Source organism: Eurosta solidaginis, unplaced genomic scaffold (assembly GCF_040869045.1).
Source record: "Eurosta solidaginis isolate ZX-2024a unplaced genomic scaffold, ASM4086904v1 ctg00001362.1, whole genome shotgun sequence".
NCBI lineage: Eukaryota > Metazoa > Arthropoda > Insecta > Diptera > Tephritidae > Eurosta > Eurosta solidaginis.
The window spans coordinates 128,470-200,558 of NW_027137093.1; the positions used below are offsets into that span (position 1 = coordinate 128,470).

At 37.8% G+C, this 72,089-nt stretch overlaps 2 pseudogenes; one reads left to right on the forward strand and one right to left on the reverse strand.

The window, feature by feature from the left end:
• Positions 1 to 54,437: 54,437 nt before the first annotated feature.
• On the reverse strand, positions 54,438 to 57,428 carry LOC137236156 (uncharacterized; annotated as a pseudogene).
• LOC137236155 (vacuolar protein sorting-associated protein 28 homolog) lies at positions 55,720 to 56,369 on the forward strand (annotated as a pseudogene).
• Positions 57,429 to 72,089: the final 14,661 nt, after the last annotated feature.

A 72,089-nucleotide genomic window follows, 5' to 3' on the forward strand; every position in this document is an offset into this window, starting at 1 on the left:
CTTTTCATGTTGTTGTAGAAAATATTCGTCGTATAGGCTGGTTTATGTGCAATTTTGATGTTTTCCTTGTCATATATGTCGGAACTTTTTAATCTGTCGGAGAAGCCTGGTATATATAACATCGATTGGTACTTTGTAGTTGTTTTTTCTCCGTTTTTGGGTATTTTTATTTCCCTGTAAGCTTTTATCATCCTCCGTATAATTCCATGAGGGACGTCATAAATTTTTAGTATATTTGCTATTTTTCTTTTGTTTTCAGGGTGGAACACTGCATCACTCGTGTCCAACACCTTCCCAATAAAGTTTTTGGCTGTATTTATAACCATGCAATTTAGTATTAAGTTGTTGTTGTTGTGTTGTTGTTGTTGTAGCGAAAAGTATTAAGTTCTTAAATTTTTGTAACTTTTCTTTTAACAGGATTAAATTTCATGAAAATTTGTTCGTGATTTTTGTCCAAAAGTATTTTCAATTCACTTAGTTTTTACATGGCACCACGCCCGCCACAAAATCAGTAATGTTTTTTTTTATACCCAGCTGTACTTGTACACAGGGTATTATAACTTTGATTGAATAAGGGTTGGTTGTACCGGTATAAAGGAATTGAGATAGATATAGACTTCCATATCTCAAAATCATCAGTATCGAAAAATCTATGTTTGGATTTGTAGCCCATTATCCGTCCTGATGATGTGGGCTTTTGGTACCAATCTACTTTTATTTGGTTACCTCTCTTACTGTTGGTAACACATTAATAGTAATTAAAATTTTCGTTACCTCGTTTTCAGGTTAAGTAAAAACGCGTGCGTAAGTTTCAGTATACAGAATCCAATAGAGTTAATTTTATTACATGTATAAAAGTTTCGTATATGTTACAGGGTTGCAGAATAATAAAGTAAATTGGTAGTATAATGAACAGAGTTGCATCAGAAGGAAAAAATGTTAAAAAATAATTAAAATATTGTACATTCTCCCACACGAAAACGAAGGTTTTTTTTTTGTTTAAGATGTCAACCGAAAGCAAGCTGTTTATGTTAGCAAAACATTGCTAGTAGTTTCATTGTTGTCTTTGATAGGTAGCAAACAGACTTTGGAAATTGGCCTCTTCAGCATTTTTCCATTGCAGTACAGCGTCACGACCCTTACAAGACCATCTGCACCCGGATGCACCTCGTGCACTCTTGCCAAAGGCCAATGGCCTGGAGCACTTCGTTCATGGAATAGCAAAACGATATCGCTGACTCGAAGATTTCGATGAGGTTCCATTCACTTAGATCGAGTTTGCAGAGTATGCAAATATTCATTAGACCACCGATGCCAGAAATGTTGTTTTAGGCGCTCAACTAGTTTCCAGCGCGTAAGTCTCTCAATATTGGAGTCGAGTATACCTGCCTCAGAAATGCAGGTTGTGGGTTCCCCAACCAGAAAGTGTGCGGGCGTGAGCGCTCGTTGATCAGCGGGATGTGCTGGTAATGGACATAGCGGACGTGAGTTCAAGCAACTCTCAATTTGTGCAAGAAGAGTACTAAGCTCTCCGAATGTAAGTATTCTATCTCGCATTATTCGTCTTAAATGATGTTTAGTCGACTTGACTGCCGCTTCCCATAAGCCCCCAAAATTCAGCGAAGCTGGCGGAATGAAATGCCAGGTCGTACCTTCATTTGCCAAAGTAGCAGCCAAATGTTCAGGTACCGATGCCCTTTGACGCTCAAAATTAATGTTTAGTTCTTTGTTTGCTCCTACGAAGGTAGTACCGCAATCAGAGTACAAGTCGGAGCATCGACCTCTCCTTGATATAAATCGCCGGAATGCAGCTATAAAGGCGTCCGTGTTTAAACTAGAAACTAATTCAAGGTGTATGGCTTTCGTGCACATACAGATGAATAAAAATATATAGCCCTTCGTTGTTAGTGCTTTCCGCAGTGTTGACAACTTTATAGTTATTGGGCCAGCGTAGTCGAGCCCACTGTGCTGAAACGGTTTAGAAGGTCGAAGACGAACTGCTGGTAAATTACCCATTTGCTGTTGCTGCGCCTTCGCTTTGTATTTAAAACAGATTACACATTTGCGAAGCACTCTTTTCGCCAATATGCGGGCTGAAGAAATCCAATAATGTTGTGATACAAACGATAGCATCTGCTGAACGCCACCGTGTAGTGTTTGGTGATGAGCGTCTGTGAATATAAGAAACGATAAGGGTGATTCTTTTGACAATAAAAGTGGATGTTTCACATCAAATGTAGCTTTTGCCTTCGAAATTCTTCCTCCTACTCATAGCAACTGTTGGTTATCCAGAATAGGAGCTAACTGAAGAATTTTACTGCCTTTGTTAATAACTTCTTTTTTTTCAGCGAATTTATTTCTTGAGCAAAGTCAACACCTTGCACTTGCTTTACTGTTACAATTAGCGCATTCCTAATCTCATGTGACTTTAAAAAACCTGTTTCGAGTAAATTATTTTCCTTGTTTTGTTGCTGCAGTTTTGCTCTTAAGCTATAGTAAAATCGTAGAATATAAGCGATGACTCGCGTAAGCCGAGTGAGCGAAGAGAATTGATATAGAAAATCTGGGTATTTGTTTGCATATTCTGCCAATGTAGTTAAGTGAGTACCGACATATGACTTTCGTTCTTCCAAACACGTTTTGAGTGCAATGTTCTGAGTCGGCCAGTTAGATATGGACTCAGTAATAAATGTCGGACCGAACCACCACAATGAATGAGACTTAAGCTCTCTTGAAGTCAATCCACGCGTTAAGCAATCTGCCGGGTTATCACTAGTTGTCACATGCCTCCATTGACTTACATTAGATTGGCGTTGTATTTCCGCTACTCGATTGGCGACGAATACGGCCCAGCGTGCGGAATGGCATCGTATCCAGCTCAAAACAACAGTGCTGTCAGTCCAGTAGAAAATAAGGGAATTTTGTGGAAATAGGTTTTCACTCTCGCCATTAGTTTCACCAGTAAAGCCACCGCACATAACTCTAACCTAGGGATGGACACAGTCTTGAGAGGTGCTACCTTTGTTTTCGCTTGTATGAGCGATGTTACAATAGATGAGTTGTTGTAAACGACGGCATATATAACCGCACCATGTGCAGCCTGTGAAGCGTCACTGAAACCATGCAACTCAATTTTGTCAAACTTTTCGCATCCAAACCATCGTGAAATCTTTATACCTTCGAGTTCATGAAGAGAACCTCTGTACAGTAGCCATTCAGCATTTAACTTAGTTGGAAGGGGGTCGTTCCAGTCTAATCCTGCAATCCACAAATTCTGAAACATGATCTTGGCGATAATAGTTGTAGGCGCCAGCCAACCAAGGGGATTAAACAATTTAGATGCATCAGACAGCATACTGCTTTTTGTTATAGAAGTGGAAAAACTAAAGTTGATTTTAAATGAGAATTCATCTTCTTTAGGACTCCAAAATAGACCCAATGCCTTTACAAAATTATCGGATTTGAGTTCAATTCGATCTGTGTTCTCTTTATTCTCAGAGGGAATTGTTTGTAGCAGCACATCAGAATTTGAGTGCCACTTTCTGAGATTAAACCCACCACTATTTGAGAGCTTAATGAGTTGTTTTTGTAGCTCCATTGCTTCTATCTCCGTGTCTGCGCCTGGGATGATATCATCAACGTAAGTGTCGTTTAAGTACACTTTACTCGCGAGAGGATATTTTGTTTGCTCGTCTATGGCCAATTGGCGCAAAGTACGGATCGCCAAATATGGAGCCGATGTCGTTCCGTAAGTAACAGTGCAAAGTCTATATATCTTAATTCTCTGTTTAGAATTCTTTCTCCAGAGAATGCATTGATAATCTTGATGCTCTTTACAGACATTGATTTGCCTAAACATTTTCTCTAAATCAGCTGTAAAAGCTATTTTGTGTGATCTCCATCGAGAAATAATACTTGGAAATCGTTTTGTAATGCCGGACCTGCGGCCAATTCCTCGTTTAGAGAGGTTTGTGGAGAACAACGATTCCCCCCATCGAATACAACACGTAATTTGGTTGTAGTGCTGTGCTGGCTAATGACTCCATGATGACAAAAAAAGTATGAATTATCTGGCAAATTTTCAGGGTAGCAGCCAATTTCTTGCATGTGGCTTAATCTTCATATTCTGCCATAAAATTTTTATAAAGCTTTGCGAATTCAGGTTGCTTTTCGAACCGCACTTCTAGCTGTCTTAGTCGCTTAACAGCGTTGTAGTCAGTACCACTAAAGGTTGGCAACTTTCCGTGTGCGATTAGGCTTTTAAAAGGTAAACAAACAGTGTATCTTCCGGCTTCATCTCTTTTGTGAGATTGCAGAAAGTGATTTTCGCAACCTATTTCATCTGCGGAGAAAAGTCGTTCCTCGCGCAACTCCTCCTGCTCCCAGAATAAACGCAGCTGATCATCGTGTGTACATAAATTTGCTTGCAAATGGTGTTGGGAAGAACACGCAGCAGTTGGGCCGGAAATCATCCAACCAAAGTGTGTTTCTTGCAGGAAAATGCTACGTTCATATTTTTTCATACCAAAGAGTAATATATCGCCATAGACATCTCCGCCTAAAACTAAGTCGATCTTGACGAGTAATGCAAATGTAGGGTCGGCAAGAAAGATGTCAGATAAATTTGGCATACCCCGCCATGTACGAGGTGATGGCTTGTAAGAAGTTAATTTTGGTAAAATAAACTTAGTACACTCCATTTTAAAATCTTTCTCGTAATTAGAGCGCAAGCTTAAGGATATGGACTTTCTGACTATAAAATCTTTAGCCCCACCAATTACCGCTACCACAACGTCGGTGTGTCGTTTTGGCAAGTTGAGAAGTTGAGCGGCATCCTCAGTAATGAAGGAGGCTTGAGCGCCTTGATCAACTAGAGCTTTCAATTGATATCGTCGCTTAGGTAATTCCACAATCACCTGCACAGTAGCGAGAAGGATTTGTCCGTTGTTTGTTGCAGGGGGTATTTCAGCACAAGTATTTTGGGTATTAATTGCAAGATTTACAGAGAGTTTTTCTTCATAAGTTTTGTTGTTGTGAATGGCGTATGCATTGTGTAGAACCGTATGATGAGGTTGTTTGCACGCCTGGCAGCGTGAATTAATTTTGCACTCACCATAGGTATGACCCTTACCTAAACAATTTAGACATAGTTTATGTTGTAGAACAAAGTTTTGTTTTTCAGCAGCAGGTAGTGCAGAAAACTTAAAGCATTTATATAGAAGATGATGCTTTTAACAACAGGGACAGACAGAACTGGAGTGTGTGGAATTAGCGGCAGTAGCGGCGGCGTTAGCATGTGCAAGTTTGCGACACGCTTGTTGCTGTTTTTGTTTGTCGCTATAGCAGCGGTGTACAACCTTTTTTGAGGTGTCCTCTTCTTCGATAAATTCAAGGGAACGGTAGGTAGTTTCGAGAAACTTGAGCAAAGTTTGTACTGAAGGAATGGCACTGGAACCGCCTAGAGATTTTTCCCATTCCTTTCTGGTTTGCTTGTCAAGCTTTTGAGTAAGTAAAAATATTAGAATCGGATCCCAATTAAGAGTGCATATGTCTAAAATTTTCATAAGTGCGAGGCTATTTCGAGTGAGATCGAGCAATAATTTTACGCTTTGCAAGCCCCCGTCAGTAGTTTGGCTATTGATAAGCCTTTTAAGAATTTGATCCACTAATTTCCTTTTATTGTGAAACCTACTTACCAGGGCTGCCCAGGCAGGTTCATAGCTAGCATCTGTTGCTGGATATTCATTCAGCATTTCCCTAGGTGTACCGGTGCAAGATCCCTTTAGGTAAAAATACTTTTGTACCGGGGTTAATGCGTCGTTATTATGTACCGGATATATAAACAGATCGCGAAAAGATATCCACTCTAAGTAGTCTCCAGAAAAAGTTGGTAATTCTATTTTAGGCAAGCGTGCTGATGCTGTGGTAGTGTTATTTCTTGTAGTGGCAGTGGCGAATGTACTGGCATAGACCCCTGGTGATGTCCATGGTGCGAGTTCATTTTGTCGATCAAGCAAGCTGGACTTGAAAGTTATGTATAAATCGTAGCAGGTATAGAAAACATCATCCTTCAGATAGGGAATATCGTCCTCTTGTAGCGAGGCGTTGCGTATATGTGCGTAAATTTGTTCGTGACCGCGCTTAAAGTCCTGGAATACATCGTCAATCTCTGTGAGCAGGCTCTGAACGTAGCCTCTCGTTATTTCAGATGACTGATTTGTCTCGAACGTAGTCTTGATTCGCATTAGATGGGCTTGAGTTCTGCGCTAGTCGTCAATAGCGCCACTTAGAGAATCCACTATTTCTTTTATGTGTTCAAGTGAAATTTGCAGAAAGGAAATTCTTCAACAAGCTAAGCGTAGAAATAGTTTGTAATTGCTTGTGTTTGCTTTCCTTCCCGGGTTTCGGCACCAATTTAATGTTGGTAAAACATTAATAGTAATTAAAAATTTCGTTACCTCGTTTTCAGGTTAAGTAAAAACGCGTGCGTAAGTTTCAGTATCCAGAATCCAAGAGAGTTAATTTTATTACATGTATTAAAGTTTCGTATACGTTACAGGGTTGCAGAATAATAAAGTAAATTGGTAGTATAATGAACGGAGTTGCATCAGAAGGAAAAAATGTTAAAAAATAATTAAAATATTGTACATTTACATACGAGACAATCCAAGAAGGGTAATCTGTTTTCAGTCTCTAGCTCCATGGTAAATTGTATATCTTTATGATATGTGTTTAGGGTTTTCATTGTTTTCTCTAGTTCGTCCTCCCTTATTATTGCAAACACATCATCTACGTACTTACTAAGTAGTCTCGTGTTTGTCACTTTCTTCAATATTTCTTCCATGATGATGTCGGCTACTATCGGTGATGCCGGAGATCCCATTGGAAGCCCTCTTAACTGCGTATAAATAATTTCTTCATACTTAAAATATCTATTCTCTGTGATACAAAAGGTCAATATTTCCATAAAGAGCTTTTTTGGTATATCTGTGTATTGTTTTATGTCATCCCACTTTGTCATTATAGTCCCTATAGCTAAAACCGTTGGTACACTTGGAAACAATGACACTATATCAAACGACACATGACATTCATCATCACATATACAGGAGTTGTTTATCTTATTTTTGAACTCTATTGCACTTTTTACATTAAATTTTGACAAGAAGTCAGATTTTTTAAAACGTTGGTCAAGTATTTACACAAATTATAGGACGGAGATTAATCATTGAACAAATTGGTCTTAAAGGTATATTATCTTTGTGTACTTTTGGCGCACCATATATTCGTGGTGGTAGAGCGGTATGGGTTGTCATTTGTGATCTTTCTCTTTTTGTAATGATACCTAGCTTCTCTAATTTATCTACTAATTGATTGTTTTTTGTTTGTAAACGCAACGTTGGGTCTTGTCGTAATATTCTATATGTTGACAGATCGGATAATATGTTATTCATCTTTGCCATGTAGTCACTTTTTTCCATTGCAGCAGTCACGTTACCCTTATCTGCATTTAAAATAACTATATTTTTGTTTTGGTTTAGACATTTTCGGGTTCGCCCCACTGTATCGTTAATGGCAATATCAGCTGTGTTCGTTTTATGTTTTGTTACTGTTTCTTTTATCAACAACGATAGTTTTGTTCTTGCAGACTCTTGAGCCTCTTTATTTTTAACGCTCTGTATTAGTTCTTCTCCATCCGCTATACATTTGAATAGAGGGAAAGTGTTTTTTGCAACCGGTAGAACAAACTTTGGACCTTTTGCAAGAAGTGCCTCAACATCAGGTGGAAAATCTGTCTTTGTTTGGTTTACCAACCAATGTTTGTTGTTGTTGTTTTCGAGTGCTTCGTTGTTTCGTGCGCTTCTCAATTTTTCAAGCTTTGCTTGTTGCGTGTTTTTGCTAATGCTGGTACGTGTGAGTGCGAGTTGGTGTTCGCTCTCGAAAAAAGCTTTCAGATCATCCTCTTTCATATTTTGGCTTAAAGTGGCCTTAGTATAAGTAAGTTTTTAGGTATGTGACTACTTACTTACTTAATTGGCGCTTAACCGTCTAAACGGTTATGGCCGTCCAACAAGGCGCGCCAGTCGCTCCTTCGCTCCGTCAACCGGCGCCAATTGGTCACACCAAGGGACTTTAAATCGTTTTCCACCTGGTCCTTCCAACGGAGTGGGGGCCGCCCTCTACCTCTGCTTCCATAGGCGGGTTCCGATAGAAACACTTTCTTGGCCGGAGCATCATCTTTCATTCGCATAACATGGCCTAGCCAGCGCAGCCGCTGCGTTTTAATTCGCTGGACTACGTTGATGTCTGCGTATAGCTCGTACAGCTCATCATTAAATCTTCTTCGGTACTCGCCATCGCCAACGCGTAGAGGTCCATAAATCTTTCGAAGAAGTTTTCTCTCGAACACTCCCAAAGCCGCTTCATCTGCTGTTGTCATGGTCCATGCGTCTGCCCCATATAGCAGGACGGGTACGATAAGTGACTTGTAGAGTATGATTTTCGTTCGCCGAGAGAAGACTTTACTTTTCAATTGCCTACCTAGTCCAAAGTAGCATTTATTGGCAAGATTGATTCTTCGCTGGATTTCAGTGCTGATGTTGTTGCTAGTGTTGATGCTGGTTCCCAAATAAACGAAGTCTTTTACTATTTCGAAATTATGGCTGCCAACAGTAGCGTGGTTGCCAAGGCGCATATACGCTGACTCTTTGCTCGATGACAGCAGGTACTTCGTTTTGTCCTCATTCACCATCAAACCCATCTTTACCGCTTCTTTTTCCAGCTTGGAGTAAGCAGAACTAACAGCGCGGGTGTTTAGGCCGATGATATCAATGTCATCAGCATATGCCAGTAATTGCACGCTTTTATAGTATATTGTTCCTGTGCGGTTAAGTTCTGCAGCTAGTATGATTTTCTCCAGCATCAAATTAAAGAAATCGCACGATAGGGGGTCACCCTGCCTGAAACCTCGTTTAGTTTCGAACGGCTCGGAGAGGTCCTTCCCAATTCTGACTGAGCTGATGGTGTTGCTCAACGTCATTTTGCACAGCAGTATAAGTTTTGCGGGGAAACCAAATTCAGACATAGCGGCAGACAGCTCCTTTTCGTGCTGTCGAAGGCGGCTTTAAAGTCGACGAAAAGGTGATGTGTGTCGATTCTCTTTTCACGGGTTTTTTCCAAGATTTGGCGCATTGTGAAAATCTGGTCGATGGTAGATTTACCAGGTCTGAAGCCGCACTGATAAGGTCCAATCAGCCGGTTCACGGTGGGCTTCAATCTTTCGCACAATACAATTGAAAGGACCTTATATGCGATATTAAGAAGGCTGATTCCACGATAGTTGGTGCATTTTGCAGTATCCCCCTTCTTGTGGACTGGGCAAAGAACACTTAGATTCCAACCGTCGGGCATGCTTTCGTCCGCCCATATTTTTCTAAGAAGCTGCTGCATGCGCCTTACCAACTCCTCGCCGCCGAACTTGAATAGCTCCGCAGGCAATCCATCAGCGCCCACGGCCTTGTTGTTTTTCAATCTGGTTATTGCTATTCTAACTTCGTCATAATCGGGCGGGGGGACATATATTCCATCATCATCGATTGCGGGATCGGGTTCTTCATCTCTGCGCGGTGAATTGCTGCCTCCATTTAGGAGAGCAGAGAAGTGTTCCATCCATAATCTAAGCACTCTCTGGACATCAGTTACAAGGTCGCCGTTTTCATTCCTACAGGAGTTTGCCCCGGTCTTAAAACCTTCAGTCTGTCGCCGTATTTTTTGGTAGAATTTTCGGGCGTTATTCCTGGTGGCTAGCAGCTCAAGCTCCTCGCACTCACGCCTTTTTGCTTCTGCTTTTTTCTTCCTGAAAAGGCGTCTCGCTTCCCTTTTCAACTCACGATAGCGTTCACACACTCCTCTTGTCGCGCTCGCTTCTAACGTAGCCCTGTAGGCAGCGTCTTTTCTTTCGGTTGCAACGCGGCATTCTTCATCATACCAGTTGTTTTTCGTGGCCGCCGGTAACCAATTTTTTCCTCGGAGGCAGTATGAAGTGCTTTGGAGATATGCTCCCACTGCTCCTGTATTCCTTCAGGATGAGTTGTGCCCTCAGAGAGCAGGTGTGAGAGTCGAGTTGCGAAATCATTGGCAGTCTGTTGTGATTGAAGCTTTTCGACGTCTAGCTTTCCTTGTGTTTTTTGTTCCTTGTTTTTAGCCGCGTTGAGGCGGGTGCGTATTTTGGCTGCAACGAGATAATGGTCCGAATCGATGTTAGGTCCTTGGATCGTTCGCACATCTAAAACACTGGAGGCATGACGTCCGTCTATCACAACGTGATCGATCTGATTGCGAGTATTTCGATCAGGAGACAGCCATGTAGCTTGATTTATCTTTTTATGCATGAGCCTCGTGCTTGATATGACCATGTTTCGAGCACCGGCAAAGTCAATCAGCCTCAGTCCGTTAGGAGAAGTTTCATTGTGTAGGCTGAACTTTCCGACTGTAGGGCCAAAAACACCTTCTTTGCCAACCCTGGCGTTAAAGTCGCCAAGCACGACTTTTATATCATGACGGGGGCAGCGCTCGTATGTGCGTTCTAATTGTTCATAAAAAGTGTCTTTCACCTCATCGTCTTTCTCCTCTGTCGGCGCATGGGCGCAGATGAATGATATATTAAAAAATTTTGCTTTTATTCGAATAGCGGCGAGACGCTCGTCCACAGGCGTGAAAGCCAGCACTTGGCGACAAAGTCTCTCTCCCACCACGAATCCGACGCCGAAACTGCGCTTATTCGCATGGCCACTCCAATATATGTCACAATTTTTGATCTTCTTTCTTCCTTGCTTCGTCCAACGCATTTCTTGGATGGCGGTGATGTCAGATTTTGCTTTGACGAGGACATAAACCAGCCGGGCATCTGCACCAATCCCATTCATGGAGCGGACGTTCCAGGTGCATGCCCTCAATTCATTGTCCTTCAAATGTTTGCCATGGTCGTCATCAATAGAGAGTGTATTTATCCGAGGCTTGTTGTTCTATTTCATTGGAGTATGGTTTTATGTGGCGAATCCCAAGCCCAGCGCACAACCCGCTCAGCGGGGGTGAAAATATTACTTGGCACGTTTATATAGCGAGCCGCTTGCTCCAAGACAGACGCCCGCTTGCAGGCGCACCTAGAGGTGTACAGACGCTGCCGATGAAATCTCCCCCGGCTAGCCCTTAAACCGATTATGTCAGAGTGGCCTAGCCAGGTTGTCGCCTTTTCACATTAGCTCACCGCTAAACGGGTGTTTAGCGGCTACCCAGAGGATACTTGGCCGCAAGCGACCGGCAGTAGTGAGCTGCTTGAACCGTATGCAAAAGAATCGCTCTGGCCATTCCCAGGTGAATGGCGGTCAGAAGCTTTCCCCACTTTCGTGGACTTCTACACACGGCCCCACCCTGATTGTTAATGGTAAATATGTAATTTAGTTTTGTTGTGTTTTGTGAAAACTTAGGTATAATTTTAGCTTCCCTACATTTTAATAAAAACCTTATGTTGGACTGCAACTTTGTCATTTGGATGGATTCTGATTTATACTTGTTGATAGCTTGTTTTGTCTTCTTGTTGTCTAACTGTTTTTTAATTTTGCATAAACCATCTTGTTGGTTTCATTTCTTCACGGGTTGCCTTCCGTAGTTCCAATTAATATTTGATTTTAGCGACCTTTATACGTTTAAATGTAAAGTTTTTATTTTGCGGGCTCTAGGTCAAAAGTAATAAATCGATTTGATTTTTTATTTTCCCAATATATTTCGATCACCTTCGGAGATTTTCATCGGGGGGCTACAACAATAATAAACAATTCAGCTTAGTTTGTAATAACTAACAATAATAACTAAATAAACCATCCTATGTATATTTATTTATTTACTTGTATGTCTATTATACAGCAACAACAGCACAACTAATGTAAATTAAGTATTACTTAAAAAATAGGTTTTTAGTTTGAACTGTATAACCGATTTGGTATACGTAAAATCTAAATCCAAAAAATTTGAGAAATAGTTGTAATCAGACATAATTCTATTCAAGGGAGCGTTAGCACCATAGATTGTTCTGTTAAGTCCAACACGAAAAACAACAAAATTCCGTAAATTTCTGCAGGGCAGATTAAAGTTAACAAGCTGAAGTAAGGAAGGACAATCTATCCTGCCAGAAACAAGATCCATAATAAATGTAACCGATAATAGCGTTATCCTATCGGACAACGATACCAAACTAATTAATCGACAACGAGCAACGTACGACGGAATCGGTTCAGTAAAGTTAAGAGAGCGTAAAGCAAAACAAACAAAGCACTTTTAGACTTTCTCCAGACGATTTAAGCGGGAGTCATTGGTGCCGTTTGTCGTATCGCTGTAGTCGTATCCCTAACGTAATCAGCTGTTTATCGTTACGACGGCAAACCAAAACCCATTTGGTTGGCTACGATACGGTTACGACCTCAGCGGCACCAATAATCGATTGCATTGATTCCCATAAGGTTGGTCGAATCAGCTGTTATAAGGTTACCGATACGGTTGCCGATAAAGCACCAATGTTTCCAGCTTTATGTGGACTGAATGGTATGGTCTCCAAATGACAGCTGCGTATTCCATTTTAGAACGGACAAAAGCCGAGTACAAAAGCTTATAGGTATATGGTTCTGAAAAATTAGAAGAGTGGCGTTTCACAAACGCAAGTGTTCCAAAAGAATTTGTAATTATGTAGTTTAAATGAGTAGTAAAATTTAGTTTGCTATCAAAATATTCAATTGCACACTTCGTATACTTGTCCGTCCTGATGTCACGTTGTTTAAATTTTTCCCAAATTATTAAATAAATTATAAAATCAAAAATTGCTTGAAAAAAATGTTTTCATACATTTAAAAAAGCAATACGGGCAATCCCCGATTAAATCATACAAACAGACAAAATTGGTTAATTCGTTGTAGTTCTATAAATAGAACAAAAACAACAACAATACCAAAGTTTCTTTGAAAACCGCGGTACCAACAAGCATAGCTTTGACACATAATTGCATACGAAGTATGCAATGTGTAAAAGATTAAATTATGCAAAAGAAGGCAATTGGGAAAAACTTTACAACAACTAAGGCATGACGTAGCTGAATGCGTTTGTAACCATTTCAGCTATCGTAGGATTGCGGGTTCGACTCCCACTGCCGGGAAAAAAGGCTTTGAAGAGATTTACAAGGTATAATCGAAACAGCTGTCGCCTTGTCCGTCCTGATGTCACGTTGTTTAAATTTTTCCCAAATTATTAAACAAAATTTTTTTTTTTGTAAGTGGGCGTGTTCGTCATCCAATTTTGCTAATTTTTATTTAGCACATACTCCTAGTAACGTTCCTGTCAAATTTCATCACGATATCTTCAACGACTGCCAAATTACAGCTTGCAAAACTTTTAAACTACCTTCTTTTAGAAGTGGGCGGTGCGACGCCCATTATCCAAAATTTTACTAATTTTTCTATTTTTCGTCATAAGGTCAAGGCACCTACCAAGTTTCATCGCTTCATCCGTCTTTGGTAATGAATTATCGCACTTTTTCTGTTTTTCGAAATTACCGATATCGAAAAAGTGGGCGTGGTCGTAGTCCGATTTCGTTCATTTTAAATATCGATCTGAGATGTGTGCCCAGGAACCTACATACCAAATTTCATCAAAATGCTCAAGTTATCGGGTTAACGGACAGACGGACGGACGGACGGACATGGCTTAATGAATTCTTTTTTCGCCCAGATCATTTTGATATATAGAAATCTATATCTATCTCGATTAGTTTATGCCGTTACGGATTACCGTTATGCGAACAAAATTAATATACTCTGTGAGCTCTGCGTATACCAAATATATGTGGATACCAGATAGGGTTTTACGTATGATATGCTTTTCGCATGAAATCCAAGCCAAAAAGTAGAGAGGATATTTTATTGGAAAATGAAGCGTTTTAACCAAATATTGTGCGGTATAATATTTACTTGGTAGGATTCGGTTTAATACCAACGAAAACAAAATAAAGCCAGTTGGAATATTAGAACAACCAGTCGAATTTGGCGGTGAAGTATATAACATAAATTGCATATTGTGCCCACTAAATGTACATATGAACGTAGATATAATAATTGGGGAACGGTTTTGCTTACAAGTTGAAATAAAAATCAATCGCAACAGAATTGAAATTCAAAAAATGTGTGATAAGGCAATCAAAACAGCTCCTATAATGAAAATTGATATCGCACGTGAAAACAAAAATTTTAATATTAGTGAAACCGCAAGCAGGGAAGCGAAGCAAAAAGTGATTGAAATGATAAAAGCCTTCAAACCAAATCAATGTAAAACAACTCAGATAAAGGTGTTGAATGATGATACTCCGATTTTTGCAAAACCGTGAAGATTACCATTTGAAGAAAGTTGTGTTGTAGACGATCAGGTTGACCAGTGGCTAAGTGATGGTGTTATTGAACATTCTGAATCTGAATTTAGGAGTCCGGTCGTGCTGGTTAAAAAAACATGATGGTACACCGCCACAGTGCATTGACTATATAAGGATCAAAAAAGTTATAGTTAAAAATCGGTTTCCACTACCACTGATCGAAAATCAGTTTGATCGACTACAAAATGGTAAAGTGTTATGTATAAAAAATTTTTGAAAAGGTTATGGTATACACATATTCGGAATTGAAAGACCTTTTTCTTTATAAATACATTTACTTCGAGAATATTGGATCTATTTCGTGGAGTTAATTCATGTTTGTTCTCTGAATATTCCCGAGATTCGTAGTCGCTGCTGTTGTTAATTTTGACTCCTGGTCCCTCTCTCGCAGTCGTTGTGTGTGACATGTTGTTGTTTCGTCTTAAGTTATACAGTTCGCGAATTTTTTTTTTAATACTTTCCACTTGGTATATTGTTTTGTAAATACTTTCAATTTTAGAATGTAGTCGTTACAATGCAAAGGATTTATTGTCTATACCGAATTGGGTTACTGTTCATTGTAAAGCTTTTCAAGTAGGATATGTATCAGCTGTGTGTTCACAGCTACCCTCACCTGATGAAAATCCTTGTTCTTGTTCGTTTTTTTGTGGATGCTATTTGGCGCTGTTGTACTTCTTAGGTACAAAAAAAGTGTAGTGGCTTCTAATACCTATATGACACTACTTTACTTTTGCTTGGAATCCAACTTAGAAAACTCGCGAAACTTTACCGGAAAGTCAAATTACGAAAGCAATATCGAACAAGAGCAAGACTGTCCAATATTGTACACAAAATAAAATAGTTTGACATGTTCTAAATCTTATTTTTCATTAACATTTTTCAAAATAAAAACAATGCAAATAACAGAAGTGATTATTTCGCACTCTGATGATTCACTTATTTCACAAGAAAGTTGACTTTAGTTGTGTACTTATGCACAAAATTTTCACTTTTCTGAAAAAATTAAGAAGTAGTCGAATGTCTAAAAAACTTAAGGAAATACCAACTAGCTTGTTTGTTTTTAATGTACTTTTCTTGTATTTCGTTCGTTTTTTGGAATATAATATATAGAAGAAGACTTAATGATGACGTGTAAAGATGTGTTTTTGCTTACTCCGTGTTTTTAATACTTTTATATTATACTTCTTACATTTTGCCTGTTTCTGAATATAAAAATTTTTCTGCGCTAAATGCCACAAACTGTTTACAAAAAAAAATAGTTAATTTGTGCCATGTAGTGGGTTTTGTAGCAAAATATATCATCGGGCGAATCCATATCGCAATTTGACATGTATCGGTTTATAAAGAACCGCCATATTATTTATGTGTATGGTGAGCGCCTGTATGCACAAGGAAATCTGAACAAAGCCTACGACAACATCCTAGTTTCCCTTAAATATGGATTTCAATCAATTCTAACAACATTTGAGTTGAGGCTTAAAGATTTGTGCGCACAAATTGATGAAATTAAAGAAGTATTTAAAGCAAATAAACAAAACAATAACCCCAACACCAACAGCGCCAACAGTAATGGGAAGTGCATTGAAACAATGGTTGAGGGAATGAGTACGCTGAGTTATGCTGTGAGTTTCCTCAATGCCGCGTATGCATTGAACAGATATAGCTAAAATTGGGCGCATATACCACAAGCTGTGTTGATGACTGGCCCTTCCAATCCTACACTCACTCAGCCATACACAAAGTGCCGTGTTTCGCTGCTCACTCCCCTCACTCTGGTGTATTTGCATTTAAGAGTGGCCCCGTGCCGTCAATTATACCTGAGAGCGCTGCTCCTAAATTTGATGCTATTGGCAATTCAACCAATACTGCTGCTAACACTATTACCAGTGGCTCTTCAATACCTGTTGTTTCTGCTGTGAACTCCATTTCTACTGTTACTAATGCTGATATCGAAATTGTCGCTGTTAATTATATTAATGATGTTGCTCTTAACAACACTGCTGCTGCCAGCTCTACTGACTTGGGCGGTGACTCTTCCCTTCCCGCTGCTGCGCAAGTCCTAGTTATGTGAACAACTATGACGTTTCTGGTACTAGTGCTGCTAGTCGTAATGAAAATCAATTAGTTAATTCACATAATCCTCGGAGGGAGGTAACTGCCGTTCCCCTCGCAAGACTATCTTCGTTTCTAGGCTACATGCTTCGTTGTCGGAAGCTGACATCGTCAATTATGTTTGTAGTAAGCTTGGTGTTGCACCAACCAGCGGCATTAATGTTTATAATTTACAATTTCAAATATGACAGAGATATATCTTCGTTTAAAGATTCGGTTCCTGCCTTATACTTTGATAAGGTGCTGGATTCTTCGTTTTGGCCGGTTCATTCTGTGGTGCACCTGCATACCAAGTAGCTGAGCAGCCGCCCTGGTAAATAAATAAAAAAATATATATATTTTATCAGAACGTTAAACACCAAATTAGCGGACACATTTCTTCAAAGCGTGTGTCTTTATGATGGTCTTGTTTTCACTGAAACTTGGTTGAAGCCAACAGTCTTTAATTCTAAAATTTTATCGTTTGAGATTTTCAGAAAATACCGTCCGGGCAGAATTGGTGGAGGAGTTTAGATTGCAGTTCACACTAGGGTTTCTGCGGAGGTGGTGCATTTCGCTAACTATGATGATGTTGAGTTGCTTTGCGTGCATGTAAATCTGCCTTCAATGTATATATATCTTGTAAGAAGTTACATTCCGCCAAAATCTGATTTTTCTTTATGTGTGAAGCATTCGTCCATAGTTAAATCAGTGGTTTCTTTGGCCAGGTCCTCGGATACTGTCGTATTGCTTGGTGGCTTTAATTTGCCTTGGGCGTATTGGAGTCGCATAGATGGTTTGCTGGTTCCTGCTTGTCCCCATACTATCTTTTACGAGTTCTTAAATGACCTAGCTGATGCCAGACTTTATCAATTAAAACACTTGCCATTGGATAAAAAATGTGAAAATATTGGATAATTGCAAAAGGTATCATTCTCAGCAATAAGTCAAAAGAAGCCCACATTTATTAATTGTAAAATTACAAATAATTCCTTTCTTTATTTTCAAACGAGCACTTAATTTCATCCCTCTTCAAAATACATATATTTTGGACAATTTCAGTTAACAAATTGTGATACTTTATTACCGGGAAAGATTGCTAAAGCACGACCAAAACCGTCGGGGGAGGTATTAATAGACGTGTTTTGGCCTCGGTCTCAATAACCCGACCACATTTTTGGCTTTGGATTATTGCTATCAGTCATTTAGGCCCATTGCTTTTTAGTCTTTTTATTAATGATCTGCCACAGATTTTGAATCATTCACGAGCTCTAATGTATGCCGATGATGTAAAAATTTGCTATACATGCTTGCCTTCGGATTTAACTCGCTCAAATTTACTTCAGGTTGATTTAGACTCATTTCAACGTTGGTGTACAATAAATGCATTAGTTCTAAACTGTTCCAAATGTAAGTTCATGATATTTCATCGCGTGAAGCCTGTCCTGTCGTCTTATGCACTTTACGGCACTCTTATGGAGCGTATATCTTCGATTAACGATTTAGGGGTTCTGTTTGACTCGAAACTGAGCTTCAATTCACATATTTCAGCTATTACTAATAAATCAATGGGTACCCTTGGTTTTGTTAAAAGCTGAGATAAAGAGTTCAAGGATCCGTATCTGACCAAAGTCCTCTACACTTCGCTGGTCCGCCCAATACTTGAGTATTGCTCGTGTGTTTGGTGTCCATTATATATTACTCATATAAAGCGTATTGAATCTGTGTAGAAACAATTTATAATTTTTGTTCTACGGGCCTTTAACTGGGACTCAAATCTTCATCTTCCGTCTTATAGAAGTAGACTTCTTCTCATTAATTTGCCAACTCTGGAAAATCGTAGAATATTACTTGGGGTAATGTTCCTGCATAAGCTAATTCTAGGTGAGGTTGACTCCTCTGAGCTGCTAAGCCGATTGAACTTTGCAGTTCCTGCTAGGGTGTCCAGACACTACGTGCCCTTCCATTTACCCCTGTGTCGTATAAATTTTGGCAAAAATGATCCTATACGTGTTTGGTGCTCGTACTATAACGACTTGTATAATTGCATTATTATCGAATGTTCGTTTGTTGCCTTACGCAATGCTATACTTTTCAGTCTCAACTGATATCTTAAAGTTTATTTGTTTAATTTGTAATGATAGTTTAATTTTAGTTAATGTTTAATGTTAAACAAAATTGTAAATTTTTAATTAATTCCATTTTTAGTTCTTTACTTGTATATATTTTAACGCTATCTTTGTTTTATGTTACTTTCCTTTGTATTTTGTTAGTCGACCACTCTTGTTAGTTGACTTTAAATAATTAAATAAATAAAAAAAATAAAAAAAACCCGTATTTGTATTGACTGTAATGAAATATTTAATACTAATCTTCATAGTAGTTTCTTATCACACAACGGATTTTTACTAATTTTTAATTTTTCTGGCTTTTTCATGTTATCATTATATATATTTAAATCATTATATATATTTAAAAAAAAAATATATATTTAAAAAAAATGGACATCCAATTGCAGCAGGATACCACAGGTCATACACAAGCCTCACCGGCTGACGGAAGACTTTCTGGAGTTCGAGAACTGGAGCATGGTAAAAACCCTAGGCATCCGTTGGAACGCGCATTCCGACTACTTCTATTTCACAGCGAAATCAATCGAAAACCAGAACATCTTAACAAAAAGGGCGATACTATCTGCAATCGCCAAACTCTTCGACACTTTAGGCTGGCTCGCTCCAGTTATCATCGTAACCAAGATCATAATGCAGAACATTTGGCTGGAGAGGACGGATTGGGACGGATTGAGTATCGTCAATTACTCGAGATCGGTGGCAAACCTTTATTCAGGAGTACCCCGCGATTAACTAGATTGGGATACCTCGGTGGGTGCACTTTACCCCAACCAACGACATAGAAATTCACGGCTTCTGTGACGCTTCCGAAAATGCCAACGCGGCTACGGTTTACGTGCGAGCTAAGATCACCGATAGAATCTACGTTAGTCTACTCATGGCGAAAACGAGAGTAGCGTCAGTAAAGACAATTTCACTACCAATATTAGAGTTATGCGGTGCCGTCTTACTGGCCGAAACTTTGGAAACAGTGATGTAGAACCTGAACTTAGGCAAATTCAACATTCACCTGTGGACAGATTCGACCATCGTCTTAGCATGGTTTCGAAAACCCCCTTGTTTCTGATCAAAATTTGTAGCTCACAGGGTGACAAAAATCGTGGAAAAAGTTGGAAAGAAAGCTTGGCGTCATGTCGAGTCCGCATCGAGTCCAGCGGACTTAGCAAGGACTTCCAGCCACCGACCTAGTCGACAACTTTTTGTGGTGGCAGGAACCTTCTTGGCTGCAAGAAGGCAAAGTGGAATGGCCATCTCAAGACGGACAGGATTATCATACAAACATAGAAGAGCAACGAGTGCAAGTGCATGCAGCAATAAACAGCAACAGCGGCGATATTCTCGATCGGTTTTCCGATCTATCACGGGCACTGCGGGTAATCTCCTATATTATAAGATTCTCGAGTAGAAATTACCCAAAAACTAAAGGGTCCTTTAAAGCAGAGTCACACCAGGTTTCGTCTGATGAAATCAAGGCTACGACTAGCCGTCTCATAACAATATACCAGAAGAACCACTATGCCGGGGAAGTGAACTCTCTGAAAACTAGGAAACCCATCGCGGCCAAAAGCGAAATCTTGTCTCTAGACCCCTTTATCGATGTAAATAATGTCCTACGAGTGGGGGTCTTCTCATCGCATCCAGGGACGTTCTCGTCAACGAGCGTCACACGATAATCCTCCCTTACGCCTGCCGACTCACCCTCTTCTAGTCCAGTTTGTCCACACCATTTCCCTACATGGCGGAAACCAACTAATGCTGCGGCTCCCATGCACGCAGTTTGGATACCGCGGGTCAGAAACATGATCGGATCCATCATTCACAACTCCAAGGCCTGTACGCTATTCCGCAAACGTTCCCCGACACAATTCATGGGAATTCTCCCTGCGGAACGCACTACCTTTTCTCGGGCATTTACCAACACCGGGGTGGATTTTGGCGGACCGTTTGACATTAAGTCCTACAGCGGATGAGGATGCCGCATGTCCAAGGGTTACGTCTGCCTATTTGTCTGCTTTGCGACTAAGGCGATCCATTTAGAGACGACTAGCGACCTCAGTACCGCCGCTTTTCTAGCAGCGTTTTGTCGGTTTGTCGCCACACGAGGATGCCCGAAAAATCTCTACTCCGAAAACGGGACGAACTTTATCGGAGCGACGAGGGCTCTCCGCTCAGTGTTCAAAGCTTCCCCGCCGATGCGCGTAACCGAACCCTATCGAGGTACTCTCACCAAACCCTTCTATGGCATTTCATACCTGCAGCCGCCCCTCATATGGGCTTACTGTGGGAAGCTGGAGTCAAAAGTTTTAAAAACCACTTCAAAAAGATAGCGTTGGACTATAAATTTACTATGGAGGAGTTCAGTACCCTTATTTGCAGAGTTGAGTCTTGTCTCAACTCGATACCGCTGAGCCCCTCCTCCAACGACCCGTCCAGCTTGGATCCACTCACTCCGGGACACTTCCTCATTGGCGGTCATCTACTAGCCCCACCAGAGATTGACGTCAGTGAGAATCTTGCTTCACTTGTAAACCGCTGGGAGAAGCTAAAGGCATTACATCAAACGTTTTGCAAACGGTGGAAGTCCGAGTATCTCACCGAGTTGTAGAAAGTGGAAGCATCCACAATCAAACCTTAAACAGGGGGACCTAGTCGTCATTAAGGAGGACAATCTGCCTCCCAACGAATGGAGACTAGGTCGCATAGCCAACTTTCATTATGGCCCCGATAATCGAGTTCGAGTCGTCGAACTGGACACGGCAAGAGGACGAACCACAAGACCAATTACGAAATTGGTCCTCCTACCATCCTCCAGTGAGGATGAGGAAGGCTTGTAACTCCCACCCGTTTACAACAACCATGGAGAGTTTTCGTTATTATAGACACTCATAATAGAGCAAAGAAATGTCCTTGCCTATTACGAAAACCCGTCAAATGTTTCCTTTTTCCTTCGAAGGGTTTACTGTTGAGCACATTGCGGCTAGCACCGCTTGTGCTTAAACGTAATAAACAAACAAACACTAATAATAGCATGGATAATACAGACTGAACATTATGTAAATTCGTGCATCCAACTTTGCGGCCACGCCACTTGAACTTAAACGTTCTTTTTCTTTGTCGCCTAAATAGCCAGCGACGTTTGTTTCTTTTTATATATATTTCGTAAACCAACATTTCAACCTGCCTTCAAGCGATGAAACATTAACTAAAATTTACAGAAAAGGCTATCCCTCTTCAAAATCAGAGATTTTTAAGTTATGATAAACAAATCAAACTTTAAAAAATCGTGCAACTACAGTAGATTATATATTTGACTTGAAGTTCGGAGATTTTGTGGACCAAACCCTTTCGTTTAGTAGTTTGGAAACTTCTGCCAATAACCTCGTTTTTCAGAAATTTTTCATATAGGTAAATGCTCATTGCAAAGACATTTATTTTCAACGGGAAAGCAGGTAATTTTATGTACAGGCATGTACTTGTTTAACATCTTTAAATTTAACTTTATAAACCTCTTCATTCAAAAATGTACAACTTTGAAACAAACGTTGCGAAACTCTTTCGATTGCGGGAAGGCACAGTAAAAGAAAATCTAACAAAATCATTCACATCGCCGGCTATTGGTTCAAAACCCACTCGTTTAAGTGAACAAATTTTTAGCTGAGATTGAACGGTTTACAAGCAAGTTCGGGCGTAGTATTTAAGAAACAAGTTTTGGGTTTTTGCGATTTGTAAGATCTCATTTCTTGACGGTTCAAGGTTTTTGTAAGTTCTTAAACTGGTTGGGTAATTTTTGAAGTAGGAAAATGCTTTGAAAAAATGAAATGCTTTGATCAAAGTTTATCGCAAGCGTAGCCGGATCAAAGTAAATAAGTGGTTTTGGATTTGAAGTGGAATGCCCCAAATAAAATTACAGAAACCTTGTTTCACATGTATGCGCATCTATGTGTCTTGTTTAAAAAACACAGCTTATTTCAATTTCGCTATGAAACCACTTAGTTGTCTCAATGTAGCATTATCTTAAGTAAAAATTTAACTTTTATTTTATTTTTATTTCCGCCCCCAACAACCACATAAAAACTTCCAATTACCAATTACTTACAGAATATGAGTTTTCTTACCCCACAATCCACATGATTGCTTCTCTTTTCTTCTCGCGGATGTGGATGAGTCCTTAAGTCACGATAAGGTGCATCGGAGTGCGTGGTTGCATCGTCATACATTTGCTTATACATGATCATAGCCTAAAACGATAGAATGTAATTTTCGTACATAAACTGTGTGAGAACTATTTATTTATTAAAATAGCCAAACCTAAGGTTTGTAGTCTGACAACACTTAAAATGATTTTTCTTCAATTTCCTTTATTGACTACAAAATAAGTTTGTCAAATAAAAAACACACTGATACACTAACAACATATATTTTTTATTTGGCACAACAAATGCATTTCGGACAGACCTGCTGTCCATCATCAGCGACGCGCTACTAAAACAAAAGAGTCGAGAATATAAACAAAATAGAAAATATTAGCAATATTATAGCAATTACAAAACAACGTACATATTTATGTATTAAATTAAAGAAAAAATAGGGGAATTTATGTTCCCGTTGTCATGGCAATCTTGGTTTTTGTGATGTAGAGAGATTCGTAAGCGTCTAACTTTCTGTTGTTGTGCACCGCTTTTATTAAATGAAGACTCTTCTACAGTGCCGATGCTGTGCTTTGTTGAGCTGTCGTCATTTGTGGTGTGAATGTGCGCTGCTACTGCGGACCGATGAATTTGTTTATTGTTGGCGTGCTTTTCGTGTTCTTTGAAACGAACAGAGATTTGCCTTCTAGTTTGTCCAACATATTTTGCATCGCAACACAGGCAGCTAATTTGGTAAATGCCGCTACGCTCAAGCATTGGGACAGTATCTTTTGTGGAGCCCAAAATGTTTTTTGATTTGTTGTTGTTTTGTATACGATTTTCATTTCATTCTTTTCAAATATGTTCGTTAAATTATTGGTGATAGCAGGAAAATAACTAAATGGTATGCGTGCTAATTTGTTTGTTTTAATTTCTTTATTTTGAGCGAAGAGAGTAGTTAAATTGTTTTTGTAGTGCAAGTTCGAATGTTTTTTTATTAGTTTATCGATGAGTTTCTTGTCAAAGCCATTGGTAGTTGCGAGACCAATAATTTTTGTATACTCGTTTTTATAATTAGTTACGGAGAGTGGTAAATTCACAAGGCGATAAACCAATGAATGAAACGCAGCTATTTTGGTTTGATAGGGGCAGAAAGAATCACCTGTGATTAAACGGTCAGTTGAGGTGGGTTTTTTTGAACTGAATGGCGGATTCGATATCTACGATGGAATCTTCTACATTCCTGGACATTGTGTGGGGGTAAAATTTAGACCTCTATTTAATAGATCTAGTTCTTCATCGTTGAACATGGCGGTAGATAGGTTCATTACGAGGTAAGATACCAGAAGTAATCAAGACGACTAAACACTTAAAACAGAAGGATTTCTATTATATGAAGTCCGATAAAGGTAATAAAGTCGTTATTATGGACAAAAAAGACTACGACCGCCGTATGCATCTCTCTATCGAAGAAGATGATTTCCAACTTTTAAAACGATCCCCGCTTAATCGTATGGTTAATGACGCCAAATCAATCATCTAAAAAATTTGCGAAGTTTTTAAGACCAATAAATACGCCTTGTTGGTGCCAAATCCTAGTGTACCCAAAATGTACGATTTGCCAAAGGTCCATAAGGAAGGAGAAAAGATGCGGAAAATCGTCTCCAATACATCATCACCGTTGGTTCGCGTCGCAAAATGGTTGGTAAATGAGTTGAGCAAATATGGAAATTTTTGGGGTGCCAGCATAAAAAACACCTTCGAATTTGTTAACAGGACCAAAGATATAGAAATCCATGAAGGTGAAATTTTTGCATCCTTCGACGTAACAGCATTGTTTCCGAACATCCCAGTTGATATTGCTATAGAGTCTCTTCGAAAACACCTGGAAAACAAACAGGCCAACCCGGATGAAATAAAAGTTTTAATTGAAGCATCCCAGATTTTTATGTCCCACAATTGTTTTGCCTTCAGAGATAAGTTTTATTCTAATGGCTTCGGTACCAGCATGGGAAATCCACTGCCACCACTAATTGCTGAAGCATTCATGACCAAATTCGAAAACGATTTAAAAGCAGAAGGTGTCTTACCTCTAATTTGGATCAGATACGTCGACGATGTGTTTTGCATAATTAAAAAACAAGAACTTCAACACACATTGGACACAATAAACAACAAATATGACAGCATAAAATTCACAGTTGAAGTGGAAGATGGACAAAACTCCATACATTTCTTAGACTTGAAATGCACAAGAGTGAACAATAAAATTGACTATGCGGTATATCGAAAACCCACCTCAACTGACCGTTTAATCACAAGTGATTCTTTCTGCCCCTATCAAACCAAAATAGTTGCGTTTCATTCATTGGTTTTTCGCCTTGTGAATTTACCACTCTCCGTAACTATTTATAAAAACGAGTATACAAAAATTATTGATCTCGCAACTACCAATGGCTTTGACAATAAACTCATCGATAAACTAATAAAAAAACATTCCAACTTACACTACAAAAACAATTTAACTACTCTCTTCGCTCAAAATAAAGAAATTAAAACAAACAAATTAGCACACATACCATTTAGTTATTTTCCTGCTATCACCAATAATTTAACGAACATATTTGAAAAGAATGAAATGAAAATCGTATACACAAACAACAACAAATTAAAAAACATTTTGGGCTTCACAAAAGACACTGTCCCAATGCTTGAGCGTAGCGGCATTTACCAAATTAGCTGCCTGGGTTGCGATGCAAAGTATGTTGGACAAACTAGAATACAATTCTCTGTTCGTTTCAAAGAACACGAAAAGCACGCCAACAATAAACAAATTCATCGGTCCGCAGTAGCAGCGCACATTCACACCACAAATGACGACAGCTCAACAAAGCACAACATCGGCACTGTAGAAGAGAGTCTTCATTTAATAAAAGCGGTGCACAACAACAGAAAGTTAGACGCTTACGAATCTCTCTACATCACAAAAACCAATATTGCCATGAATGCTGACAACGGGAACATAAATTCCCCTTTTTTTTAATTTAGTACATACATATGTACGTTGTTTTGTAATTGCTATAATATTGCTAATATTTTCTATTTTGTTTATATTCTTGACTCTTTTGTTTTAGTAGCGCGTCGCTGAAGATGGACAGCAGGTCTGTCCGAAATGCATTTGTTGTGCCAAATAAAAAATATATATTGTTAGTGTATCAGTGTGTTTTTTATTTGACAAACTTATTTTGTAGTCAATAAAGGAAATTGAAGAAAAATCATTTTAAGTGTAATTTTGGTAATTGAAAAAGTGAGATTTCAATTTCATACCTTTATCGTTGAATGGCCAAAACTTAAGTAAACCTTCGCCACATCCAGAGATAACAATTGATTTAAAATATCCGAAACTACACCACGTACGGCTGTCTTATGAACGGATGCACCATAGCTGACATAGAGCAGGCCACTTTGAGTGTTAAAGGGTGCGACGTCGCCGTTTTGAATAATCAATCATGACAAAATTACAACAAGGCGCACATGCTACGCATGTAGTTGTGGCACTGAAATCTTTCAGTTTCTTGTTAGGAAATTTTTCCGGTACCAAAAGATGCTCACCCGTACGATTGGTGTGAAAAGACCAAGAGGTTGTTTGAGGTAGGCCATCGCGAACAGCAGAAATGGTGCCCCATTTATGTTCACGTGTTGTCTCACTTGTAAATTCAAAAATAGGTGGGATACTTTGGGTGTCCTCGTCGGAACGATCTAAAGGCAAACGAAAATTATATCAATAAATACTTCCTACTTCGCCTTTTTGACAATTTCCTATTGTAAGTAGCCTTTCACATGAAAAGCACTATCTTCGCCTGCCGACAATATTGAAGTGCCGCCCCTAGTGCATCATAAACGTGCGCCATTATCGGGCATATCGAATATCTACCACTTCACTGAGTTATCTGCTGATGAAGTAAAAAATTAATGGCTCGTTTATAATGAATATGGCCGTTCTAATTGTGTCATCGTGCGCCTGCAGCTGTCCCGCTATCTAAAAGTTATTAAAAAACAAAATCATCAATATATGTAGAGTAACGAGAATACTGCACAGCCAGCATTACCTTTCTCTCTTCTAAATTCCAAAATGCCACAAAACCATTGGTACTTGCGATACTTGACCTCAATCTTGTTTGAATTTCATAAGCACCTCATCGAATTTAAGATTACGCACAACAATTGTGCCATCTTGATGCCCCACAGCAGCGACATCCAGTGCAGGAGCAGTATCAATACAAGTAACTTTGTGACCCCACCTAACCAACGTGCATACCACGAAATTCCCATTTAAAAAAAAAACAAGTAAGGACAGGACTGTCTTCGGCTATGCCGAAGACCTCATACCTTTCATGAATGGGGCTGAACAATAATCTTATCCCGTTCGTAATCTCCGAATAATCGGATGTATAAGATAAGAAATATCTAGTGAACAGATCTACATACCTAAACGATTTTTAAGATAAATATAAAATAAACAAGTAAGGACGGGACTGTCTTCGGCTATGCCGAAGACTTCATACCTTTCATGAATGGGGCAGAACAATAATCTTATCCCGTTCGTAATCTCCGAATAATCGGATGTATAAGATAAGAAATATCTAGTGAACAGATCTACATACCTAAACGATTTTTAAAATACATAGAAAATAAAAAATAGGTAGGTACTTTGTGTGAGGATGCAAAGTTTCAGGTTTTTGTGGTCTGCGTGTAAAAATTATGACTACGAATCACGTATTTCAACAATATATGACGTAAACGTAACTATTTGATGAAATGTTTTGAATTTTGAAGCTTCTAGCCGTAAAAAGGGGGCAAAAAATACAGTTTATATGGGGTATATAATATATGTACCACCGATCTCTATGATTTTTTCAGACAACAATATATGCTATATACGTAAGCATTTGGTGAAGTTTGAAGCTTCTAGCTGTTAAAACGGGGCAGAATTTGCGCAAAGTTTCTTATATGAACAATCGGTTGTATGAGATATATACTATGTATACACCCGATCTCAATGATTTTTTCAGACATAAATATATGCTATACACGTAAGCATTTAGTGAAATTTGAAGCTTCTAGCTGTTAAAATGGGGCCAAAATCGCAAAAAAAAAATATATATATACTATATATATACTATATATATCATCACATATATATTATATATATCACAGATCTATATGATTTTTTGACACAACAATATATACTATATACGTAAGCAATCGGTGAAATTTGAAGCTTATAGCTGTTAAAATGGGGTAGAAATTGCGAAAATTTTCTTATCTGAACAATCGGTTGTATGAGATATATACTATATATACAACCGATCTCTATGACTTTTTCAGACAACAATATATGCCATATACGTAAGCGTTCGGTGAAATTTGAAGCTTCTAACTGTTAAAATGGGGCTAAAATTGCGAAAATATATATATATACTATATATATATACTATATATACCACCATATATATACTATATATACCACCGATCTGTATGATTTTTTCAGACAACAATATATGCTATATACGTAAGCATTCGTTGAAATTTGAAGCCTCTAGCTCTTAAAATAGGGCAGTAATTACGAAAAGTTTCTTATCTGAACAATCGGTTGTGGGGGATATATACTATATATACGACCGATCTCATCAATTTTTTCAGGCAACAATATGTGCAATATACGAAAGTATATGGTGAAGTTTGAAGCTTCAATCTGTTAAATTGAGTAAGATAATACAAAAATTCTCTTTTTCTGCAAAATCGGTTGTGTGGAGGATATATGCTATAGTGGTCCGATCGGGCCGGTTCCGACAAATGTCTAATCGGACACCAAAATACATCTGCTCAACAAATTTTATCAAGATATCTCAAAAATTGAGGGACTAGTTTGCATACAAACAGACAGACGGACAGACGGACAGACAGACAGACGGACATGGCTAAATCAACTCAGCTCTTCATTCTGATTATTTCGGTATACTTAATGGTGGGTCTATCTATTTTCCTTTAAGGACTTACAATTTTGGGTTTCGTGACGAAATTAATATACCATTTCATTTTCATGACTGTTATAAAAATAGGTAGGTACTTTGTGTGAGGATGCAAAACTTCACGTTTTTTGTGGTCTGCATGTAAAAACTACGACTACGAATCACGTATTTCAAAAATATATGAAGTAAACGTAACTATTTGATGAAACTTGATGAATTTTGAAGCTTCTATCCGTAAAAAAGGGAATGACAGTTTGTATGAAGTATATAATATATATGCCACCGATCTCTATGATTTTTTCAGACAACAATATATGCTATATACGTAAGCCTTTGGTGAAATTTGAAGCTTCTATCTGTTAAAACGGGGCAGAAATTGCGCAAAGTTTCTTATCTGAACAATCGGTTGTATGAGATATATACTATGTATACACCCGATCTCAATGATTTTTTCAGACATCAATATATGCTATACACGTAAGAATTTGGTGAAATTTGAAGCTTCTAGCTGTTAAAATGGGGCCGAAATCGCAAAAAAAAAAATATATATATACTATATATATACTATATATACCATAATATATATATTATATATATCACCGATCTCTATGATTTTTTGACACAACAATAGATACTATATACGTAAGCAATCGGTGAAATGTGAAGCTTATAGCTGTTAAAATGGGGTAGAAATTGCGAAAAGTTTCTTATCTGAACAATCGGTTGTATGAGATATATACTATATATACGACCGATCTCATCAATTTTTTCAGGCAACAATATGTGCAATATACGAAAGTATATGGTGAAGTTTGAAGCTTCAATCTGTTAAATTGAGTAAGATATTACAAAAATCCTCTTTTTCTGAAAAATCGGTTGTATGGAGGATATATGCTATAGTGGTCCGATCCGGCCGGTTCCGACAAATGTCTAATCGGACACCCAAATACACCTGCTCACCAAATTTTATCAAGATATCTCAAAAACTGAGGGACTAGTTTGCATACAAACAGACAGACGGACAGACAGACAGACGGACATGGCTAAATCAACTCAGCTCTTCATTCTGATTATTTCGGTATACTTAGTGGTGGGTCTATCTATTTTCCTTTAAGGACTTACAATTTTGGGTTTCGTGAAGAAATTAATATACCATTTCATTTTCATGAAAAGTATAAAAATAGGTACGTAGTTTGTGTGAGGATGCAAAGTTTCAGGTTTTTTGTGGTCTGCGTGTAAAAACTACGACTACGAATCACGTATTTCAACAATATATGACGTAAACGTAACTATTTGATGAAATGTTTTGAATTTTGAAGCTTCTAGCCGTAAAAAAGGGGCAAAAAAATACAGTTTATATGGGGTATATAATATATGTACCACCGATCTCTATGATTTTTTCAGACAACAATATATGCTATATACGTAAGCATTTGGTGAAATTTGAAGCTTCTAGCTGTTAAAACGGGGCAGAAATTGCGCAAAGTTTCTTATCTGAACAATTTGTTGTATGAGATATATACTATATATACCACCGATCTCAATGATTTTTTCAAACAACAATATATACTATAGACGTAAGCATTTGGTGAAATTTGAAGCTTCTAGCTGTTAAAATGGGGAAGAAATTGCGCAAAGTTTCTTATCTGAACAATCGGTTGTATGAGATATATACTATATATACCACCGATCTCAATGATTTTTTCAGACAACAATATATAATATACACGTAAGCATTTGGTAAAATTTGAAGTTTCTAGCTGTTAAAATGGGGAAGAAATTGCACAAAGTTTCTTATCTGAACAATCGGTTGTATGAGATTATATATACCACCGGTCTATATGATTTTTTTCAGACAACAATATATGCTATACACGTAAACATTTGGTGAAATTTGAACATATCTAAACGATTTTTAAGATAAATATAAAATAAACAAGTAAGAACGGGACTGTATTCGGCTGTGCCGAAGACTTCATACCTTTCATGAATGGGGCTGAACAATAATCTTATCCCGTTCGTAATCTCCGAATAATCGGATGTATAAGATAAGAAATATATAGTGAACAGATCTACATACCTTAACGATTTTTAAGATAAATATAAAATAAACAAGTAAGAACGGGACTGTCTTCGGCTGTGCTGAAGACTTCATACCTTTCATGAATGGGGCTGAACAATAATCTTATCCCGTTCGTAATCTCCGAATAATCGGATGTATAAGATAAGAAATATATAGTGAACAGGTCTACATACCTTAACGATTTTTAAGATAAATATAAAATAAAAAACAGGTAGGTACTTTGTGTGAGGATGCAAAGTTTCAGGTTTTTTGTGGTCTGCGTGTAAAAACTATGACTACGAATCACGTATTTCAACAATATATGATGTAAACGTAACTATTTGATGAAATTTGATGAATTTTGAAGCTTCTAGCCGTAAAAAGGGGGCAAAAATTAGAGTTTATATGGGGTATATAATATATATACCACCGATCTCTATGATTTTTTCAGACAACAATATATGCTATATACGTAAGCATATAGTGAAATTTGAAGCGTCTAGCTGTTAAAAAGGGGCAGAAATTGCGCAAAGTTTCTTAACTGAACAATCGGTTGTATGAGATATATACTATATATCCCACCGATCTCAATGATTTTTTGAGACAACAATATATGCTATACACGTAAGCATTTGGTGAAATTTGAAAATATCTAAACGATTTTTAAGATAAATATAAAATAAACAAGTAAGAACGGGACTGTCTTCGGCTGTGCTGAAGACTTCATACCTTTCATGAATGGGGCTGAACAATAATCTTATCCCGTTCGTAATCTCCGAATAATCGGATGTATAAGATAAGAAATATATAGTGAACAGATCTGCATACCTTAACGATTTTTAAGATAAATATAAAATTAAAAACAGGTAGGTACTTTGTGTGAGGATGCAAAGTTTCAAGTTTTTTGTGGTCTGCGTGTAAAAACTATGACTACGAATCACGTATTTCAACAATATATGACGTAAACGTAACTATTTGATGAAATTTGATGAATTTTGAAGCTTCTAGCCGTAAAAAGGGGGCAAAAATTGAGTTTATATGGGGTATATAATATATGTATATACCACCGATCTCTATGATTTTTTCAGACAACAATATATGCTATATACGTAAGCATATGGTGAAATTTGAAGCGTCTAGCTGTTAAAAAGGGGCAGAAATTGCGCAAAGTTTCTTAACTGAACAATCGGTTGTATGAGATATATACTATATATACCATCGATCTCAATGATTTTTTCAGACAACAATATATGCTATACACGTAAGCATTTGGTGAAAGTTGAAGCTTCTAGCTGTTAAAATGGGGAAGAAATTGCGCAAAGTTTCTTATCTGAACAATCGGTTGTATGGGATATATACTATATATACCACCGGTATCTATGATTTTCTCAGACAACAATATATGCTATACACGTAAGTATTTAGTAAAATTTGAACATATCTAAACGATTTTTAAGATAAATATAAAATAAACAAGTAAGAACGGGACTGTCTTCGGCTGTGCCGAAGACTTCATACCTTTCATGAATGGGGCTGAACAATAATCTTATCCCGTTCGTAATCTCCAAATAATCGGATGTATAAGATAAGAAATATATAGTGAACAGATCTGCATACCTTAACGATTTTTAAGATAAATATAAAATTAAAAACAGGTAGGTACTTTGTGTGAGGATGCAAAGTTTCTGGTTTTTTGTGGTCTGCGTGTAAAAACTATGACTGCGAATCACGTATTTCAACAATATATTGCGTAAACGTAACTATTTGATGAAATTTGATGAATTTTGAAGCTTCTAGCCGTAAAAAGGGGGCAAAAATTGAGTTTATATGGGGTATATAATATATGTATATACCACCGATCTCTATGATTTTTTCAGACAACAATATATGCTATACACGTAAGCATTTGGTGAAATTTGAAGCTTCTAGCTGTTAAAATGGGGAAGAAATTGCGCAAAGTTTCTTATCTGAACAATCGATTGTATGGGATATATACTATATATACCACCGGTATCTATGAGTTTCTCAGACAACAATATATGCTATACACGTAAGCATTTAGTGAAATTTGAACATATCTAAACAATTTTTAAGATAAATATAAAATAAAAAATAGGTAGGTAATCTGTGTGAGGATGCAAAGCTTCACGTTTTTTGTGGTCTGCATGTAAAAACTATGACTACGAATCACGTATTTCAAAAAAATATGACGTAAACGTTACTATTTGATGAAATTTGATGAATTTTGAAGATTCTAGCCCTAAAAAAGGGGCAAAAATGACAGTTTATATGAAGTATATAATATATATACCACCGATCTCTATGATTTTTTCAGACAACAATAAATGCTATTTACGTAAGCATATGGTGAAATTTGAAGCGTCTAGCTGTTAAAAAGGGGCAGAAATTGCGCAAAGTTTCTTAACTGAACAATCGGTTGTATGAGATATATACTATATATACCATCGATCTCAATGATTTTTTCAGACAACAATATATGCTATACACGTAAGCATTTGGTGAAAGTTGAAGCTTCTAGCTGTTAAAATTGGGAAGAAATTGCACAAAGTTTCTTATCTGAACAATCGGTTGTATGGGATATATCCTATATATACCACCGGTATCCATGATTTTCTCAGACAACAATATATGCTATACACGTAAGTATTTAGTGAAATTTGAACATATCTAAACGATTTTTAAGATAAATATAAAATAAAAAATAGGTAGGTAATCTGTGTGAGGTTGCAAAGCTTCGCGTTTTTTGTGGTCTGCATGTAAAAAGTATGACTACGAATCACGTATTTCAAAAATATATGACGTAAACGTAACTATTTGATGAAATTTGATGAATTTTGAAGCTTCTAGCCGTAAAAAAGGGGCAAAAATGAGAGTTTATATGAAGTATATAATATATATACCACCGATCTCTATGATTTTTTCAGACAATAATATATGCTATATATGTAAGCATTTTGTGAAATTTGAAGCTTCTAGCTGTTAAAACGGGGCAGAAATTGCGCAAAGTTTCTTATCTGAACAATCGGTTGTATGAGATATATACTATATATACAACCGATCTCTATGATTTTTTCAGACAACAATATATGCTACATACTTAAGCATTTGCTGAAATTTGAAGCTTCTAGCTGTTAAAATGGGGTAGAAATTGCGAAAAGTTTCTTATCTGAACAATCGGTTGTGTGAGATATATACTATATATACAACCGATCTCTATGATTTTTTCAGACAACATAATATGCTATATACGTAGGCAATCGGTGAAATTTTAAGCTTATAGCTGTTAAAATGGGGTAGAAATTGCGAAAAGTTTCTTATCTGAACAATCGGTTGTATGAGATATATACTATATATACAACCGATCTCTATGATTTTTTCAGACAACAATATATGCTATATACGTAAGCAATCGGTGAAACTTGAAGCTTATAGCTGTTAAAATAGGGTAGAAATTACGAAAAGTTCCTTATCTGAACAATCGGTTGTGGGGGATATATACTATATATACGACCGATCTCATCAATTTTTTCAGGCAACAATATGTGCAATATACGAAAGTATATGGTGAAGTTTGAAGCTTCAATCTGTTAAATTGGGTAAGATATTACAAAAACACCCTTTTTCTGAAAAATCGGTTGTATGGAGGATATATGCTATAGAGGTCCGATCCGGTCGGTTCCGACAAATGTCTAATCGGACACCCAAATACACCCGCTCACCAAATTTTATCAAGATATCTCAAAAATTGAGGGACTAGTTTGCATACAAACAGACAGACGGACAGACGGACAGACGGACATGGCTAAATCAACTCAGCTCTTCAACCTGATTATTTCGGTATACTTAATGGTGGGTCTATCTATTTTCCTTTAAGGACTTACAATTTTCGGTTTCGTGACGAAATTAATATACCATTTCATTTTCATGAAAGGTATAAAAATAGGTAGGTAATCTGTGTGAGGATGCAAAGCTTCACGTTTTTGTGGTCTGCATGTAAAAACTATGACTACGAATCACGTATTTCAAAAATATATGACGTAAACGTAACTATTTGATGAAATTTGATGAATTTTGAAGCTTCTAGCCGTAAAAAAGGGGTCAAAATGACAGTTTATATGAAGTATATAATATATATACCACCGATCTCTATGATTTTTTCAGACAAAAATATATGCTATATACGTAAGCATTTTGTGAAATTTGAAGCTTCTAGCTGTTAAAACGGGGCAGAAATTGCGCAAAGTTTCTTATCTGAACAATCAGTTGTATGAGATATATACTATGTATACCACCGATCTCAATGATTTTTTCAGACATCAATATATGCTATACACGTAAGCATTTGGTGAAATTTGAAGCTTCTAGCTGTTAAAATTGGGCCGAAATCGTAAAAAAAATATATATATACTATATATACCACCATATATATATTATATATATCACTGATCTCTATGATTTTTTGACACAACAATACATACTATATACGTAAGCAATCGGTGAAATTTGAAGCTTATAACTGTTAAAATGGGGTAGAAATTGCGAAAAGTTTCTTATCTGAACAATCGGTTGTATGAGATATACATATACTATATATACAACCGATCTCTATGATTTTTTCAGACAACAATATAGGCTATATACGTAAGCAATCAGTGAAATTTGAAGCTTATAGCTGTTAAAATGGGGTAGAAATTGCGAAAAGTTCCTTATCTGAACAATCGGTTGTGGGGGATATATACTATATATACGACCGATCTCATACATTTTTTCAGGCAACAATATGTGCAATATACGAATGTATATGGTGAAGTTTGAAGCTTGAAACTGTTTAATTGGGTAAGATATTACAAAAATCCTCTTTTTCTGAAAAATCTGTTGTATGGAGGATATATGCTATAGTGGTCCGATCCGGTCGGTTCCGACAAATGTCTAATCGGACACCCAAATACACCCGCTCACCAAATTTTACCAAGATATCTCAAAAATTGAGGGACTAGTTTGCATAGAAACAGACAGACGGACAGACGGACATGGCTAAATCAACTCAGCTCTTCAACCTGATTATTTCGGTATACTTAATGGTGGGTATATCTATTTTCCTTTAAGGACTTACAATTTTCGATTTCGTGACGAAATTAATATACCATTTCATTTTCATGAAAGGTATAAAAATAGGTAGGTAATCTGTGTGAGGATGCAAAGCTTCACGTTTTTTGTGGTCTGCATGTAAAAACTATGACTACGAATCACGTATTTCAAAAATATATGACGTGAACGTAACTATTTGATGAAATTTGATGAATTTTGAAGCTTCTAGGCGTAAAAAAGGGGTCAAAAGGACAGTTTATATGAAGTATATAATATATATACCACCGATCTCTATGATTTTTTCAGACAACAATATATGCTATATACGTAAGCATTTTGTGAAATTTGAAGCTTCTAGCTGTTAAAACGGGGCAGAAATTGCGCAAAGTTTCTTATCTGAACAATCGGTTGTATGAGATATATACTATGTATACCACCGATCTCAATGATTTTTTCAAACATCAATATATGCTATACACGTAAGCATTTGGTGAAATTTGAAGCTTCTAGCTGTTAAAATGGGGCCGAAATCGTAAAAAAAATATATATATACTATATATATACTATATATACCATCATATATATATTATATATATCACCGATCTCTATGATTTTTTGACACAACAATACATACTATATACGTAAGCAATCGGTGAAATTTGAAGCTTATAACTGTTAAAATGGGGTAGAAATTGCGAAAAGTTTCTTATCTGAACAATCGGTTGTATGAGATATATACTATATATACAACCGATCTGTATGATTTTTTCAGACAACAATATATGCTATATACGTAAGCAATCAGTGAAATTTGAAGCTTATAGCTGTTAAAATGGGGTAGAAATTGCGAAAAGTTTCTTATCTGAACAATCGGTTGTATGAGATATATACTATATATACAACCGATCTCTATGATTTTTTCAGACAACAATATATGCTATATACGTAAGCAATCGGTGAAATTTGAAGCTTATAGCTGTTAAAATGGGGTAGAAATTGCGAAAAGTTTCTTATCTGAACAATCGGTTGTATGAGATATATACTATATATACAACCGATCTCTATGATTTTTTCAGACAACAATATATGCTATATACGTAAATATTCGGTGAAATTTGAAGCTTCTAGCTGTTAAAATGGGGCTAAAATTTGCGAAAATATATATATATATACTATATATATACTATATATACCACCATATATATACTATATATACCACCGATCTTTATGATTTTTTCAGACAACAATATATGCTATATACGTAAGCATTCGTTGAAATTTGAAGCCTCTAGCTCTTAAAATAGGGCAGTAATTACGAAAAGTTCCTTATCTGAACAATAGGTTGTGGGGGATATATACTATATATACGACCGATCTCATAAATTTTTTCAGGCAACAATATGTGCAATATACGAAAGTATATGGTGAAGTTTGAAGCTTCAATCTGTTAAATTGGGTAAGATATTACAAAAATCCTCTTTTTCTGAAAAATCGGTTGTATGGAGGATATATGCTATAGTGGTCCGATCCGGTCGTTTCCGACAAATGTCTAATCGGACACCCAAATACACCCGCTCACCAAATTTTATCAAGATATCTCAAAAATTGAGGGACTAGTTTGCATACAAACAGACAGACGGACAGACGGACATGGCTAAATCAACTCAGCTCTTCAACCTGATTATTTCGGTATACTTAATGGTGGGTCTATCTATTTTCCTTTAAGGACTTACAATTTTCGGTTTCGTGACGAAATTAATATACCATTTCATTTTCATGAAAGGTATAAAAACAGGTAGGTACTTTGTGTGAGGATGCAAAGTTTCAGGTTTTTTGTGGTCTGCGTGTAAAAACTATGACTACGAATCACGTATTTCAACAATATATGACGTAAACGTAACTATTTGATGAAATTTGATGAATTTTGAAGCTTCTAGCCGTAAAAAGGGGGCAAAAATTAGAGTTTATATGGGGTATATAATATATATACCACCGATCTCTATGATTTTTTCAGACAACAATATATGCTATATACGTAAGCATATAGTGAAATTTGAAGCGTCTAGCTGTTAAAAAGGGGCAGAAATTGCGCAAAGTTTCTTAACTGAACAATCGGTTGTATGAGATATATACTATATATACCACCGATCTCAATGATTTTTTCAGACAACAATATATGCTATACACGTAAGCATTTGGTGAAATTTGAAGCTTCTAGCTGTTAAAATGGGGAATAAATTGCGCAAAGTTTCTTATCTAAACAATCGGTTGTATGGGATATATCTATATATACCACCGGTATCTATGATTTTCTCAGACAACAATATATGCTATACACGTAAGCATTTGGTGAAATTTGAACATATCGAAACGATTTTTAAGATAATTATAAAATAAACAAGTAAGAACGGGACTGTCTTCGGCTGTGCCGAAGACTTCATACCTTTCATGAATGGGGCTGAACAATAATCTTATCCCGTTCGTAATCTCCGAATAATCGAATGTATAAGATAAGAAATATATAGTGAACAGATCTACATACCTTAACGATTTTTAAGATAAATATAAAATAAACAAGTAAGGAAGGCTAAGTTCGGGTGTAACCGAAAATTACATACTCATTTGAGAGCTATGGAGACAAAATAAGGAAAATCACCATGTAGGAAAATGAACCTAGGGTAACCCTGGAATGTGGTTGTATGACATGTGTATCAAATGGAAGGTATTAAAGAATATTTTAAGAAAGAGTAGGTCATATTTCTATGGATGGACGCCATTTAGGGATATCGCCATAAAGGTGGACCAGGGCTGACTCTAGAATTTGTTTGTACGATATGGGTATCAAATGAAAGGTGTTACTGAGCATTTTAAGAGGGAGTGGGCCTTAGGTCTATCAGTGGACGCCTTTTCGAGATATCGCCATTAAAGTGGACCAGGGGTGACTCTAGAATGTGTTTGTACGATATGGGTATCAAATGAAAGGTGGTAATGAGTATTTTAAAAGGGAGTGATCCCTAGTTCCATAGGTGGACGCCGTTTCGAGATATCGCCATAAAGGTGGACCAGGGGTGTCTCTAGAATGTGTTTGTACGATATGGGTATCAAATGAAAGGTGGTAATGAGTATTTTGAAAAGGAGTGATCCCTAGTTCCATAGGTGGACGCCGTTTCGAGGTATCGCCATAAAGGTGGACCAGAGGTGTTTCTAGAATGTGTTTGTACGATATGGGAATCAAATGAAAGGTGTTACTGAGCATTTTAAGAGGGAGTGGGCATTAGGTCTATAGGTGGACGCCTTTTCGAGATATCGCCATTAGGGTGGGCCAGGGGTGACTCTAGAATGTTTGTACGATATGGGTATCAAACGAAAAGTGTTACTGAGCATTTTAAGTGGGAGTGGGCATTAGGTCTATAGGTGGACGCCTTTTCTAGATATCGCCATTAGGGTGGGCCAGGGGTGACTCTAGAATGTTTGTACGATATGGGTATCAAATGAAAGGTGTTACTGAGCATTTTAAGAGGGAGTGGGCATTAGGTCTATAGGTGGACGCCTTTTCAAAATGTCGCCATTAGGGTGGGCCAGGGGTGACTCTAGAATGTGTTTGTATGATATGCTTATCAAATGAAAGATGGTAATGAGTATTTTAAAAGGGAGTAATCCTTAGTTCCATAGGTGGACGCCGTTTCGAGGTATCGCCATAAAGGTGGACCAGAGGTGTTTCTAGAATGTGTTTGTACGATATGGGAATCAAATGAAAGGCGTTACTGAGCATTTTAAGAGGGAGTGGGCATTAGGTCTATAGGTGGACGCCTTTTCGAGATATCGCCATTAGGGTGGGCCAGGGGTGACTCTAGAATGTTTGTACGATATGGGTATCAAACGAAAAGTGTTACTGAGCATTTTAAGAGTAAGTGGGCATTAGGTCTGTAGGTGGACGCCTTTTCAAAATGTCGCCATTAGGGTGGGCCAGGGGTGACTCTAGAATGTGTTTGTATGATATGCGTATCAAATGAAAGATGGTAATGAGTATTTTAAAAGGGAGTAATCCTTAGTTCTATAGGTGAACGCCTTTTCGAGAAATCGCCATAAAGGTGGGCCAGGGGTGACTCTAGAATGTGTTTGTACGATATGGGTATCAAATGAAAGGTGGTAATGAGTATTTTGAAAAGGAGTGATCCCTAGTTCCATAGGTGGACGCCGTTTCGAGGTATCGCCATAAAGGTGGACCAGAGGTGTTTCTAGAATGTGTTTGTACGATATGGGAATCAAATGAAAGGTGTTACTGAGCATTTTAAGAGGGAGTGGGCATTAGGTCTATAGGTGGACGCCTTTTCAAAATGTCGCCATTAGGGTGGGCCAGGGGTGACTCTAGAATGTGTTTGTATGATATGCGTATCAAATGAAAGATGGTAATGAGTATTTTAAAAGGGAGTAATCCTTAGTTCTATAGGTGAACGCCTTTTCGAGAAATCGCCATAAAGGTGGGCCAGGGGTGACTCTAGAATGTGTTTGTACGATATGGGTATCAAATGAAAGCTGTTAATGAGTATTTTGAAAAGGAGTGATCCCTAGTTCCATAGGTGGACGCCGTTTCGAGGTATCGCCATAAAGGTGGACCAGAGGTGTTTCTAGAATGTGTTTGTACGATATGGGAATCAAATGAAAGGTGTTACTGAGCATTTTAAGAGGGAGTGGGCATTAGGTCTATAGGTGGACGCCTTTTCGAGATATCGCCATTAGGGTGGGCCAGGGGTGACTCTAGAATGTTTGTACGATATGGGTATCAAATGAAAGGTGTTACTGAGCATTTTAAGAGGGAGTGGGCATTAGGTCTATAGGTGGACGCCTTTTCAAAATGTCGCCATTAGGGTGGGCCAGGGGTGACTCTAGAATGTGTTTGTATGATATGCGTATCAAATGAAAGATGGTAATGAGTATTTTAAAAGGGAGTAATCCTTAGTTCTATAGGTGAACGCCTTTTCGAGAAATCGCCATAAAGGTGGGCCAGGGGTGACTCTAGAATGTGTTTGTACGATATGGGTATCAAATGAAAGCTGTTAATGAGTATTTTGAAAAGGAGTGATCCCTAGTTCCATAGGTGGACGCCGTTTCGAGGTATCGCCATAAAGGTGGACCAGAGGTGTTTCTAGAATGTGTTTGTACGATATGGGAATCAAATGAAAGGCGTTACTGAGCATTTTAAGAGGGAGTGGGCATTAGGTCTATAGGTGGACGCCTTTTCGAGATATCGCCATTAGGGTGGGCCAGGGGTGACTCTAGAATGTTTGTACGATATGGGTATCAAACGAAAAGTGTTACTGAGCATTTTAAGAGTAAGTGGGCATTAGGTCTGTAGGTGGACGCCTTTTCAAAATGTCGCCATTAGGGTGGGCCAGGGGTGACTATAGAATGTGTTTGTATGATATGGGTATCAAATGAAAGATGGTAATGAGTATTTTAAGAGGGAGTAATCCTTAGTTCTATAGGTGAACGCCTTTTCGAGAAATCGCCATAAAGGTGGACCAGGGGTGACTCTAGAATATGTTTGTACGATATGGGTATCAAATGAAAGGTGGTAATGGGTATTTTAAAAGGGAGTAATCCTTAGTTCTATAGGTGAACGGCTTTTCGAGAAATCGCCATAAAGGTGGACCAGGGGTGACTCTAGAATATGTTTGTACGATATGGGTATCAAATGAAAGCTGGTAATGAGTATTTTGAAAAGGAGTGATCTCTAGTTCCATAGGTGGACGCCGTTTCGAGATATCACCATAAAGGTGGACCAGAGGTGTTTCTAGAATGTGTTTGTACGATATGGGAATCAAATGAAAGGTGTTACTGAGCATTTTAAGAGGGAGTGGGCATTAGGTCTATAGGTGGACGCCTTTTCGAGATATCGCCATTAGGGTGGGCCAGGGGTGACTCTAGAATGTTTGTACGATATGGGTATCAAACGAAAGGTGTTACTGAGCATTTTAAGAGGGAGTGGGCATTAGGTCTATAGGTGGACGCCTTTTCGAGATATCGCCATTAGGGTGGGCCAGGGGTGACTATAGAATGTTTGTACGGTATGGGTATCAAACGAAAGGCGTTACTGAGCATTTAAGGGGGAGTGGGCATTAGGTCTATAGGTGGATGCCTTTTCGAGATATCGCCATTAGGGTGGGCCAGGGGTGACTCTAGAATGTTTGTACGGTATGGGTATCAAACGAAAGGTGTTACTGAGCATTTTAAGAGGGAGTGGGCATTAGGTCTATAGGTGGACGCCTTTTCGAGATATCGCCATAAAGGTGGACCAAGGGTGACTCTAGAATGTTTGTACTATATGGGTATCAAATGAAAGGTGTTACTGAGCATTTTAAGAGGGAGTGGGCATTAGGTCTATAGGTGGACGCCTTTTCGAGATATCGCCATTAGGGTGGGCCAGGGGTGATTTTAGAATGTTTGTACGATATGGGTATCAAACGAAAGGTGTTACTGAGCATTTTAAGAGGGGGTGGGCATTAGGTCTATAGGTGGACGCCTTTTCGAGATATCGCCATTAGGGTGGGCCAGGGGTGACTCTAGAATGTGTTTGTACGATATGGATATCAAATTAAAGGTATTAATGAGGGTTTTAAAAGCGAGTGGCCCTTAGATGTATATGTGAAGGCGTTCTCGCGATATCGACCACAATGTGGACCAGGTGATCCAGAAAATCATCTGTCGGGAACTGCTAATTTATTTATATATGCAATACCACTAACAGTATTCCTGCCAAGATTCCAAGGGCTGTTGATTTCGCCTTGTAGAACTTTTTCATTTTCTTCTACTTAATATGGTAGGTGTCACACCCATTTTACAAAGTTTTTTCCAAAGTTATATTTTGCGTCAATAAACCAATCCAGTTATCATGTTTCATTCCTTTTTTCGTATTTGGTATAGAATTATGGCATTTTTTTAATTTTTCGTAATTTTCGATATCGATAAAGTGGGCGTGGTTATGGTCGGATTTCGGCGTATGTGGGCTAAGTTTAGTAAAGATATATTGATTTTTGCTCAAGTTATTGTGTTAACGGCCGAGCGGAAGGACAGACGGTGGACTGTGTATAAAAACTGGGCGTGGCTTCAACCGATTTCGCCCATTTTCACAGAGAACAGTTACCGTCATAGAATCTATGCCCCTACCAAATTTGAGAATGATTGGTAAATTTTTGTTCGACTTATGGCATTAAAAGTATTCTAGACAAACTAAATGAAAATGGGCGGAGCCACGCCCATTTTGAAATTTTGTTTTATTTTTGTATTTTGTTGCATCATATCATTACTGGAGTTGAATTTTGACTTAATTTACTTATATGCAGTAAAGATATTAAATTTTTTGTTAAAATTTGAATTAAAAAAAATTTTTTTTTAAAAAGTGGGCGTGGTCTTCATCCAATTTTGCTAATTTTTATTAGCACATATATAGTAACAGTAGTAACGTTCCTGCCAAATTTCATCATGATATCTTCAACGACTGCCAAATTACAGCTTGCAAAACTTTTAAATTACCTTCTTGTAAAAGTGGGCGAACCACGCCCATTGTCCAAAATCTTACTAATTTTCTATTCTGCGTCATAACGTCAACCCATCTAACAAGTTTCATCGCTTTATCCGCCTTTGGCAATGAATTATCGCATTTTTTCGGTTTTTCGAAATTTTCAATATCGAAATAGTGGGCGTGGTTATAGTCCAATATCGTTCATTTTAAATAGCGATCTGAGATGAGTGCCCAGGAATCTACACACCAAATTTCATCAAGATACCTCAAAATTTACTCAAGTTATCGTGTTAACGGACAGACGGACGGACGGACGGACGGACGGACGGACATGGCTCAATCAAATTTTTTTTCGATACTGATGATTTTGATATATGGAAGTCTATATCTATCTCGATTCCTTTATACCTGTACAACCAACCGTTATCCAATCAAAGTTAATATACTCTGTGAGCTCTGCTCAACTGAGTATAAAAACAGGTAGGTACTTTGTGTGAGGATGCAAAGTTTCAGGTTTTTTGTGGTCTGCGTGTAAAAACTATGACTACGAATCACGTATTTCAACAATATATGACGTAAACGTAACTATTTGATGAAATTTGATGAATTTTGAAGCTTCTAGCCGTAAAAAGGGGGCAAAAATTAGAGTTTATATGGGGTATATACTATATATACCACCGATCTCAATGATTTTTTCAGACAACAATATATGCTATACACGCAAGCATTTGGTGAAATTTGAAGCTTCTAGCTGTTAAAATGGGGAAGAAATTGCGCAAAGTTTCTTATCTGAACAATCGGTTGTATGGGATATATACTATATATACCACCGGTACCTATCTATGATTTTCTCACACAACAATATATGCTATACACGTAAGCATTTGGTGAAATTTGAACATATCTAAACGATTTTAAGATAAATATAAAATAAAAAATAGGTCTGTAATCTGTGTGAGGATGCAAAGCTTCACGTTTTTTGTGGTCTGCATGTAAAAACTATGACTACGAATCACGTATTTCAAAAATATATGACGTAAACGTAACTATTTGATGAAATTTGATGAATTTTGGAGCTTCTAGCCGTAAAAAAGAGGTCAAAATGACAGTTTATATGAAGTATATAAGATATATACCACCGATCTCTATGATTTTTTCAGACAACAATATATGCTATATACGTAAGCATTTTGTGAAATTTGAAGCTTCTAGCTGTTAAAACGGGCAGAAATTGCGCAAAGTTTCTTATCTGAACAATCGGTTGTATGAGATATATACTATGTATACCACCGATCTCAATGATTTTTTCAGACATCAATATATGCTATACACGTAAGCACTTGTAAAATTTGAAGCTTCTAGCTGTTAAAATGGGGCCGAAATCGTAAAAAAAATATATATATACTATATATATATACTATATATACCATCATACATATATTATATATATCACCGATCTCCATGATTTTTTGGCACAACAATACATACTATATACGTAAGCAATCGGTGAAATTTGAAGCTTGTAACTGTTAAAATAGGGTAGAAATTGCGAAAAGTTTCTTATCTGAACAATCGGTTGTATGAGATATATACTATATATACAACCGATCTGTATGATTTTTTCAGACAACAATATATGCTATATACGTAAGCAATCAGTGAAATTTGAAGCTTATAGCTGTTAAAATGGTGTAGAAATTGCGAAAAATTTCTCATCTGAACAATCGGTTGTATGAGATATATACTATATATACAACCGATCTCTATGATTTTTTCAGGCAACAATATATGCTATATACGTAAGCAATCGGTGAAATTTGAAGCTTATAGCTGTTAAAATGGGTAGAAATTGCGAAAAGTTTCTTATCTGCACAATCGGTTGTATGAGATATATACTATATATACAACCGATCTCTATGATTTTTTCAGACAATAATATATGCTATATATGTAAATATTCGGTGAAATTTGAAGCTTCTAGCTTTTAAAATGGGGCTAAAATTTGCGAAAATATATATATATATATATACTATATATGTATACTATACATACCACCATATATATACTATATATACCACCGATCTTTATGATTTTTTCAGACAACAATATATGCTATATACGTAAGCATTCGTTGAAATTTGAAGCCTCTAGCTCTTAAAATAGGGCAGTAATTACGAAAAGTTCCTTATCTGAACAATCGGTTGTGGGGGATATATACTATATATACGACCGATCTCATAAATTTTTTCAGGCAACAATATGTGCAATTTACGAAAGTATATGGTGAAGTTTGAAGCTTCAATCTGTTAAATTGGGTAAGATATTACAAAAATCCTCTTTTTCTGAAAAATCGGTTGTATGGAGGATATATGCTATAGTGGTCCGATCCGGTCGGTTCCGACAAATGTCTAATCGGACACCCAGATACACCCGCTCACCAAATTTTATCAAGATATCTCAAAAATTGAGGGACTAGTTTGCATACAAACAGACAGACGGACAGACGGACATGGCTAAATCAACTCAGCTCTTCAACCTGATTATTTCGGTATACTTAATGGTGGGTCTATCTATTTTCCTTTAAGGACTTACAATTTTCGGTTTCTTGACGATATTAATATACCATTTCATTTTCATGAAAGGTATAAAAACAGGTAGGTACTTTGTGTGAGGATGCAAAGTTTCAGGTTTTTTGTGGTCTGCGTGTAAAAACTATGACTACGAATCACGTATTTCAACAATATATGACGTGAACGTAACTATTTGATGAAATTTGATGAATTTTGAAGCTTCTAGCCGTAAAAAGGGTCAAAAGGACAGTTTATATGAAGTATATAATATATATACCACCGATCTCTATGATTTTTTCAGACAACAATATATGCTATATACGTAAGCATTTTGTGAAATTTGAAGCTTCTAGCTGTTAAAACGGGGCAGAAATTGCGCAAAGTTTCTTATCTGAACAATCGGTTGTATGAGATATATACTATGTATACCACCGATCTCAATGATTTTTTCAAACATCAATATATGCTATACACGTAAGCATTTGGTGAAATTTGAAGCTTCTAGCTGTTAAAATGGGGCCGAAATCGTAAAAAAATATATATATACTATATATACCATCATATATATATTATATATATCACCGATCTCTATGATTTTTTGACACAACAATAGATACTATATACGTAAGCAATCGGTGAAATGTGAAGCTTATAGCTGTTAAAATGGGGTAGAGATTGCGAAAAGTTTCTTATCTGAACAATCGGTTGTATGAGATATATACTATATATATGACCGATCTCATCAATTTTTTCAGGCAACAATATGTGCAATATACGAAAGTATATGGTGAAGTTTGAAGCTTCAATCTGTTAAATTGAGTAAGATATTACAAAAATCCTCTTTTTCTGAAAAATCGGTTGTATGGAGGATATATGCTATAGTGGTCCGATCCGGCCGGTTCCGACAAATGTCTAATCGGACACCCAAATACACCTGCTCACCAAATTTTATCAAGATATCTCAAAAACTGAGGGACTAGTTTGCATACAAACAGACAGACGGACAGACAGACAGACGGACATGGCTAAATCAACTCAGCTCTTCATTCTGATTATTTCGGTATACTTAGTGGTGGGTCTATCTATTTTCCTTTAAGGACTTACAATTTTGGGTTTCGTGAAGAAATTAATATACCATTTCATTTTCATGAAAAGTATAAAAATAGGTACGTACTTTGTGTGAGGATGCAAAGTTTCAGGTTTTTTGTGGTCTGCGTGTAAAAACTACGACTACGAATCACGTATTTCAACAATATATGACGTAAACGTAACTATTTGATGAAATGTTTTGAATTTTGAAGCTTCTAGCCGTAAAAAAGGGGCAAAAAAATACAGTTTATATGGGGTATATAATATATGTACCACCGATCTCTATGATTTTTTCAGACAACAATATATACTATATACGTAAGCATTTGGTGAAATTTGAAGCTTCTAGCTGTTAAAACGGGGCAGAAATTGCGCAAAGTTTCTTATCTGAACAATTTGTTGTATGAGATATATACTATATATACCACCGATCTCAATGATTTTTTCAAACAACAATATATACTATAGACGTAAGCATTTGGTGAAATTTGAAGCTTCTAGCTGTTAAAATGGGAAGAAATTGCGCAAAGTTTCTTATCTGAACAATCGGTTGTATGAGATATATACTATATATACCACCGATCTCAATGATTTTTTCAGACAACAATATATAATATACACGTAAGCATTTGGTGAAATTTGAAGTTTCTAGCTGTTCAAATGGGGAAGAAATTGCACAAAGTTTCTTATCTGAACAATCGGTTGTATGAGATTATATATACCACCGGTCTCTATGATTTTTTTCAGACAACAATATATGCTATACACGTAAACATTTGGTGAAATTTGAACATATCTAAACGATTTTTAAGATAAATATAAAATAAACAAGTAAGAACGGGACTGTATTCGGCTGTGCCGAAGACTTCATACCTTTCATGAATGGGGCTGAACAATAATCTTATCCCGTTCGTAATCTCCGAATAATCGGATGTATAAGATAAGAAATATATAGTGAACAGATCTACATACCTTAACGATTTTTAAGATAAATATAAAATAAACAAGTAAGAACGGGACTGTCTTCGGCTGTGCCGAAGACTTCATACCTTTCATGAATGGGGCTGAACAATAATCTTATCCCGTTCGTAATCTCCGAATAATCGGATGTATAAGATAAGAAATATATAGTGAACAGGTCTACATACCTTAACGATTTTTAAGATAAATATAAAATAAAAAACAGTTAGGTACTTTGTGTGAGGATGCAAAGTTTCAGGTTTTTTGTGGCATGCGTGTAAAAACTATGACTACGAATCACGTATTTCAACAATATATGACGTAAACGTAACTATTTGATGAAATTTGATGAATTTTGAAGCTTCTAGCCGTAAAAAGGGGGCAAAAATTAGAGTTTATAAGGGGTATATAATATATATACCACCGATCTCTATGATTTTTTCAGACAAACAATATATGCTATATACGTAAGCATATAGTGAAATTTGAAGCGTCTAGCTGTTAAAAAGGGGCAGAAATTGCGCAAAGTTTCTTAACTGAACAATCGGTTGTATGAGATATATACTATATATACCACCGATCTCAATGATTTTTTCAGACAACAATATATGCTATACACGTAAGCATTTGGTGAAATTTGAAAATATCTAAACGATTTTTAAGATAAATATAAAATAAACAAGTAAGAACGGGACTGTCTTCGGCTGTGGCGAAGACTTCATACCTTCATGAATGGGCTGAACAATAATCTTATCCCGTTCGTAATCTCCGAATAATCGGATGTATAAGATAAAAATATATAGTGAACAGATCTACATACCTTAACGATTTTTAAGATAAATATAAATAAACAAGTAAGAACGGACTGTCTTCGGCTGTGCCGAGACTTCATACCTTTCATGAATGGGGCTGAACAATAATCTTATCCCGTTCGTAATCTCCGAATAATCGGATGTATAAGATAAGAAATATATAGTGAACAGATCTACATACCTTAAACGATTTTTAAGATAAATATAAAATAAAAAACGGGTAGGTACTTTGTGTGAGGATGCAAAGTTTTAGGTTTTTTGTGGTCTGCGTGTAAAAACTATGACTACGAATCACGTATTTCAAAAATATATGACGAAAACGTAACTATTTGATGAAATTTGATGAATTCTGAAGATTCTAGCCGTAAAAAAGGGGTGAAAATGACAGTTTATATGAAGTATATAATATATATACGACGATCTCTATGATTTTTTCAGACAACAATATATGCTATATACGTAAGCATTTTGTGAAATTTGAAGCTTCTAGCTGTTAAAATGGGGCCGAAATCGTAAAAAAAATATATATATACTATATATATATACTATATATACCATCATATATATATTATATATATCACCGATCTCTATGATTTTTTGACACAACAATACATACTATATACGTAAGCAATCGGTGAAATTTGAAGCTTATAACTGTTAAAATGGGGAAGAAATTGCGCAAAGTTTCTTATCTGAACAATCGGTTGTATGGGATATATACTATATATACCACCGGTATCTATGATTTTCTCAGACAACAATATATGCTATACACGTAAGCATTTGGTGAAATTTGAACATATCTAAACGATTTTTAAGATAAATATAAAATAAAAAATAGGTAGGTAATCTGTGTGAGGATGCAAAGCTTCACGTTTTTTGTGGTCTGCATGTAAAAACTATGGCTACGAATCACGTATTTCAAAAATATATGACGTAAACGTAATTATTTGATGAAATTTGATGAATCTTGAAGCTTCTAGCCGTAAAAAAGGGGTCAATATGACAGTTTATATGAAGTATATGTTCGGCCTGAGTGCGTCGTAAACCGGCAGTGGGTAGGCGCACAAGGGTCGATCTTGGAGTGGATGGTGCGCTCAAAAGAAATAAATAAGAACACAAAAAGGTATTTCCTCGTTATAATATAATATTTAATTTAGAGTGAAGGAAAATATACACTGTGGTTACAATATTACCTTGGTGTTTTAAGTGACGATGGTGATCCTGGGCGATGTGAACTGCTTGGCGGTTGATCGAGAAAGAGACCGGTTGTGCCGTTGAGGACAACCGCTAAGCCGCGAAAAGGTCCTCTGGTATTAAGGAGGGGAAAAAAGCCACACACACAACAGCCCCCACATATACGTGCATGGGTGCTGACAACCTGCACACACACATGCATGCGTATGAAACGCATGCATGTGCATGCATGCACACAAATGCGGCGTGAGTGTGGGTGGCTGGAAATCAATCTTATTAAAACGTTAGGGAGGGGCGCCGTCAATCAAGTAAAAGTTAGGCCTTGGGCCTAAACATGCCGCCCCCCTTGCGGTACGCAACATCACAGTCCGCCAAGGATCACCGACTGTGAAGAAGAGAAGAAAAAAAATAAAAAACTTATAACTAATTATATCTAACTTAACATAAACCCTGGTCAGTCCGCCGGTTTGGCGGCACGCAAGATGGTATGCGCAATGGGTGAGCTTGGTTGCTGATGCCTCTGTCATTCGGCACTTTTCCCGTTATGATTCAAGGCCTAAGCCAGGTTTGCCTAGAGCTAGGGATTGCGAAAAGAAGTAAGAAGATATACGTGTTCATATTTCTTGCCGTTTATTACAAATTCATTGGAAATTCTATGCTTGTGAATTTTGTATGAAGAAAATTCAATAAAAAAGGAACGTATTGAAATGATACAAGATTTTAAACGCACACCTCTTGCGACTGTGTACAGCAGAAATTCAATAAAAATAAAAAAAGTGTAAAAATTCATGGATTTCGGTCGTTACCGAACATTTTCATGTTAGGCCTTGGTTGTGCCCGAGAGTACCCAACCGAAGATGGTACTCTGAGCCAGCAAAGGGCCAAACGTGGTGGGCAGAATCCCTGGTAGCATTATTTCGGCATATACGTCTGTCCCTAGTACGAGGCGGATCGGGGCAGATGAATAAAACTGTAGATCCGCCAGACGGAGATGTGCGTACGGGGATGCGATGGCGCTGTCGACGCTGGTCGTGGGGGCCATTCGCCGAAAATTGGACACGACCGCCGCATGGGTTGCAATTCGTTTACTTTGGCCGTGTCTTCCTCGTATGCGTAGTAGGCATCCTGCTTGCCCGCCAATGGTGCTGGTAGGGAGTTGGAGCTCCCGGGCTAGCTCATCTGCTATAACGGTGGTGGGGGAGCATCCGTCAATCAAGGCACGGACGAGGTGTAGCCGCCCCCCAGCTTCTATCTTCACGACCGCGGTGGGTGTGATCGCTACCGTTGGTATCATGGTGGCGGTGGCTGCTGAATGCTGGGCTACAAGCCTTGACCGGAAGGCGGACACGGTGGTGAGCTGCAGCGTGTTGCCTCCGTGGCTGCGATCTTGTGGCTGATGTCGTTGATGCAGGCGAAGAGGCCTTGTCTCCGCTCTGCGGTCGCGCGGATGTCGTCTCCGTTGGGGTTCCTGGTTTGCCGGCGAAGAGACCGGGTCTCCGCTCGGCCGTTATATGTATGGCGCTGTGCTGTCGCTGTCCCTTGTTGGAGCCGCTTCCTCTCGTGCTGCAGAAGTGGTCGAAATGATTTGGCTGTAGATGGTATGGTCGGGCGAAGAGACCGCGTCTCCGCTCCGGTTCGGCTGGCATCTCGGTTTTGGTGTGGACGAAGAGGTCCAGTCTCCGTTCCAGCGTCCGACGCATATAACGATATGGAGTCGTCTATCCGCTCTCGGGGTGAATCTAGCTCCTCTTCCACTTGGACGCTCCATGGCTTGGAGCGGGCTTCTTGTAATAGCTGCTCCTCTTCGTCGATCGAGGCGATGTGCAGCATCGTGTGGTGCTTCTCGCCGCACCGTTTGCATCGCCCTTGGCTTGGGCACGCGTTGGAGCGGTGACCAGGCGCCAGACAATTTCCGCAGTAGCTTTCGCGAATGGTTACGTAGAGGCGCTCTTCTGGCCTTTTCGCCCGAAATGCTGGACACAAGCGGATAGGGTGTCGCTCAAGACACACTCGGCATTCCGACGAATAACGCGCTGCGTTCGTGGCAGCATTACGTTTTAAAGCGGCAAAACGACCCATTTTTCTGAAAGGAGTGAAATAGGTTTCAATGGGTCGGGTCATTGTCAAAGTGCAGGGGCGAGCGGTCCCTAATTGTATTGTTCAGATTTGGGATATTTTAGTAGCGCTTGCGTAGGGGGCAAACATCTGTAGCAGTATAAAAATATTCATATTTGGCGCACATCATGTGCTTGGCCTCTTTCCACGCACGTTATGTGCCTGGGTCTTTAGTGCCTTATTTTGTTTATTTTGTGTCGCCCTGTAGCGTTTTAGTTAGCCACGGGCACACTAGTGCTGCAGAAAAATGAGCATTTACGATTTTTCGGTTCGCACATTCTGGTACCGACCCGGGTAGAAAGTGTATAGTGTGGGTTCTTTTGAGTCGCTGTTATTTGTGTTGTTGGTGCTAAAAACCAACAACTTTCCTGCCCGCCGCAAAAAAAATGTCTGGACAGCAAAATTGTCTGCCAATAAAGAAAAAATATGTTCGTTTTGGAAGAGGGGATATCTTTATAAAATGTATAATTTTTTATTTGTTGGTATTGCCCTCCGCTTATTTGTTCAACTTATCCCAAGTACTCTTGTAGTCCTGTTTTATTGATGGCCTTTATCAAACGGCACAGTTCCCGAAGGGTCTTTGGCTCCGATACCGATTCCTCAGACTCGAGTTTTTGGGTACCCGTTTGCATCTTTTTATGCATCCCTAATATAATGTACATTTAAACTTGGCATATATATGTACATACGTTGGTATAAGTATATGGACAGTCAGTGCACGGACTTTACCGCATTGGTAGTTTGACCAACCTTTTTGGCCCATTTTTCATTTTCTACTACTACTGCTACCAAAACCTAGATTCTACCAATATTTCAGTATTTTCGCACTGAAAACGTATACTGCGATAATTTTAAAGTATTGAATTGCAGAGCCCACCCAACTACCATTAGGGGGCGATACTGACCAGATCAATAAATTTTGAAAAAATTTGTGAAGAACTTAAACAGGAAATAAATTTTTGAGTGGAGAAATATAATGACTGAGTACGCGAATATTTTCTGCGCTATTTTTCTCCGTTTTTTTTTTTTTTTTTTTTTTGCATAATTTGAACGACAATAAGAAGTTTTACGTAAACGATAACATGCTGAACTTGGTTATTTGGCGGCAGTAATTTTGGTACCTTGGAAAATTGTTGTGGTAGGTAGACGTTTTGGGATGTGATTTATTTTGTGATTTGTTGGTTTTACGATAAAATTGGGAATTTTTTGGTACCAATATAAACCGTAGTTATCGTTTTCACGAAACTTCTACTACCATTTTCAGTGCCCCAAACATTTTGCCTTTACAAGAGTCCATGCACTGGTAGATATTTACCAGCCGCAAAGACAAAAAAAATTGTGCACATTCATACACACCCGTGTATAGAATGTAAATTTCTCAGAATTGAAACAAACGGGACTAATCGAAAGATTTTTTTCCGTTGCTTCATTCTTTTTACTACGGCGCGTGGCCGTAGTACTATCATTTGTTAATTTTTCATTTAAGTAGACGGGTAAATTCTTTTGAATCGAGATTTCTTCGTTTATTTAATTACAGATCACAAATTTGAAGATGCCTAATTAGTTACCGTAAATATCTATGTTTAATCCTCGATTTGTTTGTCGAGCCGCGAATTTGCTACAAAACGGCGCTGTTATGAATAAAATTTTTCATCCATACGAATCACATGTGCCGTACATTCTACAGTTTATGGTATTACAATTTGTATGGTATGAGTTTTATACACGTACCATTGAAAATTTTGAAATTTCGTCAAGTCGCCGACAACATTCTAACTAAAGGTGGGTGCGTCGATGCGCACACTACATATATGCACATTAATTGCTCATTTCTGCGATATATACTTGTAGGCGATCCCCTTCTCGAGCTGAAGGAGCAGCAAGTACTTCACCAAATTGTTCCGAAAAAGCAATCAATTTGTACACTTGAAGTTGATATTGGCTCCAATTTCATTCTTAGCCGTTTCCAGCTGGCAAATTATGATCAAAACAATGAGCCTTCAAAACCTGGTGTCGAAGCTATTTGGAATGATGAACGTTTGCGCAGACAGAAAATGAAGTACAGCTCGAATGAAAAAAGGTAGGTACCCACGCCAGAGATACCAGTATCTCAAGAACGTCCCGATTTATTACCAACAGAAAGCGAAATTTTTCACCGTACAGCAGTGCTAAGCAAGTTAATGGATTTGGAGTTATCGGCTAAAATTAGGGATACTACACTTGACCAATCTTTAAATTCCAATCTTGCAAGCTTCGCACTGGATGAATTTGAATTTGAGGAAAATGCATCCTCGTGAATGCCTGCTTCCGTCGCTGTCTCATCATTTGTAGCAATTGGGGAAAATGATGATATTTTAGAAGATTGAGGAGTACCCTTTAAAGTTGTTATGGCTCCACCAACCTTGATGTTTGTAAACTCATAATCAGTCACGTCTTTGTTGTTATTTTGCTTAGGATGATTTTTTTTTCGTTTCAACTACCAATTGGTTTCCATTTAGGGAATTGCTGTTGTTAGTTATGATCACCCCGTTGGCAACATGATGAAATCTGGCACTTACAGCTGGTGCAGAAGATGAGACTTGCTGACATAAATCCGTTGTGTTTCGTGCAGTTCTTGTATTCATAACATTGTTGCCACAAACACCGCTCGCTATATCAAAACCCGTAGAACATTGACCGACATAACATAGCTCTACAATATCATTTGAAGCCGTTATTGGGGATCTCTTTAACTTCTCTTGATGCTCAATATATTGAGCTGCATCTAATAATACTTTTAACCCTGTCGACATAGCAATTTAAAGAAGTTCAACTGGATGGTACTTATTTAAAAATAGTGATATTTCAATCCAATGGAAGGGATCAATACACGTCAACATCCAGTTAAATATGTGAAGGCAAAATGTCCAGATTTGAATTGTCAAAACATTATTCGAAGAACTAACGCTGTTTGCACGCGCAGATGTTGCTATTTATATAAGTTTTAGATATCACAGGTGATAACGCAGTGGGCAGGGATATACTTGCACCAACCGGTGAGGACATGGTCGTGCTGCCATTACTTCCTCCGCTCGAAAAGGAGCTTGACGAACTATATAATATACTTCCTAGGCCAGAAGAAAGAGATGTAGTTTCATTCAAATGCTCCTTTTCACAATTGTTTAGGTCAAAGTCCAAAAAAAATGGCCCAGGAAACATTTGTTCATACTTTGGACCTAACTCCCTTTTTAATGAAACAAGCTTAAGTTGCGACGCACTTGCGCTTCGACGCTACCCAACACAGATTCGATTCAGAATTCACCATAACAGCTGACAACTCTAGTCAATAAGCAAAATTATTCGTCATCTGATTGAAAATTGGCATCTATATTTACATTTATCGCTTTCAATAAAAAGGAAACAAAGGATTTTGCACACACTTGCAATTCATTGGGGAAATGCAAGATAATTGTCCCGAACTATGCGAAGAGGTAAAACTCTATCGAAATGTACGTGAACGTGAAAAATACGATAATATGGCAGATTTATATGCAATTATCAATACGCTTCAACAACTAGAAAAGGCTTATATACGTGGCTGCATCACACCACAAGAATACACAGCTGCCTGTTCCAAATATTTAGTACAATACAAAGTTGCTTTTAAACAAGTCCAATGTGATGAATTTCCCAATGTTGACACATTCGCTAAAAAATTCCGCTTAGATTGCCCAGCAGCACTTGAACGGATACGTGAAGATAGGCCAATTACAATACGAGACGATAAGGGAAACACATCGAAATGTATTGCTGAAATTGTTTCTTTATTTATTACGATTATGGATAAATTACGTTTGAAAATGAATACAATGGATGCCTTACAACCGGATGTGAAAGATTTGGCTGATAATATGGATCGCTTGTCGTTGATACCGAAAGATTTTGAAGCAAAACAATAAGTTGAAACATGGCTGAGTACACTGAATGAAATGCAAGCTTCGGACGAGTTGTTGGAAGGACAAAGTTGGAAGGACAAGTGCGCCAGTTTCCTTTTGATTTGGAATCGGCATATGCAGATTTTACAAAACTATTACATAGTCAATAGTTTATTTGTGGTTGGAGTAACGTAGAGTATTTGTTATGTGTTAGAGGAGGAATATTCTTCATATGAAATTAAAAATTATTTAATATCTTAGTTTTTAATTAAACTTAAAGTTATGTATTTGTTTTTGCAGATTATCACAACCTGTTAAATGCTTATAAATACTTCAGCGGTTTTTTAACTGCATTTAATGAGATATGCTTAAGTTGCGAATTTATTTTCGTTTTAGCTAATTGCTCCACTTCAGCTTCAAGCTCTTGATCCTTCTTTTTAAGGGTTTTAACATATTTAATCGCTTCGCCAAGTATTGCTAAATTGGAGGTTTTCTTGCGTTCATCTTCTTTTAAAGGAAGTTGATGCTTCAGCTGTTCATAGCATTCATTGAGGTGCGCCCGGCGATTTTTTTTCCAATTTGTTATGCACTTCCCGGGTACCAGCCCCATTACTATTGGAACTGATTATTCGCCTCCGGCCGCTGCCACCAATAACCGGTGTGACGTGCATCATTTGAGACGCAATTGCCGCTTGTTGTGCTGACAACATCTGCAAATAGTGACTTCCAGTCGTACCTTGTCGCGATGGCGACTGATTACCACCAATGCAATTCATAGTATGGACGTCCTCGATGATCATGTCGCCTTCATCTCCATTATTTAGAAGCGATTTGTTAGCTGCAATTTTATGTGAAAGTGAAAAACTGCGTATGCGCGTATGCGTATGCGTATCATAAATTTTTCTACACGTAACGGGTGGTGGGGTAAGAGGTTCTGAAGTTTTATAACGTATTGAGGAATTTGAAGGTGCAGATGTGCTGTTGATCAGCGAAAATTTTGATGATATTGTCACCGATTGATGTTGTTGCTGTGTTTGTTTTGGTATGCTTATCGCTTTGGATGTTGCATCACCAAGTGTCGCTGCTGGCGATGCAATACGCAAACCATCATTCAGCAACATTTGGTTATTGGCCGCAGCGGATACGACAACAATATCGCCACCACTGCCACTATCAACAAGTCTAAATGTTTTTGTTTTACTATTATATTGACTACTACAAATCCCCATACTGTTTTCCTCGTGCATTGGCTGTGGGGGAGTTTGTTGTTGTAGTTCTTGCTGCTCGTTTAAAGTATGAATAGTTTGTCTTGGCGGGTATAATACGGCGAGCCCATTATGCTTCGTGGATTATTTAATATGCGATGTGTCCAATACTTGTTGCTGTTGAATACGAACCATTTCCCGCCATTTTTTTTAATAATGACTTAGCCCGACGTGCTAAGTTCTCGTCCGTAGTACGTCTTCTTAAATGATTTATAAACTTTGCCAATCTGGTGGCTTCCACTTGCTCTCTGGTAACCGGTGAGCATTCCAATGAAGAAATAACAGACACGACTGAATCCATATTGACCACATCATAGTTTTGGTCCAGCGATTTACATAAACGTAGTGTTAAATCATATATATGTTGGGTGTTCATTTATACAAGCCTACACGAACCCCAAAAATTGTGAAAGGTTGTAATGAAAGATAATAAATTTCTCCTTCTTTATCGATTATTTTTATAGCATTGATTTTCAGGATGTTTCAAAATGTAACATTCTTATTATTAAAAGGAAAACACGCTTTTATAAAACATACATGCGCAAGTTTAAGAAACTATTGCTGACTAACCAACGGAGTTGAGGAGTTATATTCTTATCCCGAAGTCTTCGAGTGCTGTCATAGTGCCATTAAATTAAATGTATATGCATCCTTTTAAAGAATGAATACTTTATCGGTACGGGTAAAAAAAAAAAGAAATCCGTTAACCCGTTGGTGCCAGTGTATCATTTTGAACACGTTCTCAACATTTTGCATGTGTTTTCGAAAAGAGGCACGTATCTGGTTAGGTGCAACCTCTATGGGTAGTTGAGCATGGAAGTTGATTTGATTGTATTTATAGTTAAGAAGGAAACGGTTGGTTTCCATTTTAACTATTTTTTAATAGCTATTTCAATACATACATTTTGTTGGTCTCGCGCCTTTGGCCGAGTGTGTAGGTGTTCTGTCATCCTCGCTCGGGGTGAGCGGGTGAAGTTGGGTTGATTTGCTGTCCTCGCTCTGGGAGAGCGGGTGAATTGTGGGTTTGATTTTGAAGATGAAAAATATTTGTTTTGTGGCAGATGGGGATCTGCATTAGGGTGGTTGATTGGCCTCGGTGGGCGAGCGCAGGGTTTTGAAATTTTGAAAATTTAAAAAAATTATGGGCCGAGTGCCTTTGTTTTCTGTGGCAGACCGAGGGTCTGCGTAAAGGCTTTTCTGGTATACTCGTTATGGGAGAACGAGTGAGTGGACTATTTTTTTTTTTTTTGAACGGAGGGATGTGGAGGCACGGGGGGGATTGTTAAGCGAAGCTTTTGGTCCTCGCACCATCTATCTCCGTGGGAAGAAGGATCAGTTTGACCAAAGGTCGTCTGACTTGACCCTTCTCGGTTATGAGGTCGACTACACGTACTCGGTTATCTTCTCCGGGGTGTACATCGACGACTCTACCTAGCCTCCACTCGTTGGGAGATAAGTTGTCCTCTTGAGGACAGCGAGATCTCCCACTTTTATATTTTCTTTGGGATGCTTCCACTTCACTCGTTTTTGAAGTTCGGATAGATATTCCACCTTCCATCGTTTGCAGAAAGTGTGATGGAGGGCTTTGAGCTTCTGCCATCTGTTTATTATGGAGGCCGTGCTTTCGTTAACATCCGGTTCTGGCGGCGCCAGAAGATGGCTGCCTGTTAGGAAATGTCCTGGAGTTAGGGGTTCCAGGTCCGTTGGGTCATTCGACCCCGGACTGAGAGGGCGCGAGTTGAGGCACGCCTCAATCCGGCACAAAAGTGTTTGGAACTCCTCCATAGTATATTTGTGGGGAGAAGCGATCTTTTTGAAGTGGCTTTTGAAGCTCTTCACTCCCGCTTCCCACAAGCCGCCCATATGTGGAGCGCCAGCGGGAATAAAATGCCAAGTTAATGCTTGATGGCTATACTTGGAGACTGTTTTGTCTCGGCTTTCTGCCAGGAAGGCTTTGAATTCCGATCGTAGAGATCTGGAAGCTCCGACAAAGTTCGTACCATTGTCGGAGTAGATGTTCTTCGGACATCCTCTTCTCGCGATAAAACGCGAAAAGGCCGCGAGGAAGCCTGGGGTACTAAGGTCACTAGTGGCTTCTAAATGGATGGCCTTAGTGGAAAAGCAGACGAAAAGGCATACGTAGCCTTTTGACAGTCGACATCCCCTACCGCGTTAGCTTTTGATGTCGAAAGGCCCTGCAAAGTCTACCCCGGTATTGGTGAACGCGCGGGTAAAAGTAGTCCGTTCGCAGGGAAGGGTCCCCATAAGTTGGGACTGTACCTGCTTTCGGTGAATAATGCAGGTTTTGCACTTGTGGATGATGGCTCTGATCATGGTCTTGACATTCGGTATCCAGTATTGGGTTCGGATAAGACGGAGCATGAGCTGGTTCTCGCCATGAAGGGAGTCATGATGAGCCATCATAACTGTAAGGCGAGACAGCCTACAATTGTACGGCAAGATGATCGGATGACGCTCATTGTATGACATGTCCTTTGAAGCCCCTAGACGCCCCCCTGTTCTAATAATATCATCTTTGTCGATATATGGGTTGAGTGACAGTATTTCACTCTTTCGGTCGATAGGTTCCCTATTTTTCAATTTTAAATATTCTGTCCCGTAAAATTGTTTCTGGCAGACTCGTATTAATGCTTGAGTCGTTGCCTTAATCTCATCGGCTGAGATTATGCACGACCTTTCGTGGAACATTGCTTTAGTTTTTGGGTGAGTTCGTTTATAAAATCTCCTAACATAGGAAAGAACCTTTAAAGCCCTGGGTAAATTTGAAAAACGGTCGAGAATATCTACATGATCTACCCTTGTCGTGGCATATGTTTGTGCCCTCTTCTCCTCAACGGACGTTTTGTATTCGGTCTCTTGTGCTGGCCAGTGGGAATTGTCTTCTTGCAGCCAAGAAGGTCCCTGCCACCACAACGAATTGTTGGTCAACTCTGATGCAAGTAGTCCTCTGCTTTCTAGATCCGCTGGATTAGATTCCGAGTCCACATGAAGCCAGTCCTTGCTACCGACCATATCGATGATCTTAGTGATTCGGTGTGCGACGAAGGTTGACCAGGAACAGGGCGGCTTTCTTATCCATGCGAGTACGATGGTTGAATCCGTCCAGAGGTGAACTTTTACGGGTCCCAAATGAATATTTCGGAATATTGATTCCATCATTTCTGCGAGAAGCACGGCGCCGCAGAGTTCTAAACGTGGTAGCGAGATGGTTTTCACTGGAGCTACTCTGGTTTTTGCTAAGAGTAAGTGAATGAAAAACTGATCGTCTCTTTTTACGCGCATATATATCGCTGCAGCATATGCTTTCTCGGAAGCGTCACAGAAGCCGTGGATTTCTATTTCGCCTTCCGGGGAAAAATTTACCCACCGCGGTATCCGTATGTTATCTATTTCGCCATAGTGTTGGGTGAAGGTTTTCCACCGTTCTAATGTATTTGGTGAGACAGGCTCATCCCATCCGGTGCCTTCTAACCAAATATTCTGCATTAATATTTTTGCTACTATGACCATTGGTGCAAGCCAGCCTAAAGGGTCGAAAAGTTTGGCTATAGCGGATAGGATTGCGCGTTTGGTGATGTTCTCGCCCTTCTCTAAACTCCTGCGGTGAAGTAAAACATGTCTGAATGCGCGTTCCATCGTATTCCGAGTGCCTTCACCGAGCTAGCCTCTTCAAACGCTAGGAAGTCCTCGCTGAGCAAATCCGTTTTGGGGATGTCCTGAAGGACTTCCTCACAATTGGATGTCCACTTGCGCAATGGAAAGCCAGCTGAGTGTAATGCTTCGCGAATCTCGTTCCTTGCTTTGATAGTTGACGCTATTGTATGCCCTCCAGATAAAACGTCGTCGACATACATACTTTCGCGTAATATACCCGATGCTATTGGGTGGGTATTTTCTACATCATTAGCCAATTGTAGAAGTGACCGTATCGCGAGGTAGGGGGCGCAGTTTACACCAAATGTGACAGTCTTTAGTTCGTAAAGACTGATGGGTTCGTTGGGGGATGTTCGATGGACAATTCTTTGAAATTTGGCGTGATTATCGGTCACCCAAATTTGCCTATACATCTTTTCTATGTCACTATTAAAGACAAAGCGATACAGTCGCCAACGTAAAATTAAAATAGGCAAGTCTGCTTGGAGTACTGGACCTGGGTGGAGTATGTCGTTTAGACTAATGCCATTTGCTGTCGGACTTGACGCGTTGAAGACGACGCGCACCTTGGTGGTGGTACTTTCCGCCTTTACAACGGCGTGGTGGGGCAGGAAATAATTATCCGAATCGCCGGATGGTACATTATTTTTAATTTTTCTCATATGTCCAAGCGTTTCGTATTCGGATAACACCCGAACATACTCTTTCCCTAACTCTTGGTTTTTCAGTAATCGCCCCTCATTTCTGAAGAATTGTGAACATGCGCGCTTTAGAGACGGTCCTAATGCAATCTTCTCAGGGTAATCCTGCCTGAATGGTAGCGAGACTGTATATCTTCCACTTTCATCACGTTTTGTTGTGTCCTTAAATAATTGTTCACAATACCTTTCTTCTTCATTAAGCATTTTGTTTTTGGGAACATTTTCTACCTCCCAGAAAGCTTTTAATTGGTTGTCCAACGCAACCTCGTTGTAGAATGACATGATGCTCTTCGTTGGACTCGGTGCTTCGATGCGACCGGTTAGTATCCAACCGAACACTGTCTCTTGGGCCAAAAGTGTATTTAGTACATTCTTTTTCAGACCACTCAGTATAATTTCGGGATATATGTCTCCTCCAAGTATGAGGTCTACATCTTCGTTGATGTAGAACCTCTTGTCTGCCAAAACCAAGTCTGGGAATGCCTGCATAGTCATGACGTTGATATGGCAGGATGGAAGATTCCCAGTGAGTTTGGCTAGGACTAGAACGGGTGTAGTCAGGCTGAAGCAGGCATCCACTGGTGAACGTAATTCAATTTTGGATGCTTCTTTCACCTGGGCTGACACCGAATTTGTGATGCCTGAAACTTGGGCATGCATTTTTCTCGCTGGCAAATTGATTCTGCGTTTCAGTCTTTCAGTTATAAAGGAACATTCAGACCCTGAATCAATTAATGCCCGTGCGGAGAAGTCGGTACCATTATGGCGAATGTGTACGCGAGCAGTTCCTAATAGCACGCCTGTGCTGGAATTGGCATGACAGGATTTTACATTCTGGTTCGCAGATTGTCGCGCCTGTGCCGAAGTTGTTGGGCTATTATCCGCATCTTTGAAAGGATTGCGTACAGCCGTGTGTTGAGATGTATCCGCATGCAGGAGCGTGTGGTGACGAGAGTGGCATTTGGAACAGTTGTAGGAACTGGTGCACTTCGTCACGGTGTGTCCTGGGGATAAGCAATTCAGGCAGCCACTTGTGGATTTTATAAATTTAATCCTTTCTACTGGGGTTAAGTCGCAGAAGCGTGAACAGTTGCGTAATCTGTGTTCAGGGGATTTACACATTTTACAAAGTGATTTTATTGTTTGCTTGGATACTTTCGTTTGAAAAGCACCAAGTCTTTTCGTAGGGGTTTCCGTTGATTGTCGCGACGCGTTTGGTTTTTGCACTTTCGAAGTGGCATGCCCTGTAAAACCAGACACTGTTTCAAGTGTCTGAAACCGATTAGACAGGAATTTATCCATATCCTCCCACTTGGATATGTCCATTTTATGGTCTATACTTTGCTCCCAAAGAGCCAGCGTGCTCTCTGGTAACTTGGTTGAGCATAGATAGGTCAGGATTGCATCCCAATTGGAAGTGTCAATTTTGTGGCATTTGAGGGACGAAATACAATTATTTATATCATTTTGCAGCTTTTTTATTGAACTGCCACACTCACTTTCTACCTTTTTTAAGTTAAATAAAATTTGTAGTTCTGTGTTAACTAAGATACGTTTGTTTTCGTATCTTTCACACAAGTTTTTCCAGGCCATCTCGAAACCTTCATTTGTGAGGGGGCATTTTTTAACGATATCTTTTGCTTCGCCCTGCGTTTTGTTGTTGAGATGGAATAACTTTTCCACCCCTTTCAAGCTGGAATTGTTTATATAAATTGCCGTGAAAAGGTCGCGAAAAGTTGGCCAAGACAGATAATCCCCTTTAAAAACTTCCGTGTCGCAAGCAGGGAGGCGAATTTTATGCGCATGAGGTTCTTGCTCAGGGTTGACGTTCTTTTCATCCTTCTTGTATTTTTCTGCCTCAGCAGATATAGACGCTGAACATCGCACGTAGATTGCGTGCTGCCTTTTGCTTCTTTCTGATCGCCATAACGTCATCCGCTGACACCTCATCAGATCCCAATAGCGAATCAAACGCAGACTTTACCTTCTTCCACAAGAGCCGCAACTCTTCCTGCTGTATTGCAAGGGTGTGTTTGCTATGGTCGCTCTCCGGAATAAGGCTGTAATCTTTATCAAACTCTGCGATTGATTCTGCTAAACGGATGTAGGTTTCCATTGTTTTATTTACGTTTATTAACGAGAAAATTGCCGAATAGAGAAATAGAACGCTTTAGAGTAAAAAATACCTGCCCAGTAAATAAACACTATTGAGACTCAACGCTTTATTATTTATTTTTATATTGCAGACTTTTTGTCTTTGTAGCGACAAAGAAAAGGGTTTATTTTATGGACTTTTTGTCACAGCAGCGACAACCAAAAGGGTTTATTTTTGAACTTTTCTGTCTCAGTAGCAACAACAAAAGGGGGGACCACTCGCCACGTCCACAGATAAATGAGTGTATTGTGAACAAATGACAAAGTGCGTGCGATATTGCTAATGAAAATCGAAAAATAACCAGAAAAAAGTGAAGAAAGAAATAAATTTTTTACAAGAAGTGAGCGCCTGAATTAATTTAATTGGAATTAATGTGTTTGTGATGTGCCAAAAAAACAACAACAAACTTATTCGGTATTGTGCGGAAAGTGAGGTTAGGTTAACCTCTTCCTTGTGTTGTGTCTGGAAAACCTTACCACTGGTGGGGGGATAGACCAGATAATCACAAGGATCGAAATAAACTTAATAAACCAAGTGAGTTGATTTTTGAAATTGGAAAGAAAAAATTGGTGCTCACTAAATAACTTCACTTTTTCGCTTCTTTTTTGATTTTAATTTTTTCGCGCACTACACGGGTCTTTTTTTTTTTTTTTTTTTTTGATTTATTTTGCAAAAAAAATAACACTCAAAAAAAAGTGGCAAGAAATATAACACTTACTTCTTATTGGTTTTTGTGCCAGAAAATTTGATTGTGCTGTGCTGTGGTTGGCGAATATGCTGTGGCTCTGGTCACCTATGTACAATAAACTCCAACTTTTTCCTTGTCAATTTTCGGCTGCTAATATCGTGTTGTATAATATGTAACTTCCAAACTTCTTTGTTATGTTCTGCTGGGATATGCTTCGGCCAATAAATTTTTTGTAGGCAAAATTGGCAAATTTTATAGTACGCAAATGTGCTGTGTTGTGGACTGTATAACAAAAGGCGCTTTTAGTTCCTGGTGAGGAGGACCAATGTTCGGCCTGAGTGCGTCGTAAACCGGCAGTGGGTAGGCGCACAAGGGTCGATCTTGGAGTGGATGGTGCGCTCAAAAGAAATAAATAAGAACACAAAAAGGTATTTCCTCGTTATAATATAATATTTAATTTAGAGTGAAGGAAAATATACACTGTGGTTACAATATTACCTTGGTGTTTTAAGTGACGATGGTGATCCTGGGCGATGTGAACTGCTTGGCGGTTGATCGAGAAAGAGACCGGTTGTGCCGTTGAGGACAACCGCTAAGCCGCGAAAAGGTCCTCTGGTATTAAGGAGGGGAAAAAAGCCACACACACAACAGCCCCCACATATACGTGCATGGGTGCTGACAACCTGCACACACACATGCATGCGTATGAAACGCATGCATGTGCATGCATGCACACAAATGCGGCGTGAGTGTGGGTGGCTGGAAATCTTATTAAAACGTTAGGGAGGGGCGCCGTCAATCAAGTAAAAGTTAGGCCTTGGGCCTAAACAGTATATAATATATATACCAACCGATCTCTATGATTTTTTCAGACAACAATATATGCTATATACGAAAGCAATTTTGTGAAATTTGAAGCTTCTAACTGTTAAAACGGGGCAGAAATTGCGCAAAAGTTTCTTATCTGAACAATCGGTTGTATGAGATATATACTATGTATATCACCGACCTCAATGATTTTTTTCAGACATCAATATATGCTATACACGTAAGCAGTTGGTGAAATTTGAAGCTTCTAGCTGTTAAAATGGGGTAGAAATTGCGAAAAGTTTCTTATCTGAACAATCGGTTGTATGAGATATATACTATATATAGAACCGATCTCTATGATTTTTTCAGACAACAATATATGCTATATACGTAAGCAATCAGTGAAATTTGAAGCTTATAGCTGTTAAAAATGGGGTAGAAATTGTGAAAAGTTTTTTTTTTTTTTTTTTTTTAATTGCGAAAAGTTTCTTATCTGAAAAAATCGGTTGTATGAGATATATACTATATATACAACCGATCTCTATGATTTTTTCAGACAACAATATATGCTATATAAGTAAATATTCGGTGAAATTTGAAGCTTCTAGCTGTTAAAATGGGGCTAAAAATTTGCGAAAATATATATATATACTATATATACCACCATATATATACTATATATACCACCGATCTTTATGATTTTTTCAGACAACAATATATGCTATTTAAGTAAGCATTCGCTGAAATTTGAAGCCTCTAGCTCTTAAAATAGGGCAGTAATTACGAAAAGTTCCTTATCTGAACAATCGGTTGTGGGGGATATATACTATATATACGACCGATCTCATAAATTTTTTCAGGCAACAATATGTTCAATATACGAAAGTATATGGTGAAGTTTGAAGCTTCAATCTGTTAAATTGGGTAAGATATTACAAAAATCCTCTTTTTCTGAAAAATCGGTTCGGTCGGTTCCGACAAATGTCTAATCGGACACCCAAATACACCTGCTCACCAAATTTTATCAAGATATCTCAAAAATTGAGGGACTAGTTTGCATACAAACAGACAGACGGACAAGACGGACATGGCTAAAACAACTCAGCTCTTCAACCTGATTTATTTCGGTATACTTAATGGTGGGTCTATCTATTTTCCTTTAAGGACTTACAATTTTCGGTTTCGTGACGAAATTAATATACCATTTCATTTTCATGAAAGGTATAAAAATAGGTAGGTAATCTGTGTGAGGATGCAAAGCTTCACGATTTTTGTGGTCTGCATGTAAAAAACTATGGCTACGAATCACGTATTTCAAAAATATATGACGTAAATGTAATTATTTGATGAAATTTGATGAATCTTGAAGCTTCTAGCCGTAAAAAAGGGGTCAATATGACAGTTTATATGAAGTATATAATATATATACCACCGATCTCTATGATTTTTTCAGACAACAATATATGCTATATACGAAAGCATTTTGTGAAATTTGAAGCTTCTAACTGTTAAAAACGGGGCAGAAATTGCGCAAAGTTTCTTATCTGAACAATCGGTTGTATGAGATATATACTATGTATATCACCGATTCTCAATGATTTTTTTCAGACATCAATATATGCCTATACACGTAAGCAGTTGGTGAAATTTGAAGCTTCTAGCTGTTAAAATGGGGTAGAAATTGCGAAAAGTTTCTTATCTGAACAATCGGTTGTATGAGAGATATATACTATATATAGAACCGATCTCTATGATTTTTTTCAGACAACAATATATGCTATATACGTAAGCAATCAGTGAAATTTGAAGCTTCTAGCTGTTAAAATGGGGCCGAAATTGTGAAAAGTTTTTTTTTTTTTTTTTTTTAATTGCGAAAAGTTTCTTATCTGAAAAATCGGTTGTATGAGATATATACTATATATACAACCGATCTCTATGATTTTTTTCAGACAAACAATATATGCTATATAGGTAAATATTCGGTGAAATTTGAAGCTTCTAGCTGTTAAAATGGGGCTAAAATTTGCGAAAATATATATTATATATTACTATATATATATACTATATATACCACCATATATATACTATATATACCACCGATCTTTGTGATTTTTTCAGACAACAATATATGCTATATAAGTAAGCATTCGCTGAAATTTGAAGCCTCTAGCTCTTAAAATAGGGCAGTAATTACGAAAAGTTCCTTATCTGAACAATCGGTTGTGGGGGATATATACTATATATACGACCGATCTCATAAATTTTTTCAGGCAACAATATGTTCAATATACGAAAAGTATATAGTGAAGTTTGAAGCTTCTATCTGTTAAATTGGGTAAGATATTACAAAAAATCCTCTTTTTTCTGAAAAATCGGCTGTATGGAGGATATATGCTATAGTGGTCCGATCCGGTCGGTTCCGACAAATGTCTAATCGGACACCCAAATACACCTGCTCACCAAATTTTATCAAGATATCTCAAAAATTGAGGGACTAGTTTGCATACAAACAGACAGACGGACAGACGGACAGACGGACAGACGGACATGGCTAAAACAACTCAGCTCTTCAACCTGATTATTTCGGTATACTTAATGGTGGGTCTATCTATTTTCCTTTAAGGACTTACAATTTTCGGTTTCGTGACGAAATTAATATACCATTTCATTTTCATGAAAGGTATAAAAACGGGTAGGTACTTTGTGTGAGGATGCAAAGTTTCAGGTTTTTTGTGGTCAGCGTGTAAAAACTATGACTACGAATCACGTATTTCAAAAAATATATGACGAAAACGTAACTATTTGATGAAATTTGATGAATTTTGAAGATTCTAGCCGTAAAAAAGGGGTGAAAATGACAGTTTATATGAAATATATAATATATATACGACCGATCTCTATGATTTTTTCAGACAACAATATATGCTATATACGAAAGCATTTTGTGAAATTTGAAGCTTCTAACTGTTAAAACGGGGCAGAAATTGCGCAAAGTTTCTTATCTGAACAATCGGTTGTATGAGATATATACTATGTATATCACCGATCTCAATGATTTTTTCAGACATCAATATATGCTATACACGTAAGCAGTTGGTGAAATTTGAAGCTTCTAGCTGTTAAAATGGGGTAGAAATTGCGAAAAGTTTCTTATCTGAACAATCGGTTGTATGAGATATATACTATATATAGAACCGATCTCTATGATTTTTTTCAGACAACAATATATGCTATATACGTAAGCAATCAGTGAAATTTGAAGCTTCTAGCTGTTAAAATGGGGGCCGAAATTGTGAAAAGTTTTTTTTTTTTTTTTTTTTTTTAATTGCGAAAAGTTTCTTATCTGAAAAATCGGTTGTATGAGATATATACTATATATCCAACCGATTCTCTATGATTTTTTCAGACAACAATATATGCTATATAAGTAAATATTCGGTGAAATTTGAGCTTCTAGCTGTTAAAATGGGGCTAAAATTTGCGAAAATATATATATATTATACTATATATATATTACTATATATACCACCATATATATACTATATATACGCACCGATCTTTGTGATTTTTTCAGACGACAATATATGCTATATAAGTAAGCATTCGCTGAAATTTGAAGCCTCTAGCTCTTAAAATAGGGCAGTAATTACGAAAAGTTCCTTATCTGAACAATCGGTTGTGGGGGATATATACTATATATACGACCGATCTTATAAATTTTTTCAGGCAACAATATGTTCAATATACGAAAGTATATTGGTGAAGTTTGAAGCTTCAATCTGTTAAATTGGGTAAGATATTACAAAAAATCCTCTTTTTCTGAAAAATCCGGCTGTATGGAGGATATATGCTATAGTGGTCCGATCCGGTCGGTTCCGACAAATGTCTAATCGGACACCCAAATTCACCTGCTCCCCAAATTTTATCAAGATATCTCAAAAATTGAGGGGCTAGTTTGCATACAAACAGACAGACGGACAGACGGGACAGACGGACATGGCTAAAACAACTCAGCTCTTCAACCTGATTATTTCGGTATACTTAATGGTGGGTCTATCTATTTTCCTTTAAGGACTTACAATTTTCGGTTTCGTGACGAAATTAATATACCATTTCATTTTCATGAAAGGTATAAAAACGGGTAGGTACTTTGTGTGAGGATGCAAAGACTACGAATCACGTATTTCAAAAATATATGACGAAAACGTAACTATTTGATGAAATTTGATGAATTTTGAAGATTCTAGCCGTAAAAAAGGGGTGAAAATGACAGTTTATATGAAGTATATAATATATATACGACCGATCTCTATGATTTTTTCAGACAACAATATATGCTATATACGTAAGCATTTTGTGAAATTTGAAGCTTCTAGCTGTTAAAATGGGGCCGAAATCGTAAAAAAAATATATATATACTATATATATATACTATATATACCATCATATATATATTATATATATCACCGATCTCTATGATTTTTTGACACAACAATACATACTATATACGTAAGCAATCGGTGAAATTTGAAGCTTATAACTGTTAAAATGGGGAAGAAATTGCGCAAAGTTTCTTATCTGAACAATCGGTTGTATGGGATATATACTATATATACCAACGGTATCTATGATTTTCTCAGACAACAATATATGCTATACACGTAAGCATTTGGTGAAATTTGAACATATCTAAACGATTTTTAAGATAAATATAAAATAAAAAATAGGTAGGTAATCTGTGTGAGGATGCAAAGCTTCACGTTTTATGTGGTCTGCATGTAAAAACTATGGCTACGAATCACGTATTTCAAAAATATATGACGTAAACGTAATTATTTGATGAAATTTGATGAATCTTGAAGCTTCTAGCCGTAAAAAAGGGGTCAATATGACAGTTTATATGAAGTATATAATATATATACCACCGATCTCTATGATTTTTTCAGACAACAATATATGCTATATACGAAAGCATTTTGTGAAATATGAAGCTTCTAACTGTTAAAACGGGGCAGAAATTGCGCAAAGTTTCTTATCTGAACAATCGGTTGTATGAGATATATACTATGTATATCACCGATCTCAATGATTTTTTCAGACATCAATATATGCTATACACGTAAGCAGTTGGTGAAATTTGAAGCTTCTAGCTGTTAAAATGGGGTAGAAATTGCGAAAAGTTTCTTATCTGAAAAATCGGTTGTATGAGATATATACTATATATACAACCGATCTCTATGATTTTTTCAGACAACAATATATGCTATATAAGTAAATATTCGGTGAAATTTGAAGCTTCTAGCTGTTAAAATGGGGCTAAAATTTGCGAAAATATATATATATATACTATATATATATACTATATATACCACCATATATATACTATATATACCACCGATCTTTATGATTTTTTCAGACAACAATGTATGCTATATAAGTAAGCATTCGCTGAAATTTGAAGCCACTAGCTCTTAAAATAGGGCAGTAATTACGAAAAGTTCCTTATCTGAACAATCGGTTGTGGGGGATATATACTATATATACGACCGATCTTATAAATTTTTTCAGGCAACAATATGTTCAATATACGAAAGTATATGCTGAAGTGTGAAGCTTCAATCTGTTAAATTGGGTAAGATATTACAAAAATCCTCTTTTTCTGAAAAATCGGTTGTATGGAGGATATATGCTATAGTGGTCCGATCCGGTCGGTTCCGACAAATGTCTAATCGGACACCCAAATACACCTGCTCACCAAATTTTATCAAGATATCTCAAAAATTGAGGGACTAGTTTGCATACAAACAGACAGACGGACAGACGGACATGGCTAAAACAACTCAGCTCTTCAACCTGATTATTTCGGTATACTTAATGGTGGGTCTATCTATTTTCCTTTAAGGACTTACAATTTTCGGTTTCGTGACGAAATTAATATACCATTTCATTTTCATGAAAGGTATAAAAATAGGTAGGTAATCTGTGTGAGGATGCAAAGCTTCACGTTTTTTGTGGTCTGCATGTAAAAACTATGGCTACGAATCACGTATTTCAAAAATATATGACGTAAATGTAATTATTTGATGAAATTTGATGAATCTTGAAGCTTCTAGCCGTAAAAAAGGGGTCAATATGACAGTTTATATGAAGTATATAATATATATACCACCGATCTCTATGATTTTTTCAGACAACAATATATGCTATATACGAAAGCATTTTGTGAAATTTGAAGCTTCTAACTGTTAAAACGGGGCAGAAATTGCGCAAAGTTTCTTATCTGAACAATCGGTTGTATGAGATATATACTATGTATATCACCGATCTCAATGATTTTTTCAGACATCAATATATGCTATACACGTAAGCAGTTGGTGAAATTTGAAGCTTCTAGCTGTTAAAATGGGGTAGAAATTGCGAAAAGTTTCTTATCTGAACAATCGGTTGTATGAGATATATACTATATATAGAACCGATCTCTATGATTTTTTCAGACAACAATATATGCTATATACGTAAGCAATCAGTGAAATTTGAAGCTTATAGCTGTTAAAATGGGGTAGAAATTGTGAAAAGTTTTTTTTTTTTTTTTTTTT